The 70,216-nt window shown below is 53.6% G+C and overlaps 1 protein-coding gene across 1 annotated transcript; it reads left to right on the top strand.

Moving 5' to 3' along the window:
• Positions 1 to 25,303: 25,303 nt before the first annotated feature.
• Positions 25,304 to 46,023, top strand: PDGFB (platelet derived growth factor subunit B). The gene is made up of 7 exons (XM_082665936.1): positions 25,304 to 25,421; positions 34,176 to 34,272; positions 36,599 to 36,688; positions 38,270 to 38,475; positions 39,889 to 40,030; positions 43,768 to 43,918; positions 44,300 to 46,023. Exons 1-6 carry the CDS (start codon positions 25,359 to 25,361, stop codon positions 43,890 to 43,892), a joined length of 723 nt encoding a protein of 240 aa, XP_082522062.1. The 5' UTR covers positions 25,304 to 25,358; the 3' UTR covers positions 43,893 to 43,918; positions 44,300 to 46,023.
• The last annotated feature ends 24,193 nt before the right edge of the window (positions 46,024 to 70,216 follow it).

Raw genomic sequence — 70,216 nt, 5'->3', positions numbered from 1 at the left:
ATGGGTGAATTGTATGGTATGTGAATTACATCTCAATAACGCTGTTTTTGTTTTTATATTTTTAATTTATTTTTTCTGGCCGCGCCACTCGGCTTGCTGGACCTTTGTTCTCCACCAGGGATTGAACCTGGGGCCACAGCAGTGAAAGCGCCGAGTCCTAACCCCTGGACCACCAGGGAATTCCCAATAAAGCTGTTTTTAAAAAAAACAAATGGAACGGGTTTCCCTGGTGGCGCAGTGGTTGGGAGTCCATCTGCCGATGCAGGAGACATGGGTTCGTGCCCCGGTCCGGGAAGGTCCCACATGCCGCGGAGCGGCTGGGCCCGTGAGCCATGGCCGCTGAGCCTGCACGTCCGGAGCCTGTGCTCCGCAATGGGAGAGGCCAAAACAGTGAGAGGCCCGCGTACCGCAAAAAAAAAAAAAACACAAAACAAATGGAGGGACAAAATACCCAAGCAGCACTCCTCAAAAGTGTCAAGGTCAGGAAAGACCGAGGAACATCACAGATGGTAGGGATGAAGGTGAAAAATGCCACATGGGATCCTGGATGGATTCCGGAACAGGGAAAGGACACTGGTGGTAAAGCTGGTGACATCTGAATAAAGTGTGCAGTTTACAGGTATGATACATGCATTTAACATGTATCAAGATTAAGGTCTTCCTTTTGATAAATGTTAACAGGGGAATCTGGGTGAAGGTATGTGGGAAGTCACTGAATTATCTTTCCAACTTCCGTGAAGCTAAAACGAGTTCTAAGTAAAAAGTTAAAAAAAACAGAGGGAGGGAAGTGGGTCACAGAGAGGAGATGTGACAGCAGAAGCAGAGATCAGAAGATGCTGTTGTTGGCTTAAGGGCCATAAGCCAGGGGATGAGGGCGGCCTCTAGAAGCTGGAAAAGGCAAAGAAACAGATTCTCCTCTAGAGCCTCCCGAAGGGAACACAGCCCTGCCGACATCTGGATCTCCAAAACCGTAAGATGAAAAATCTGTGTTGTTTTAAGTCACCGTGTGAGTGGTCATTTGTTACAGCTGCCACAGGAAGCTCGGAAGAAGGTAAGGAGGTGACGATGACGGCCACAATGACAAGCGCTTAGAAAGGGCCCAGCACCGTTCTTGAAGTGCTTTACGTGCGTTAACTCAGTTAATTTCAGACAGTCCTCTGCAGAGGGACTGTTAGTAGTCCCATTTTACAGATGAGGCACCGAAGGCACAGAAAGGTTGAGTAACTTGCCCAAGGCCACACAGCCGGAAGGGCAGAGTGGGATTCTCCCCCAGGCAGGTGACAGCTGAGTGTGTGTGTGCAGCTGTTGCCCTCACTGCCTGGCTTCACCTTGGGTGTGAGTTCTGGCTCCACCTGGTCGGTGTCAAGCCCTTTATGTTAAGGATTTGGTTAATTTCACAACTACCCTATGGGGTAGATGCCTTTGTCATTCTCCGTTTTACAGGTGAGGAAACTGAGGCCCAGTGAGATGGAACCCCTTGCCCAAGTCACAAGGACAAGGCTGGAGAGTGTTTCCCAAAGATGCTGCTGGGTCCAACTGGGGCCTGAAGCCCCCTCCCCTGCCCCCATCTCCACATTCCCTGTGCTCCCTGAATGGGAATGGCATCCTCATTAAATATCCCCACGCCCCTGCATGCCAGAGGCTGAGGGACATCCCGGCCCCATTGTTCAGGCCAGGAAGCCACCCCTTCCCTTGATGGCCAGGGTAGGCGGTCTCTGGGGGGAAGAGTTCCTTCCCAGAGAGGTGACCGCTCAGGGAGCAGGCCCTGGCTGGGCCCAGGGCAGAAGACACACACACTGGCCCTTTAAGGGCAGGGCCCGGGGTCACTGAATCCGTTATCAGAAACATTTTCAAGTGGGGTGGACCCAGGAGCAAGGGCAGCTGGTGACAGCACCTGGGTGGGGTGGAGGGTAAGAGGCTCTTGTTTAAGGCATAGCCTCCTCCCTCTCTGAGCTCAGTTTCCTCAACTGTAAAATGGGAGAGAGGGGCTGAGGCGCTGTAAGCCCCCGGCGTTCTGTGAGCCTCTGACTCCGTGGGTGCATGCTCCCCGTTCATTCATAACAACAAGAGTGAGCACTTACTGGGGCGTCCGCATCAGGTCTTTTCCAGTTAAGTCTCGCAGTGACTGGGAGCTAAGCACTCCTTTACAGTCTGTTTTAGAAGTGAGGAGGGAATTCCCTGGTGGTCCAGTGGTTAGGACTCAGCACTTTCACTGCCGTGGGCTGTGGCTTCAATCCCTGGTGGGGAAACTAATATCCCCATATACCGCTCGACGTGGCCAAAAAAAAAGCATCGAGGAAACTGAGGCACAGAGAGATTAAGGAATGCCAAGGTCACCCAGCCAGGGAGAGTAAATCTGGGATATGCACACATGACTCGGACCCCGAGGCCACCAGCCACACACACTGTCCTGCAGTCACTGCTCACTCTTCCTTTCTCTCCTAACCTGCATTGAGGAGCTGGATCAGGGGTTGGCAGTTGAAGGGTGAGAACTGCAGGGGCTGCGGGAGGGGAGTTGTGGGAATTTGAGAACCTGGATGCTGTTGGTGCTCCAGTCTCTCCCACCCTGCCAGGTCTTGTGCCCCCTTTGGCCTGGACCAGGGTTCGGGAACCAGCTGCAAACTCCTCCCTGGGTCAGGGAGGGCTTCCTGGAGGAGGTGGCATCTCAGCTGAGCAAGAATAAGCATTAAGCAGGCAAAGGAAAGGGGGAAAGGTCATTTTGGGCAAAGGGAACCCCAGGTTCAAAGAAACAGGAAATCTCCAACCTGACCTTTCAGTTCCCGTCCTAGGCCCATTTTCTCAGCGCTGCTTCTTGGCCCTGGGGACCCCTCTGAGCTTCCTCTGGCCAAGGCAGGGCTGTTTGTCTGCCTGGGGGCCCTTCTGGTGCCTGACAGCTTCTGCACTAAACTGTCAGCTGGATGCAGTTGAGAGCCTGGACTCAGGAGCCCAACTGCCCCATTCAAATCTTGCCTCTCACTTGCAGCTCTGTCACCTGCCCTTGTGACTTTGCCTCCTTGTTACTTGTCTCAGTGTTACTATGGTTCTTATTACCGAGTCCCTCCAGCCCAGCTCACACCACAAAAGGCCCGTGCACTGAATGTGTGCAGGAAGCACAACCAGGGAGCCAAGCCCAGTGTGGGCCGAGGTGGCCGGGTTTGGCGTGGCTGGGGGCAGGGTCTGGGTTGCAGCGTATTCAGGAGGTGCCAGAAATCTCTCTATTTTTAAGGAAAGCCCACATTTTAAAAAACAGTTTGGAGTCAAGGAAAACTGGGCTGGATTCTGCCCTCGGGGCGGCCAGATGTCACCCTCTGCCTTCTCTGTTCCAAATGAGCACCTTGATTTGCATGGAGCCAAATGCCAAGGCAGTCTTCCCGTTCCCTCCTTCCCTCTATGCCTTTGGGATGGAAACGTCTTGAAGGCAGGGGTTTTGTCTGTTTTGCTTACTCCAGTATCTCCAGGACCTAGACCTGTGCCTGGCACAAAGTAGGTGTACTTTTTCTGTTGAATGAATGAGTGAATGAGTGAATGATTAGAGGAACGTGTGATGGAGGAGGAGGTAGGTGAGGGACTGAGGAAGAACTGCAGGCATCACTGACTGGCTGAGTGACTGTGGACAGTTCACATCACCTCTTGGGGCCTCGCTTTGCTCACCTGTAGAATGGGCGTGGCTCAGGGCCTTTGAAAAGCAATTTGACCAAGTGTGCAAGGAACCCATATGACTCACTGACCCAGTAATTCCATTCCAGCCAAGGAGATATCCCTAAATATGGAAAAAGGAAAGCTTTATGCACAATGATCTACCAAAATATATTATTATTATTATTTTTTTTTCTTTTTGCGGTACGCGGGCCTCTCACTGTTGTGGCCTCTCCCGCTGCGGAGCACAGGCTCCGGACACGCAGGCTCAGCGGCCATGGCTCACGGGCTTAGCCGCTCCGTGGCATGTGGGATCCTCCCGGACCAGGGCACGAACCAGTGTCCCCTGCATCGGCAGGTGGACTCCCAACCACTGCGCCACCAGGGACGCCCAACCAAAATATATTATTTATAACATTGAAAAACTGGAAATAACTGAGATGTCCGACAATAAGGGAATGGCTAAATAAACTATGGAACTTCCACTTGACAAAATATTAGGCAGCCAATAAAAATGAGATTCAGAGAAGAGGAAAAAGAAACGAGGTTATAGGGAGTAAAATAACCAGAAAAGTGCCCGTGATATAATGGCAAGTCAAAAAGGCAGGATACCACCGTTTTGTTTTTTTTCTTTTAATATACAGTATGATCTCAGCCAGGTTTAAAAAAAGGTCCCAAACAAAAAACTATGGAAGGAAATACATCAAACCTTAACAATGATTGTCCTGGGTGGTGGGGCTGTGAGTGGTGATTTTTTCTTCCTTATTTTGACTTTTGTGCATTTTTCGTAAGTGAACATGTATTGTTGCTTTTATAGTAAAGACATTAAAAATGAAAAAGAATTTGAATTTGGGAGTGGGAATCTATGCAGCCTAAGATCTGCCGAGATCTCTGAGAGGGAAGGTCAAACTCACCTCCAGGGAGTCAGAGAAGGTTCTGGGCTTGGGGTTGGAATCCGAGTTCAGAACCAGGGCTGTGTGACCCTGGGCAAATCACTCCACCCCTTCGGGCTTCAGTGGTGTCCCCTGGCAAATGGGGCCTGGTTCCCTACTTTACAGTAGCAAGAACAGCACAAGAACGTGGCTTTCTAAGACTTCCGGAACTCTGACCGAATGAACGCAATGGCATCGTTATCAGCTCCTGGGAAGGCCATTTCTGCTTTCAGACACCTCGGGAAGATGTCAGCGTCTTTGTTAGGGAGTCCTTGGGAGTATTTTTGGCCCCTGAGGTACAGATGTTCCTGACTCATTTTGGAAAGTAAAACTGGGGTAATTTCCAAAAATGCGTCAGTGTGTGGAGGCGGAGCAGGGCTAGGGGCTTGGAATTCTGGGTTCTGATCCCAGCTCTGCCCCCACTGCTGTGTGACCTTGGGCAAGTCACTCAGCCTTCGTGGCCTCAGCTTCCCCTATGCCACAGGCTCTGGACACAGTGGTCACTAAGATTCCTAAACTCTCTCTGTTCACATGAGGCCATCTCACCCTGGCCCTCAGGGGCAGGGACACAGGAGTCTGAGAGGCAGCCCCTTACTGGCTGGGGTCCCTGGAACCTCCCATGTGTGGCCTGCGACCTCATTTCCGGTCCGTCATTCCCTGGGAGAGTGTGGGGTAGGATGCGTGGTTTGGGGGGACATGTCCCAGCAGGTCTCTGGAAGCTCAGTCTGCACGATGGGATTACCCTCAGTTTCCCTCAGCACCCACTTTCACATTTGACCCCTCAGAGGGTCCAGCGGTGTGGGGAAGGGCAGAGACTGCTTTCGGGCAGGCAGTGTGTACACAAAAAAGAGCGCCTGTGTGTGCGCAGCCCGCACGTATGAGTGATGCGTCCCATGCCTCCAGCCAGGAGTGACAGTCGCCCCATCCTCGGTGCCCCAAGAGACCTCAGAACCTCAGTCCTGGACACTCCCAGCCTCCTACTCTGACACACAGTAGATGTGTCCAACAAACCTGTCACGTCCCGTTAGACGCAGATCAAGGACCTCAGACCTAATTATGGTCTAATTAACCTGATGGTTAACACGTGTCCAGTGCTTTCCACAGGAGCCACAGCTGTGAATCTTCAGACAAATTCTGCGAGATACGCCCTGAAGCTCTTCAGCACCTACAGATGGGGAGCTGGAGGACAAGAGGGGTTAAGGAACTCGCCCACGGTCACACAGCTGGCATGGGGGCAGGGCCAGGATTTGAGCCCAGGCCGCCTGGCTCGAGTCCACACTTGTGACCCTGATGCTTTGAGATCATTTAGCCTCTTCCAGCTGCTGCTTTGGCAAATGAGGAGAGCTCAGCACAGGCCAGTGGCTTCCCAAGGTCACACAGTAAATGAGTGCAGAGCCCAGACCTGCTCCAGAACCCTGGCTTTGGGGAATGGAGTCTGCGCACTTGAATGCGAGAGGGTCTGTCATCGTCATCCCTAACTTCTGTGCCCAGCACAGGCCAGTGGATGACACACCAAGTGGACCCAGGTAACTTCCTCGTTTGTCCATTCACTTATCCATCCATCTACTAAGCTCCTTCTTGGTGCCAGGCCCTACACCCGGCCCTGGGGTACAGAGATGGGCAGGACCCACCTTCTGCTCATAACCCAGGGACTTCCAGGAGGAGGTGACAGCTGAGATTTGGTCAGAGGGAGGAGGGAAGAAATGGCGTTCTGGGCCCAGGGAACGGCTGATGCATTTGGGGAACCCCCATGGTTTCTAGGAGGGTTGCTGAAAGGGAAGGAGAGGAGGCTACCAGGGTCTGACGCCACCGGGGGCCAGTGGGTGGGAAGGGGTGGGAAGGCAGATGGGAGTCAAAAGGGAGTCAGCCACTGACTGGGGGCCAGCTGCTCTGTCCACTGCCATCCACTCTGGAAGTCCAGGAGGGAGTGAGGGAGAGGAGATGCAGTTTATGAAGGATGTGGTTCCTGCCTTCCCAGGTCACAAGTGGAAGGGGAAGTGGGGGCTGGGGACTGGGGCTGGGTGGGGCTGAGGTCACAAGGCAGGAGGGGCGGTGGCAGAGCAGCACCCTAGCTCGGACCTGGGGGTGGGTGGGACGGGCAGTTCTGCAAGTGCTAGTCTGTCAGAGGCAGGAAGGGGAGAGGGAAGTAGACCCAGCGGCCGGGCTCCTCTGACGGCATCTCCTGCTGCTGCTTCCTCACTCACTTCCCACTGGCCATGTTGCTGTTTCTCCAATGCATACAGCTCCTTCCTATCTCAGGGCCTTTGCACCTGCTGTTCCCTCTGCCTCAAATGGCTCTCTTCTTTTAATCATTCACCTCTTAAATGTCACCTGCTCAGAGAAAACACCCGACCCCTCTGCGCTGCACTGCCCCCTCCCCACCCCCCTTCCCCAACCCAGGACCACTTGATTGTACATTATTGCCCGCATCACTGCCTGCCTGTTTTTTTTTTTTAATAAATTTATTTATTTATTTTGGGCTGCGTTGGGTCTTCATTGCTGCGTGCGGGCTTTCTCTAGTTGCGGTGAGCGGGGGCTACTGTTCGTTGCGGTGTGCGGGCATCTCATTGCGGCGCTTGGCTTGTTGCGGAGCACGGGCTCTAGGCGCGCGGGCTTCCGTAGTTGTGGCTCGCGGGCTTCCGTAGTTGTGGCTCGCGGACTTAGTTGCTCCAGGCATGTGGGATCTTCCCAGACCAGGGCTCGAATCCGTGTCCCCAGCATTGGCAGGCGGGTTCTTGACCACTGCGCCACCAGGGAAGCCCCACTGCCTGCCAATTTCCTCACTTGTTTTGAGAGTTGAAGGGGTGAGGGAGCGAGCCAGGAAGACCTCTGGGAGGAAAAGCAATCCTAGGCAGAAGGGATAGCATGAGCAAGGGCTCTGAGAAGGAATGTGCTTGATGAGTTTGGGGAAACTGCTGGAGTGGAGTGAAGGAGGGGAGAGTCGGGGGAGCTGAGGTCAGATAGGTCGTGGGGGCAGCGCGTGTAGGGCCTGTGGGTCGCCGTCAGGTCTTGAGGGAGATGGGAGACACTGGCGGGCATTGAGAAGAGGTGTCTCTGCTCCACGGGTGCGCTCTGGCTGCGGTGCAGAGAACAGACCGCGGGGTCGAGGGCAGAAGCAGGGAGACCAGTCAGCAGGCTACTGAGTTGTCCAGGCAAGAGGTAATGGTGGCCCAGATTAGGGTGGTGGGTGGAGATGTGAGAAGCAGTTGGATTCTGGATTTTTTCTTTTTAATTTATTTTTGGCTGTGTTGGGTCTTCGTTACTGCGCGTGGGCTTTCTCTAGTTGCGGAGAGTGGGGGCTACTCTTTGTTGCGGTGCGCAGGCTTCTCATTGCGGTGGCTTCTCCTGTTGCGGAGCACGGGTTCTAGAGTGCAGGCTCAATAGTTGTGGCACATGGGCTCAGTAGTTGTGGCGCACGGGCTTACTTGCTCCACGGAAGTGGGATCTTTCCGGACCAGGGCTTGTACCCATGTCCCCTGCATTGGCAGGCAGATTCTTAACCACTGCACCACCAGGGAAGCCCGGATTCTGGATTATTTTGAACATCAGTCCAACAGGATTTGCAATGGGTCATGTTCTAATTAGTTACAGTTACATAATGAACCAACCCCACACTTAGCAGCTTAAAACAACAAGAACCATTTTATTATTATTATTTTGTTGTTCTGGTTTTTTTTTTTTTTTTTTTTTTTTTTGCAGTACGCGGGCCTCTCACTGTTGTGGCCTCTCTCGTTGCGGAACACAGGCTCCTGGCGCACAGCCTCAGTGGCCATGGCTCACGGGCCCAGCCGCTCCACGGCGTGTGGGATCTTCCCGGACCGGGGCACGAACCCGTGTCCCCTGCATCGGCAGGCGGACTCTCAACCACTGCGCCACCAGGGAAGCCCAAGAACAATTTTATTATTTCTCATAGTTTCTGTGAGTCATGAATTTGTGAAGGGCTTGGCTGGGTGGCCTGGCTTAGGGTCCCTCATGCAGTTGCAGCCAGTGGCTGCAGTGTGTGCTGGCCGGGTGTCTTTCTCCTCCTCCTGTCCTCTCTGGGCCCTTCTGTTTGGTCTCTCTATGTGGGCTGGTTGGGCTTCCTCCCAGCATGGTGACCCTCAGAGCCCCAGAGATGAGTGTCCCAAGAGAACCCTGCAGAAGGTGCACTGCATTTTCTGACCTTGCTCAGAAACCACAGAGCATTGCTTTTGCAAATTCCAAGTCCATCCAGATTGGCGGAGAGGGAACACGGGAGGAGCGTGTCTCCACGGGAGAAAGGTCAAGGTTGTGCTGTAAGAAGAGCATGAATACCGAATGCAAGGATACCGAATCACTCAGTGTGTTCACACCTCCGCTTCCTCATCTGTAAGAGGGAGCAGCTACACCCTAAGGATGGGATTCCTTCCACGTGAGCCATGCCTCTCACAGGGCCGGGCCTCAGTGAACGAGAGCTTCCCCTCCCCACTTCTTGCCAACCATGTTCGCTCCGTTCTGTGCAGCCTGGAGAGGTTCTCCTCTGCAGGGAAGATGGGAACAGCCAGGCTTTGAGCAGCTGTGCCTCTCGGCGGCCATCTGCCTGAGCCTGGGCTGCCCTCTTCCTTGTGTGTGTGCACAGGTGTGCTTGTGCTTGTGAGTGCATGCACACCCATGCGCTCAGGTGCCTCTGGGCGCATCTCTCTCCCAGGCAGGCCAGCGATGTCTCCTGAGCTCGTGCTCCGTGACGGCCCGCTCAGTCTCCGCTCCTCTCAGCCTCTGGTCAGCTGCTCCAGTGGAAACCTCGCCTCGGCCGCCACAGCCAGTTGCTCACCTGGTCCGAGGGTTCCTCTCAAACCCTCCACCTTTCCTGGACCAGGTCTGTCACCGTCACCTCCATCCTGCCGGGTCCCTCCATCCTCCTCGGCCCTCCTCACCAGGACCCACACAGCAGCTGGCACTGCCTCGTCAAATGCAGGTGTGATCACGTCACTCCCCTGCTTACACAGAATTCTAGAAAGTGCAACATGACCGTACTAGAAGGCAGGCCAGTGGTTGCCAGGGGCGAGGGGTGAGATTCACTAGGAAGGGCCCCGAAGGGACCTTTAGGGTGAGAAAATGTTCTCCATCCTGGTGGAGGTGGTGGTTACCCCACTGTACACGTTTGAGGCTTGACAGCTGGTGACTTTCATGTATGTGCATGACGCCTTGATAGAGCCGACAACAAAACTATCCATCCATGTACTTGTTGAACACCTACTGTGTGCCTGGCACTGGTCTAGGCACTGAGGCATAGCAGTGGACAAAACAGACAAGATCTCGTTCCTCATGGGTACGGAGAGACGGCAGATGAAATAACTACAGGAACTATAACAGGCAGTGCTGCTATGGGGAACTTCAAAGCTGCCTGGGAGACAGGAGAGACAGCCCATTTTGAGGCCTTCAGTGACCTGTCCCCTCACCATTTCTCCCTCCCAGAGGTCTCCCTTTTAAAAAAATGTTTATTGGAGTCTAGTTGATTTATGATGTTGTGTTAGTTTCTGCTGTACAGCAAAGTGAATCAGTTATTCATATACGTATATCCACTCCTTTTTTAGATTCTTTTCCCATATAGGTCATTACAGAGTATTGAATAGAGTTCCCTGTGCTATACAGTAGGTCCCTATTAGTGATCTATTTTATATATAGTAGTGTGTATATGTCAATCCTAATCTCCCAATTTATCCCCACTCCCCACTTTCCCCCCTGGTAGCCATAAGTTTGTTTTCTACATCTGTGACTCTATTTCTGTTTTGTAAATAAGTTCGTTTGTACCATTTTTTTTCAGATTCCACATATAAGTGATATCATATGATAATTGTCTTTCTCTGACTTACTTCACTCAGTATGACAATCTCTAGGTCCATCCATGTTGCTGCAAATGGCATTATTTCGTTCTTTTTTACGGCTGAGTAATATTCTATTGCATATATGTACCACATCTTCTTTATACATTCGAGAGGTCTCCCTTTGAGGCTGTTCCCCAGTGGCCCGGGGTGGAGCCAGGCTCTGGGTGTAGGGTCCCAGCAGGAGGAGATGCCAGCAGGAGGAGGCGTGTGCACACCCGGGCACACTCACACACATGTACCTCTTGGCTCTCCCACACACGTGATAAGAGCTGATGCGAATCAGTCTTCCCAGCAGCCCTTGGAGACAGGTCACGATCCCATTTTACAGATGGGGAGCTGGGTAGTTGCCCCACCTACAGAGGGCCGGGATCTGAAGCCAGGCTCTGGGGTCTGGTGTCTGTGGCTCTTCATAGAGACCAGCAGGTACTGGGGACACCGGTTTCCAGTGTCTCCTGCCCATCCAGAGGCCCTGTGTCCCACACACGTCCCCACCTCAGAGCTTACAAAGCTGTCTCCCACCCTGAGATGGGAGTAGGGTGGGTCGATTACCCCTGTTCTGCAGAAGAGGAAACTGAGGGAGAGGGATGGTTATGGGTCTTGCTCAAGGTCACGTGGAGGTTAATGGCACAACCAGGACTAGACCCCACTTCCCTGACTCCTGGTCTGCTGCTCTGGCCCCGCCCTCCAGGAGTGTTGAGCAGCCGGTCACTGCCAAGTGCACCGCCCTCCTGCTGAACAGACTCAGCGGGAGTTTTCTGGAGAGCTGTGGGCAGAGGGAGGTGTGCGTGGGCAGCGGTGGATCAAGGGCACTGGGCGGGGAGCCTTTCCAAAGGTGCGGAGTGTCCAGCCTGGCCTTGAGGGGGCTCTGGGCTGGAACGGGAATCGGAGCCAGCCCCTGTGAGGGGCCGGATGTCCTGGGTCCTACAGTCATTCTTGGGACTGGCCCTTGTGGGGACCGAAACACAGCAGGTGTGCCTCATCCAGGCCCATCTGATGGTGGCGGCTTGTCCCAGCCAGGGGAACAGGGACTACGGAAGACTCTGGAATCTGGACCCCTGAGGGTCCAGGGTCAAGGCCTGGGGTGGGAGGAACCCGAGCAGACCCTGTGCCCCTGTCAGTGGGAGGGCCATGTCCCCTTGGCACCTGTCTGGAGGTGAGGAGTGCCGGCCTCGGAAGTGCGGCTTCCAGCCCATCCTCGCTCTCTGTCCTCTGCAGGAGGCCGTGCCTGGACAAGCATTGTTTGCAGGTTTAAAAATAAAGGCATCTTGGCCTGGGCCCTGCTGGCAGAGGGGGGGAGGGGGCCTGAAGGGCATCTGGCTGGCAAAGGAGACCTCACCAGCTCCACCACCAGCAAAGCTGGGAGTGCGGGGGGTCCCCAGAGAATTGCTGGCCCCTCAGCTTTCCTGCCATGAGAGGCACAGGAGGGTGGGTGTCTGGGTGCTGACTACTCTCTCCTCAGCCACTCAAGTGTGCCTCTCACCCTCATCAGATGCTTCCAACAACCTAGGGCTGCTAGGGTACACTAGCACCCCAATACCCTCTTTCCCCTACCCGCTAACAATGATAGCTATGTCCCGATGGCTCTGGTGGAGAAGGCACTATTATTATTACCACTGGACAAGTGAGGAAATCAAGGCTCAGAGAGGTTTAGTAACTTGGTCAAGGCCACACAGCTCATCAGTGGAGGAGCCAGGACTCAACAGAGGTCTGTCTGGCTCCTGAGCCAGGACCCTAACCAGGTGCTGCACTGCCCCTGGCCACTCCGGTGTCCCATCTCTCCCGGTCTCTGGTCCCAGCACAGCAAAGAAGCTTACTATTCCCCCTAGGCGGCCAGGGGACACAGGGATAGGGAAACCGAGCAGGAGAGGGTAGAGGAGGGAGGGAACCAACAGACAAGGAGCGCTGGAGAGTGCCAGGCCCTGGGGGTGGGGTGGGGGGTACCTTATTGCATTCTCACCCCATGTCCTTGTGCAGGGGCATCATCTTCATTTTGTAGATGAGGAAACTGAGGCCCAGAAAGTCCATCACTGTCAAGATGGGATTTGAACCTAGATCAGCTTCGGCCCAAAGCTCTTTTCCTCACTCCTGGTGTAATAGGAATCTCAGAGAGCGCTCTCTCCCCTCACCCCCAGCAGGGCTGCAGGGTAAACCTAGAGGCACTGAGGATGTGGGCCTGGAGGGAAGAGTGGGATGGGGGCACTGTTGCTAGGGAACCAGCTTCCCTGCTCCTGGAGGGATGGTGAGTAGAGAGACAGCAGGTCAGCAGTTCTGGGAGCCCTGGGGGCTGCTTCAGTGCGGGATGTCCCCCACCTGGGAAGCGGCAGGCAGGGCCCAGCCCTCCCCTGGCTCCCGGCTGACAGCCACCCCATTCCAGACAAGATCCGGTGATTCCCCCATCCGCCCCCGAGGCCTCTACCAAGGTTGGCACGCTGCTGCTGGCACCGGAAAGCCACATTCCAGAGGCCCTCACAGCTCCCTGCCAACGCCGGAGTCTTGCAGAGCAGGAGAGCGGGGGCTTCTGAGAGGGAAGAGGGCTGCGGTGGGGGAGGACTGTGGGAGGGGCTTGGCCATCCCTAGTTTACTCACCCCCTCCCCAACCAGAGCAGGCAGGGCCCACGGCACAGCCTACAGACTGGCAGAACTGGGCTGAGGGCGGCCTCTCAGACAGGATGCTCTTGAGAAAAAACACATCCTTTTCAGGTGGCAAGGCACCTCTTACTACCTCCTATAAAACGTTTTCCAGGCAGAGCTCCAACTTGCTGTGTGACCTTGGGCAAGACACATACCTTTTCTGGGCCTCAGAGACCCATGAGAGGACTACAGCAGGTAAATTTTGCAGGTGCCTCTAGAAAACAGCTTTCATTGTGCCAAGACATTAGGCTTCAGCGTCCTCCCTGGTCTCCCTGCTGTCCCGTCTCTACCCAGCAGCCAACAGATTCTCTTAAATCTGTGAGTCAGGCACGTGGCTCATCGTCCTGGGGGAGGGGCACGCCTCTCACACAGGGAATGTTACCCTGGCTTCTTCTCCATCTGGCCCCTGTTGCCTCCTTTTCCTGCAACTGCCCACCCTTATCCCTACTGGGAGTGGTCTCCTGGCCCCCTGGCTGCCCCAACTCTACAAGTTTCTTCTCTCCAAGGCGTCCGCCCTTGTCCTTCCTCTAGCCTGGAGGTCTTGGCGCCACCCAGATCTTCGAATAGCTCTTTCTGGTCATCCAAGACCCAGCTCAAAGGTCACCTCTAGAGAGGCCTTCCCTGCCCCCTTTCTCTAAAGCCGGGCCCTCTGCCCACGTTTTGCGATCACATCTCTCTGATTTCTTTCCTTCATGACATGTGTCACAATGGAGACGATCTTGGTCATTTATTGTTTACTTGCCGATTATCCTTCTTCCTCTGATCTGTTTACTCCAGGAGGGCAGGCTTATCTTCTTTCCCAGCACTGGGCCCAGCAGAGAGCAGGCACTCAATACATCTTTCTTGAACGGGGTGATGAGACTTTGTGTTTCTTCCAACACATCCAAGCCCCTGGTTTGTCAGTGTGAGCCCCTTCCCTGGGTGCGTGCTGTTCCCTCCCTCCGAGGCCTCCCCCAGCCCAGGCTTGTGGCAAAGTTCCTGGAGACTCAGCTCTGGACCAAGCAGCCTGAAGGGCTGGGCAGGACAGGAGGGAGAGAGGGAACTAGGACTCGTGACCCCTGATCCCCTGGCTTTTCGTTCCCCAAGAGCAAAAGCGCAGCCCTGGACCTGGAAAACCCCCGGGTCTGGCTGCTGGGCAGGCGGTTCCGGGGTGACCTCATCGCCTTGAAAGGAGGGCAGCAGGGGCAGGAAGCAGAGGACGCATCAGATGGGCTAAATTTAGAGCATTTGATTCAGCCCAGGCAGGACAATATTCCTGGAGTCCCCATTGTTTGTGAGGGGCCAGAGGGCAGGCTGTCCACTGAATGGCTGGGTCTGAGCCATGCCAAGCTGTCTGGGCATGCAGGGGTGGGGGGGCGGCGGCCCCCTCCCTACTGGAGGAGAAGCCAGGCCAAGGGTCAGCAGGGCAGAGCCAGGTGGGGTGCAGACACTGGGGGCGCTGCCCTTGGGATTAAGGCCAAAGGTGGGAAGGAGGGTGCCTCACAGACGAGAAGGGAGCTCTGGGTAGCCCTGCTCACAGCTGCTCCGCTGTGCGACCCTCTCAGCAGCCAGGGCCGCAGTTAGTCTTCCCGCTGCTCTGCCACTTTACAGCCCGGGTGGGGCTGAGATCTAAGGAATGAGCTGCCGAAGGCCACATAGACGCCCTGTATCCTGACTCCCATCCAGGGTCCACAGCAATCAGCTGTACCCCCTGCCTGCGGCCCTCCCACCGGGACAAGTGCCCTGTCCCCAGCTTAGCCCCCTCCCCAGCAGGCCAGGCAGCCACAGGGGGACAGGAGAGGGTGGCTCAGCCTGCGCAGGCTCCAGAACCTGTTGCCATGGCAACGTGGGGTCCAGGCCTGCCCTGCTCTGGAGATGAGCCTGCAGCTGGGGACTTCCTTGGGCTAGCAGGCAGTGTGGGCTGGGGCTGCCCTCTGACCCCCCGCCTGCCAGAGCCCGGGACTGGGCCAGCAGCCTGGTCTAGCTGCCTGGACTGATCCCACTGGCTAAGCCGGTGATCCCTGAGGGTGTCCTGTTTCTGAACCCACGCCTCATGTCCACACCGTGGCCGGGCAGCCAAAAGAGGGTGGGGACTGTCCCTCGTTCACGGCCACCCTGGTGGGGGAAGGCTCAGCAGCCCAAGTGTCCAGGAACCTTGTGCTCCCGTCTAAACTCCCACCACCCATCCTGCAAGTCCCACTGAGGCCCAGGGAACTCCCTGGGCCACCTGCCTTGGAAATGGGGGAAGGAGACCAGAAGTTCCAAGAGACCTGCTCTTCCCACTGACTGTGACAGGTGAAGGGAAAGGACCCAATGCTTCGATGCTCAGAACTTGGCCCCTGCTCTCCGTCCTCTTCCCAGCTCAGGGAGGGCTTCGGGAAAGAAGCCCACCCAGTCCACCCTGCCCCATGTTCCAGGTGAGTGAACTGAGGGTCTGAGCTAGGAAGAGGCTTGTCTGAGACCATGCGTGGGATGGCAGCTTTGCCCGTTCTCCTGGGCTCTGCCCACTGCGGGTCTGCGGGCACCAGATCTCCTCCGCCTGCAGCCCCACTGCCCTGCCCGGGGCGGCGGCCCAAGGCTGTTCACTGCTCCTCTTGATTTCACATCATGACTCATGTTATCATGTTCTCAGGAGCTGAGTAACCACCTGAGTTATTTATACCCTGGCTAAGCAGGCTTCCTTCCCTCCTCCCAGAACGCAGGCAGGCAGGACGGGTGGGGGAGGGGAGGAACCTGGGAGGGGGAATGCGGACTGGCAAGAGACAAGTGAGCCCCCTCCCACCATATCCCCTCCCCTGGGGTACCACCCCCATAAAGCGCCCAAAAATAGCGGTGACTATCCCAGCACGACAGGATGGGCCTGTATCTATGGCATCGATTCATAGGTATTATGATGGTTTGGGGAGGGGGGAATTCCTTTCCAGAGCGAGTCACCCGTCTGGAAAAATAAAGAAGGAAAAAGCTGAAATTTTTTCCTTCCATCAAAACAGGAAGGAGCTGGGAGAGGTGGGGGATGGACGGAGAAATGATAGGTGGAGGCCGAGATGCACCCTCCACCCTGTGGTGGTCTTCTGGGAGGGGAAGCCCCCCGGATGTCCGCACACAGGGCCCCAGTGACCTCGGGGGCTGGCGCTGAGTGTCCCCCATGTGGGCCACCGCCGGCTCCCCGGGGCATTTTCATCCTCCCTGACTCCCAGGCCTGTGTGATTTCATGGACACACACGGATGCCCACATGCACACAGACCCATGCCCTCCCCCGACCTCACACAGACACACACGCCCATCTCCGCACGCCCCCCCACCAAAGCCCACAGGAGAAAAGATCTCACTCTGGGTGGGTGGAACTTGCGGAGGGGTCTGCCTTTCTGACCTTTGTTTTTCCCTCCCCTTGAGCACTGCCCTGGGAGTCCTGCGACTAAAGTTCAAATCCTGCTTTGCTCCAACTCTAACGGGCAGGGTGATCTTAGAGAAGTCAGTTTCCCTCTCTGAGCCTCAGTTTTCTCATCTGTAATAAGGATATGGTCATCCCCATGGTGCTTCCCTCTGGGGCAACCTGTGGGGACCGCCTTGTCCAAGTGAGGGGAATCACAACCACAGCTCCCGTTTACCCAGCGCTCTCTCTGTGCTAAGCACCTACATTTGGTCGCTGGATTAACCTCGTGACCAAATGTGGAAGGTTCCAGAATCATCCTCATCTATGGCCCGGAGGGCAGGAACTAGCGAAGGGTCACACAGCTGGGATGTGGTGGAGGCTGGCACAGTTCACACCCAAGGAAGAATGAAAGGGATCCCGTCAGAGCCCCGAAGAAGGGGTGGGAGAGGAGGAGAGGAAGGAGGAAGGTGGCCCAGCTTCCTTGGGCCTCAAGTTGCCACTGGGTCCATTGATGACAACTCCGTGGCTTCAGCAGGGATGTGCCTGGTGGCCAGGGAGCGTTATGCCCGCTGCCGTGGTGGTTACTATTAAGACGATTAGTCACTCCCGCCGGGCTGCCCTCTGTTTGCTTGTTGACTTACATAAGCACTACCTGAGGATGTTTGTACAGTTGTCTCGGTCTTTCTGTCTTCCACCTGCCTGCCTCAGCCTGTAAGCCCCTCAAGGGCAGGGGGCTCCGGAGAAGTGAGCTGGCAATGCAACACCCAATCCCCTGTGAGGACAACTCCGGGGCACCACACGGGGCACGTCTGAACATACTCCCCACAGCCAGGTGTGTTGGGACCCCATTAGGCAGATAAGCACGTTGAGGTCCTAGACTGTTCTTCTCCGAGCCCAGCACTGGACTGGCCCAGGACGGCTACCCCAGCAGGTGTAGCTCTGAAACCCATGGCACTGGTTTACATCTGGCTTGGCCACCTCCTGACCATGTGATTCAGGGAAGTTGTGTGATCTCTCTAGGACTCAGTTTTCTTGTCTGTAGAATGGGGATAATATACTTCGCTCTCCCTGGATTGTCAGGTGGTTCAGGGGTTGAGCAGTGAAATCACGCTGTTGGGCCATTCGGGACCCATGCTTTAAGTCAGTGCTCCTCAAAATGTGCCCATGGATCACCAGGGCTCCTCTTAAAATTCAGATTCTGACTCTGCAGGTATAGGGTAGGCCTGGCACTGTGCATTTCTAACAAGCCCCCTGGGGATGCGGCTGCTGGTTGGTGGGCCTCATGGGAGGAGCAACGGTGGGGGTCTAGACCACGGTGAAAAGGTACTAACCGCACAGCGTGTTGAGCGAGCGCGCGGTGCCGGTCACTGGGCTGGCGCCTTCACAACATTTCTCCCGTTCCATCCTCAGAGGAGCCCTGCCGGGCAGACTCCAGACAAAGAAACTGAGGCTCAGAGAGGTCGATGCCCTGCCCATTACATACAGCCAGTAACTGGCACCTGCAGGGTCTCAAAGACAGGCCTGCGGGGCTTACTCAGCAGGGTCCTTGTCCATCAATCCAAACCCTTCCCTCCTGCACCCCGGCTCACAGTCCCTGCCCTCAAGAAACTCGCCCTGGTGAGGACCTAAGACACACCTAAGGACGTGGCAATAGTCTCAAGTGACCTCCAGGCAGTGGTGGGAAGGGACAACGTGCTAGGGGAAGGGAAGAGAACTCACCCCCAGGAAAAGCTCCCAGCGGGCAGGCAGGCTGGGGGAGGAAGTGGGTGAGACCTGGGATGGAGAGGAGCATGAAGGGGACACCACGAGTAAAGGTGTGATTTGGGGTAAAAATAAGCCATCGGCTATTCCTTGTGAACCCCAACCGCACCCAGCCCTTTCCCTCCCACCCATGTGCTTCCAGCCCTCTCCCATGGAACACCCTTCCAGAATCACCGCCCTGGGGGCCCTCTCCACTGCAGAGGAGGGCCAGGGGTCCCTGGAGTTGGCAGACTGTCACCCATTTCTGTCCTTGACTCACTGCGTGACTTTGGGCAAGTCACACGATGTCTCTGAACCTCAGACGTCCCTTGGGAACGCCCGCAGCTTGTACTGCATGGTCAAGGTCTTGAACATCGAAGCCGTGTCAGACCTCCTCCCAAAGGGGAGCTTCCTGATGGCAGTGGTGGGAGATGGGGATGCGGGTGGTAAGCTGAGGCAAGGGAGAGAGGAGGGCCAGGACAGGACCATGCCTACCTCCCACGTGCATTCCCTTTCTAGCAGCCTCTAGAGTCCCCCGCCCAGTACGGTGGGGCATCATTCATGAGGCTCCTTCAGCAAGGGGTCCAGACCAATGCCCACCAGAGGGCCCGCCCCAGAGAGGGGTGGAGCTAGGCCAGACTCTGTGGGTGAGTGAGGGCAGGGCTCAGGTGAACTGGGCACTTGGGCGTTTTCCTCTTCGCCTGGCTGGCAGATGGGCGCAGATATCCAGAGAGTGGTGTTGGCACCAGCGGCCGAGGCTCAAATCCCAGCTCTGCCCCCACTCATCCCTGATCTTGCAGAGCTGCCCCAGGCCTTGGTTTCCCCATCTGTAAAATGGGAGTGATCACGGCTCCTCTCTTGAGGCTTAACTGAGTGAATACACCTGAAGGGCTTGGAGCGAGTTGCCAAGAAAGTGAGTGCCATGTAAGCATTTGCTCTTATAAACACTGATGAAAAATGTGTGACTTTTACACTGTGGCTGGGTTCCCACTCTTTGCACAGGCCCTTTATGTTTCCTGCAGTTCCAAATATATTCCTCTGGAAAGCTGGTAAGGGTGTGTGTGCTGTCCTAGCTGGACCCCCACCAAGGCGGGCTGCCTGTTACCTGCCTGTCGCCATCCCTTCCAGAATTCCTAGTCAAATCTTCAGCAGCCGGCAGCCAGGACACCCTGCTTCGGAGAGGGCTGGCTAAGCCAGATCCTGCAGGCAGCTTCCCAGCCCCGGGGTGGTGGGTGGGTTCCGGGGGCCACGGCGTCCAGTCCTGCACAGCCTCCTTCATCCAGCTTGCGAAATTTGTTTACTTTTCTGCGTGCAAAGTGACATGAAAAGCTCGGCGGCTCTGATCCAGGCCACACAGGGAGGCGTCATGGAACAGGGAGATGGCAAAAGTGCGGGTTTGGGCGTGACGGTCCTGGATTCAAATTCTGACACTGTGACTTCCTTGCTGGGTGACGCTGGGCAAGCTAGTATCCCTCTCTGAGCCTTAGTGCCCCCTCCCCCAGGTATGAACACGATGACAAGAGCACCAGTCCTCCAGGAAGCAGGTAAGGACACAACCAGCCTTGTTCCTTTGCTGCTAAAATGGTAATAATTGCTGTACTTCTCTCCATGCTGTCAGTTCTGGTAAAACTCTTGGCCCAGGGCCTGGCCCAGGGCGAATGCTCTGGAAGTGAGCTTGTCACAATTAGCAGGGTGCTCCAGGCCCAGCAGGTGAGCACCAGAAGGTGCAGTGAGAATGACCCTTCTCTAAGGGAGAGCCAACCAGGTCCCGGGTAGGGTCATCTCCCAGCCTGTCTGGCCCAGCTCCCCTCACCTGGGGCGCTTTGCTCCATTTCCAGCCAGCTTCCAGGACAGGTAGATCAGAGCTGCCCGTCCAAACATCCTCTTCCTTGTCTGGAGACTGCAGGAGCTAAAAATGCATTGCCTTGGCCCCGGGAAAACAAACACGACGCTTCCCTTGCCTTTGTATACAGGACACGAGGCCCAAGGCCGCAGAGGCAGTGCAGTGGGCTCCTCCAGGCTTCCCTAGGCCTGGGGGCGGGGGGTCTGTCTATCTGCCTTCCTGGGGTCTCTTCTGCCTCCTTGTTACTCACAGCCACAGTGGCCAGGGCCTCGCCAGGGTGGGGGGTCTCTAACAGAAGTGGTGGGGCACTAGGTGAGGACACCACCCCCGCCCCCCGCCCCAAGGTGACAGGCGTGTGGCCTTCCCAGCTGTGCACTCCACTCCTAGCCCTGCCCCTGGAACTCACAGGTGGGTGTGTGCGTGCACGTACGCGTGCAGCTTGGAGTGATAATAATGATCACAGGAATAACCGACAACGTACTTGGAGCGCCCGCTCCTGCTTTCCACACAGGATGTGTTGTAACTCATTTCACTCCGTAAGGTAATTACTATAGTCATCCACGTTTTACAGATGAGGAAACTGAGGCTCAGAAAGGTCGAGTGACTTGTTCAAGGTCACAGGCTAGTAAATGGCAGAGCGGGGGCTTTGAACCCAGGCAGTCTTTGCTGGGAAGCCTTGTCCCTTGCCCTCTCTGAGCCTCAGTTTCCTCATCTGTAAAATGAGCACATGCGATGTAATACCTCTCTCCCTGGGTGACCGTGAGGGTGAAGCAAGGGCAAAGGCCTTGCTGATGGGGAGTCAGGGGACCGGCCAGTGAGGGGGCTGGGGGAGCTGATGGCAGCTACAGGGCGTGGGCGCAGAGGATGCCCTTTGCCATCATACAGCCTGGGCTGGGGTCTCAGGTCATTTGTGGCCTGGCCTTGGACTGTTCCCAGTTTGGAGGTCCAGTTCCTCTTCCATCAAGCTGGGAAAAGCAAACTTGCCTGGCGTGGGTGTTCCCAGGGCTCCAGCAGAGCGGCGATGCCCAGGACACATCACTCCCACCCTTCTGGACTTGAGGGCACAAGTCTGCCCGCGGGATTGAGGCCAGCTCTTTCCTCAGCCCCTAGCCCCCAATCCCATGGTGTGAGATGCTTTAAACGGACGAGAGCTTAGATTGCTCTAAACGCAGTCCAAAAGCCCCCAGCCTTGGGCAGGCCCCCTCCAGCACCTAGCTGAGGGCTGTGGCCCCTCGTTTTTCCACGTGGCTCAGACCTACTGGGAGTGGAAGGGGTGAGAGTTATGGGAGTGTGGCCCCCCGCCCTGCAAAACCTGCTCCCAGCCCTCCTGGAAAGGCTGATTCCTCAGCAACCCCAGTGCCACAGATGGGTTGGGGTCTTCCCGGGGTCTGTGAGGGCAGTGCCCCTCAGATATCCTGTGCATCTCAGTTTAGAGGCTCATGTTACAAGCTCCCCCCCCACCCCGCAACTCGTTCCACCCTTCAGGCGGGTGGAACCAACAGGCCAGGAAGAAACAGGCAAGATGTTTACTCATTCATTCGTTCCTTCAGCAGACATTTATTGAGCAACTATTGTACGGTAGGAGCTGGAATGGGTGCAGACCCATAGCTGGAGTCTAGTGCTAGACCCATATACGGACAATGACAATACTGTGGGGGACGTGCTCTGGGGACCCAGAGCGAGCACCGAGTCTGGGGGCTCTTCCTGGAGGAGGTGTCGGCTAAGACGAGCCTGACAGGAGGAAAAGGAGGGGGTGTTCTTCCCCCACCCTCAACATGGGCGTGGTGTCTGCAAGGAGAGGTGCTACAGGAAAGGGGTTCTGCTCAGCACGGCATTCAGGCCCAGGTGCCACGTGGTCCCTGCTGCCTCTGCTGTCCCAGTCCTGCCGCTTCTAACCAGTGTGCAAAGCCATCTCAATTTACGTCTGCCTCACTCAAGAGCCGGGCGGTCCCAGAGTGCCAGGAGTGGCTCTCCTTCCCCTTTCCTTTTCCTAGTGCTTGACACAGCAAACCGCAGGTGCCCGATGCTGCCGCTCCCAGGAGCCCTGCCCCATCACATCCCCCCTGAGGCCGAGCTGTGTGCTCCCTCCTTGTGCTCCTACAGCACTTTGTATGTGAGTCAGAGCTCACATTGGTCCAGCACCCTCAGCTGGCAAAGTGCTTTGCAGGTATTCGTGTGTTTGATGCTCACCGAAGCCCTGTGTAAGAAGTGTCGTTGCGGTCATCGTCATCGCCGCCAGGACACAGCACAGCATGGTGGCTGAAGCAAGTGTGTGGGCTCTGCAGCTGGACTACTTGGGTTCCAGTCCTGACTCCACCACTATGTGACCCTGAACTCTGTGGCTATGTGACCTTGAACAAGTTGCTTCACCTCTCTGTGCTTCGATGTCTCCATTCATAAGAGTAAACATATCTCATTGGAGCATTGAGAAACCACGTGCAGAGTAGGAAGAACACCACCAACCATAAGGCACCTCAATAATAATAGTGGTGGCTATTGTCAATTATAAATAAGGATACAGAAGATCAAAGTCAAGAACACCTAGCTGTCCGGCGGAGCAGGCTTTTATCTCTAAGTCTCTAGACTTCAGATCTTGTGTTTGGGGATTATCTTCCTATCTCCCCCACCCCATCTCCCTTGTCACCCTGTCTCCTAATTTATCTGTTTATGCGTCTGCCTGTCCTTCAGCATGGGGGCTCCTCCAGGGCAGTATCGGCATCATGCCGTCTCCCCAGTGCCTGGAACAGTGTCTGTGCCGGTGTCTGAGGGAACACGCAAAAGCTTTGTTGAAGGAATGATGTACTCCGTGTCCCAGGCATCCTGCTCTGTGCTTCCACACGGATTACTTCATCTGAGCCTCCAGACCACGCTATGAAGTAGATAGAAATCTTTCGACAACTGTATTGAGCTACAATAAAGCACTTATCAGTCTAGATATGTGTGAATACTCGTGAACTCATCATCACCAGCAAAGATGACAAACATTTCCACCACCCCTAAAAATTTCCCATGCCTCTTGGAAATCCCTCCCTCCCTCCAATTACAGTTGTCTCTCCAGTGTACAGGGAAGGAAGTCGAGGGACTGAGAAGTTGGCCAGCAAGTGGCCGTTGCAGTATTTGAACCAAGGTGACCTGCCCCTGGCCCGCCTCTTGGCCACCGTGCCATGCTGCCTAGGCAGTAATGGGCAGAGGGCGGGTGCGTGTGGCTGTTTGTAGAGAGGCCCTCCTGGGACATCCGCCCTCCCTGCTGCCCCCGCTCAGGGCCAAGAAGACAATTCATGAAGAGACGGTGAGTGTGCCTGTCTCAGTGACTAAGGGTGTGTGCACACGTGAGGAGCAGGCTGCCACCCCGTAGGGATGTTTGGGTACAAAGGGCAGATGACACAGACAGCACAACGGGACCAGATAAAGGTGTCCTAAAGCCAGGAGCCGGGCGATGCGGCGCGTGGGTTTCGTGGTGGGTGCTGGGCTCAGCGTGCGAGCGTGTGACTCTGTGACTGTCAGCGTATGACTGCTGAAGGAAGGGACGTAGCAGCTCCCGGAGCTGGGGGGCGGAAGGCGTTAACTGTGTGAATGCTGGCATGGGTGGGGGGCCCTGGGTCTCCAAGCTCTGGGCTGAGAGAGGTAGTAAACATCAGGGCGACTGGAGGATCGTGATGGCGGCCCTGCAAGGATGCTGCAGGGTTGTGGAGGTTTGTGCGACTGCAGTTCAACAAATTCAAATTCAACCAATGCCAGCAACGCCTGTTGTGTGCCAGGCAACCAGCTAGGAGGAGGAGACGTGCACCCAGCTTTCAGCTGAATGGTACTGGCTGCAGGGTTTGTGTGATCACCTTGTGGCTTTTTGGGGGCTGGCTGCTTTTGGCCCTTTCTGCCATTAAGTCCTCACGATAACCCTATCCCACTTTGAGGCAAGATGGAGGAGCACAGAAAGGAAGTGACTTGCCCAAGGTGACCCAGCTACTCAGCACCAGGGCAGGATCTGCAGAGCCTGAGTCCTTCACCACCATGCCTGTGCTACGGTGCAAATGTCTGGTCCTGGAGGTGCGGGCTTGCACTTCTGCAAGCCAGCGGCCTTGGAGACACCCCTGCCCCCAACCACGTGGGCTAGAAACCAGGCCACAGACACTGTGCTGAGAGGCCCAGCGTTTGGTTGCTCCTAGCTCTACCTTCCCAGGAACCAGATTTCTGGGCGGAGGGGCTGCTGGGCTTTTGGAAACCCCTAGGCACCCCATCCTCGCCTCAGGCCCTCCAGGAGCTCCCGCCCCCCTTTCCCCCTCCCGGTACTGACTCTCGGCCAGAAGAGGAAAGGCTGTCTCCACCCACCTCTCTCACTCTCCCTTCTCCTTTATAAAGGCCGGAACAGCTGAAAGGGTGGCAACTTCTCCTCCTGCCGCTGGGAGCAGCCCGCCTGCCTCCCCGTGCGCCCGCAGCCTCCCCCGCTGCCTCCCTGAGGGCTCCCCTCTGGCCGCCAGCGCCCATCTTTCATTCCCGAGATAGGGATATTTTGCGCGCACACACAGACACACACGCGCAAAAAGGGGGAAAAAAGCCCACCCTCCAGCCTCGTTGCAAAGAGAAAGCCGGAGCAGCCGCAACTCGCAGCCCGTAGAGGACGCCCAGAGCGGCGAGCGGGCGGGCAGACGAACCGACCGACTCGCGCCGCGTCCACCTGTCTGCCGGGCCCGGTCCAGCGCGCAGCGGGCACGACGCGCGCGCGGAGCAGCCGTGCCCGCCGCCCGGGCCCCGCGCCAGGGCGCACACGCTCCGGCCCCCCCACCCGGCCCGGGCGGGAGTTTGCACCTCTCCCTGCCCGGGTACTCGAGCCGCCGCTGCAAAGCCAACTTTGGAAAAAGTTTTTTTGGGGAGACTTTGGCTTTGAGGTGCCCAGCTCTGCGCTTTCCGACTTCGGGGGCCTTTCCAGAAAATGTTGCAAAAAACCTAAGCCGGCGGGCAGAGGAAAACGCCTTTAGCCGGCGAGCGAAGACGAACCATCGACTGCCGTGTTCTTTTTCCTCTTCGAGGTTGGAGTCCCCTGGGCGCCCCCACACGGCTAGACGCCTCGGCTGGTTCGCGACGCAGCCCCCCGTCCGTGGATGCTCGCTCGGGCTCGGGATCCGCCCAGGTAGCGGCCTCGGACCCTGGTCCGACGCCCAGATCCTCCCCAACCCCCCAACGACGGAGCCCGGCCTGGGGGCGGCGGCGCCCGGGGGCCATGCGGGTGAGCCGCGGCGGCGGCTGCAGCGGCCTGAGCGCCTGATCGCCGCAGACCCGAGCAGAGCCCACCTCCCTCCCCAGCCCCCGCCCCCCACCCTGGCCGCGGGGGCGGCGCGCTCGGTCCACGCGTCCGGGGCCCCGCGGGGCCGGGCCCGGAGTCGGCATGAATCGCTGCTGGGCGCTCTTCCTGTCTCTCTGCTGCTACCTGCGTCTGGTCAGCGCCGAGGTGAGTTGCGACGGCGGCTGGGGCTGCTTCGCTTCATTCATTACCCCCGACCCCTACCCCCTGATCGCCCCCTCCTTTCACTGCAGTGAACTTTGGACCCATGCAGCCCCTGGGTCTGGCGCCGGGCGCTAGGTGACCTCCGAGGGCTGGGACGCGAGGTCCGGGAGGTGCCAGGCTCTAAGAGGAGGGGGCAGCAGTGCCTTTCTTTCCCAGGGGCGATCTCAGATCTCCGAGCTTTTAGACGTCAGGGGAAGGTGTGTGTGGTCCTGTCTCCCACCCCTCAGGAACCCGAGAATAAGCCCCCTTCTAGCCCAAGGGAGAGGGCTGGGGTGGTGCCGAGGCAGCAGGCAGCGCGTCCTCCCGAGCCCACTCCGGCTACAGCTTAGGTCCTGTCCCGGACCCGGCTTGCACGGGAGGTGCGAGCTCGCGCACCGGTGGTGGCAGCCACTCCAGTCTTCGGCGGGGATGTCCGTCCCACCCTGGCTCCAGCTCCCGGTCGGGCTGGGTGCCCTCGGGGCCCGTGCAGGTCTTGCCCGGCCTCAGAGTGCGGTGCAGGAGCAGCCTGTGTCTTGGGCGCAGTGGGTGCCGAGACAGGTTTTGGGCACTTGGGATTAGGGGAGGAGTGGGGGTCTTAGGGAATTCAGCCCCCGGGGCGGTGTGTGCCTGAGGTCGCGCCATACCTGCGCCCGCACCCTGCGAGAGAACGCACCTCTCTCCCCCGCTCGCAGGGTGCGGAGCGCGCCGCCTGTAAAAGCCTAGCAGAGCTGGGGTGTAAAAACGTCTGCGGGAGCTATCAGATTGTATTGAGTCCCCCGCACCCCTCCCAGCCTCACGTAGCAGTGAGTTGGCAAGTCTACCCGGAATCCAGGTGGGAAAGGGGGCGGGGCAGCGAGGAGGCGCGAGGTGCCGGGGAGAAGAGGGCAGCGGGGAGCGCGGCGTGTCTGGGTCCCGTCCCGCCTCTGCTCGGCCGCGGCCGGCAGCCCGCACTTCGCCTGCTCCCGGGGAGGGCCGGCCCCTCTCGGCCTCCAACGAGGCTTAGGAAGGAGGAGGCGGCGGCGAAGGGGTTAAGGTGAAGAGCTCCGAGGCCGCGGCCGGGCCTTGGGCCGCCGCCAGCGCAGGTTGTTTTGACCACGGAGGAGCCGTCGCCGTCTCCTTTTGTTCTCGGGGCTCCTCGAGGGCCGCCGGCAGGCCGCCCTGGGGCCCCGCCCTTCCGCGGCCACCCCCTGCGGCCAGCACCCGGGAGGGAGGACGCGGGGCTCAGCCCGGCAGCCTACAGGCTCCTCCCGACGCCCCCTCCTCTCCGCTCCCGCAGCCCCCCGGGCCGCGTCCAGCTGTTGCGAAGGGGGGCGCCGGCCGGCCCCAGCTGCCGCTTTGCCTCGCCGCGGGGTCTGGGGGCTGGGCCCGGTGCCAGGGCGTCCTGGGAACGGCGGCGCCCCCGTCGCTGCTCTCCGCAGCCCACCCCGCCCGGCCCCCCGACTCGCTCACTCACCCCACGCATGCACACTCTTGGCCGGAGGCGATGCTGCGCTCCGGCGGGCGGGCGGGTGCGCAGAGCGACGGGCACGCACTACCGCGGCCGGGTCGCGCGCCCGCCGCCGCCACGCCCGTGCACACGCGGGGCACACGCGCGCGCACCGCATACACACGTACGCACGGCCCCTGAACACGCAGCCTGAGCACACGTGCGCGCACACCTACGCACGCACATAGGCATGCACGGCCCCTATACCCCCATGCACCAAGTGCCCACCCCCGCGCAACAGGTGAGCCCACCGTGGGCCTTGGAACCTAGTTATCTCTGCAGCGACCCCGTTTCCTTCCTGGGTACTATGAGGGAATGGAAGCAGGGACCCTCCCGTCAGGTCCCGGCTCCACAGCACCCACTGGTTTTTGCCTGGTCAGGTCAGCTCGAAGCCCCTCAAGCATTATCCTTCTGTGGTCGCTTTTTAAAACCATGCTCGTGTGGCCGACAATGGGGGGCGCTGTGATGTTCAGAGTTTTTCTCCCTTCAAATAAGCCCTTCTTTGAACCTCCAAGACTGGATGACCCTGAATGGCTGAGGGGGTTTCCCACCCCTGACTGTTCTATCCTCTTTGGGGATCCCAGCCCGTTCTGGAGAGGCTGGGTGACAGCTGGAGAAGGCCTTCCCAGGCCTGCCCTTTCCATTTCCAGCTTCATCCAGCAACTCCTCCTCCTTTTCCAGAGCCCCAGGGGTATGAGTGTTTGGTGGGGAGGCTAGGGCATGGAAGCTGGTGCCTTTCTCCTCACGTGAGTCACAGCATCCTTGAACATGGCCTTCAGGAAGCCACAGTTGTGTAGTGCTTTGCAGTTTACGAAGCAATTTCCTGCAGAGCCTGAGTAAGCCTCAGGAGTCTCTAAGGGAGGAGACCTAAAGGGAAAACCTACTGACATGGGAGCCAGTCCAGGAGGGCTTGCTGGTGGAGGTCGCCTTGGGATTGGCCATGTCCTTGGCATGCTTGTACTGAGCCTCAGGTGGAGGCCTCAGCAGCTGGGAAGGAGGGACGGGGAGCTCTGAGGTGGGGCCTGGCTGAGGGTCGGCAGAGGCCCATAAGGTCCCATCTCCATCAGCTGAGCTGGCTTCCGGGAGGGTGACTCTCCCTGTCATGTGATGTCTCTGCCCTCTGCACCCTTCTGCCGAGAAGGAGTGAAGGGGCCCGCAGACCTTCAGTCACCCGGCTTCTTTCTGGTTTGCTAACGGCCTTAGGTAGTGGGAGACTGACTTGCTGCAGGTTTGGATCAAACAATTTGGAGGCTCTGGCGCAAGACCTAGGAACAGTGTGTGTGTATGTGAGAGAGAGATTGATTCAGCAGGAGTGTAAAGCGATGCTTGCCATCGGCCTCAAAAGTCCCTTTCAGAGTCTTCCCTCACCCCGCCCCCACTGAAATGCCCTTCTAGCACAACTATTTTCATTTTCTGATTTATTTAGTTGTTTATTATATGTTTTTTCTCACCAGAGAATAAACTCCCCTAGAGAGCTTTTGTCCTGGTCACCACTGTCTCCCCTGCTTAGAATGGTGCCTGGCCCATGGTGCATAATCTGTAAATATTTGTGGAAAGGACAGTGAATCCTTGCGGGGGCGGGGAGGGAAGGACCAGACGCGTATCTAGGGCTTGCTAAGTGCTTTGTAAACGCGGCCTCATTCAGTCCTCCCGCAGGGCAGCCAACGGTAGCCATGCTGCCCTCCAGTAGAAGCATCTTCATTTGAGTGCCCCTGCATCGCTCCCTCCCCCCACCCCCTTCTTGAGAGACAAGCACTTCTTTCTTTTCCATGTCTTGGTACTTGGACTGCCAAGATTAGACTGGACAGAGAGAAAGAAACAGAAGGAAAATTAGACTGCAAAGGTTCTGGGTATCTTGAGCTGGGCCTCAGTCTATACCATCTACAAAAAAAAAAAAAAACCGAGAAGGTTGGATCAGCTCAGAGTCCCCCAAGAGCAGCAGAATTACCTGGCCTTTTGAAAATGCAGATTCCTGGGCCCCACTCGGTGCTGGGAGTTGGGACCAGGGGTGGCTGGGGTCAGCGATTGCGATGTGCTGCCAGGGTTGTAATTGCTGCCCTGGCCTCTCTCTTCCTGGTCTAACAGTTTTTCTGCTGGAGGGAGACGCGGGAGCCCAATGAGGGGCTGGGCTAACAGTAATAGCGGAGGGTCCCAGGAGCAATACGGCAGGGAAATACTAGGTGGGAAAGGCTGGTTCTAAATGGCTTCTGCGGTCTGCCCAGAGAAGGCTTCTTCAAAGGGCTTGGCTTTGGCATTGACTCTAAATCAGGCCTGAGACTCCCAGGCAGGCGGGCGCTCTGAGGCCTTCTCCCTCTGCCAGCCACGGACAACGCCCCTGCTTGCTTGGGCCAAGCCCGTGTTGTCTCCCTCAGCTGAACAGCAGGCAGGCTGGGGAGTGTATATCTGTGTGTACAGCTGGGGCCCAGGCGGAGGGTGGGGTCCAAGCCCCTTTAATCCTCCAGCCCGGCTGGGAGCAGGTAATTCACCTGGCCTCAGCTAGCTTGTGCCCTTCCTACCTCGCGCAGCTGACGTTAGGGGTGAGGTGGGGAGGAGGCTGTTTGCCTTGGCTCCCACGGCTGGCTGTGCCCCAGCTGCCTTCTTGCCACGCCCTCGCCCTGCCAGGAACCCCAGGCCTGAGATCTGGGGCAGCTTCATCAGGGTGCCTTTCCTATCTCCGAGGGGGAGCTGCCCACCTTAAGGAGGCTTCTAGAACCTGTGCCCCTGAAACCCGGCCTCCGGGCTGCTCACCCTCCCACACCTCGAGTAACCTCTGACCCCCAGCAGGTGCCCATGTGAGCCTCTCCCAGGGCATTGCATCCTGGAGCTGACCACAGGCTGAATTTGCCCATCTCTCAGCCACCCCCAGCCCCGGAAGGGACCCACCCACCAGCCCACAAGGCCCGAGGCAAGTGCCAGTGTGGGGCTCAGGTGTCATTTCCTGTGGTCCGGCACGGGGGACAATGCAAAGCCACATGCTCTCCACCTACCCACCATCATCCTCAAAAATGTCCTGCCCTGCAGGCCCCGCGCATGCGTGCTGCTCGCTGCTGCCCTCAAGGAACCACACTGAAGGAATGCATGGGGATCACAGCAGGACTCATTAACTACCCATCATTTGCGGGCTGCTCTGCTAGGTGCGGTTCCGCCTCCCAGTAATGCCGCTGAGGTATTATTAGCCCCATTTAAAAGATAAAGAAGCGGAGGTTGTGTTAGTTTCTGCTGTATAACAAAGTGAATCATCTATACATATACATATATCCCCATATCCCCTCCCTCTTGCGTCTCCCTCCCACCCTCCCTATCCCACTCCTCTAGGTGGTCACAAAACACCGAGCCGATCTCCCTGTGCTATTATACTCCAATCAAGATGTTAAAAAAAAAAAGAAAGCAATTCCATTTATAATAACATCAATAAGAATAATATACTTAGGAATAAAATTAACAAAAGGAGTATAAGATTTGTACGTTGAAAAGTACAAAGCATTGTTGAAAGAAATTTTAAAATATCTAAATAAAAAGAATGACGTCCATGTTCATGGGTTAGGAGAGTAAATACTGTCAGGATGGCATTAATCTTCAAGTCGATCTACACATCCCACTCAATTTCTATCAAAATCCCAACTGGCTTCTTTGCAGAAATTGGCAATCCAGAATTCATAGAGTTATGCAGCCGTCGCCCATTATTTAATTTTAATAATACTAATATGCACCCAAAGAGAAATATAAGAATTTTAATAACAGCCCTATTCATAATAGCCTCAAAATGGAGACAACCCAAAAATATATCGAGTAAAACGTATAAATAAATTGGGGAATACGTATTTAATAGAATGTAAATGAATGAACCACTACTAAATACAGCAACCTGGATAAGTCTCACAAATATAATGTTGAACAAAGAAGCCCATGACCAAAGAGAACATAGTTCAGAATCAGACCAACCTAACAGTAATAGAAACTGGGAACAGGAATAGAAACTGGCCACCCTTAAAAGGAGTTGTGACTAAGAGGAGATGCAAGGAGAGCATCTCAGGTGCTGGGATGGGCTGTTTATTTCTCAAGGTATGTGTTTACTTTGTGAAAATTCATTAAGCTGTATACTTATGACCTCTGTACTTTAATGTGTGTATGTTACACTTCAATAAAAAGTTGGACTTAAAAAAACAAGAAGCTGAGGTTTTAGGTTGTTAAAAGCCTGACTCCAAGAACCCAGGTTTCCCTGGCAGCTGAAGCCCTTGCTTTGTCTTCTACGGAGCTTTTCCATCTCTTCACTGTGGATGTTTGGGACCAGAGAATTCTTTATTGTGAGGCTGTCCTGTGCACAGAAGGATGGTTAGCAGCCTCACTCGCCTCCACCTACTAGATGCCAGTAGCATTCCTCTATTTATAACCACCAAAAATGCCTCCAGACATGACCAGTGTCCCCGGGGGGCCCACCGGCCCCTGATTGAGAACTGCTGTTCGTGACCCCTGCAGGGTGGGGAGCTGACAGAAACTGAGGTTAATGTCCAGGCAGCTCCATGGCACTGGGAGGGAGGGGCCCACTCTGCCACTTACGAGTCGTGTAGACCTGTAGCTGTTTACTGAATTTTTCTAAGCCTCAGCTTCCTCATCTGGAAGATGGGAACACAAAAAGTGCCAGGCTCTTGGGGTTGGTAGTTGGTACAGCATTTAACTCAGTGTCTGGCCTGTAGTTAGCACTTCACAGAAGTTAGCTGTGGTTTTAGTGTCAAATCCAGGGGCTCTCAGGGTGTTCTGGGCATCCAGTGGCCAAATTACTGAAAAGTACGTGCAGGAATGGCATCTGCTTAGAAGAAAGTGGACCCTTTAGGAGGCAGTGTGCTCGGGGGTGGTCCTCCTGGTGGAGGAGGGGGGGAATCATACAGGAGACAACTCCAGAGACAAGAGGAGGGTCCTTCATGCATTTTACCAGTATTTATCGAGCATCTACTGTGTGCTTCTCCCACCTCTCCCGTCTGTATCCTGGGCTCTTCCCCGCTCAGCCTGGGAGGTTGTGGGTTTGTTTCCATGAGACGGCATCTCCTTTGCATCACAGGCTGGGTCCGGGGCATCTGCTAGGTAGGCCTGTCTGGGAGTCTGCCTACTCCGCCTGGCTGGCAGCTGCAGCGGCAGCCAGCTCTCCAGGGGCGAGGAGGTCTTGGCACGAGTGCTCTGTGCCATTTGGTCCTGGGCCTTTGGGCCCCTCTCCTGGGGGGTTAATTGAATCATTACTCCGCAAGCAGCCTGGGAGACCTGGCTGGGGACCCCACCCTGGGCTTTCCTCTGCTGCTCCTCCCGAGACCCCCAGGCAGAATTAGAATTGAATCAAATATTTTCAACCCCTTCTATTTGCAACGGAGAGCCAGGATCAGAGAGGGGCGGTGGCCAACCTGAGTTCACGGGGAGGTTAGTAGTGGTAGAGGTGAAACCCTGCTCTTTGGACTACCAGATCTGGGGCAGACAAAACCCTCAGGGGCAGTGGCCTGCCTTGGGCTCCACTGGAGACCAGCCAGCCGCTTTCCGTTCCGTGGGTTGGGTCCTGTGTCCACATTTGGAGACCACCAAAGGCGTGGTCTCTCTGGGTTGGAGGAGGCAGGCCACGTGGAGGTGGGAGAGGAAAGTGAGGGGCAGCTGAGTTGACATCCCTCCCCATCTCACACACGCATCCCCTGGTTTCCCGGCTGCGCCGTCGTGGACCCCCAGCTCCCAGCCAAGCTTACTGCTAGACCCCCACCCTTCTCTCCCTCATACCTCCCGACCACCCTAGGCACCAGGCAGGCTTATAAGCTCCACGTGCGAATGAAGAAACTCAGCTCAGAGCTCTCAGGGAATTTGCTTTAAGAGCGGACATGGCCACACTCCACCCTGGCCTTCTGACTCCAGGGCTGACTCCAGCGGCCAGGCCCGCGTGTGGTGGGACCCCTGGAGGAGGTGTTGACAAGTGCTAGAACCTGGTCAGTCACCAGGCTCCTAACAGACCTTTCGGGGAGCACCCGGGGACTGGCCACGAGGCAGGGCGAGGGCGGCGTGGGGAGCCTCTCAGCACTCCAGTCTTTGGAGTGTTCAGTGCACCAGCTCGAGCAGGGGCGCCTCCCTTCTTAATCCAGGGAAACTGAGGCACAGACTTGTGTAACCCAAGGTCAGGCAGTAGTAAGTCAGGTCTGCTGAAACCCTCCCCAGGGGCTCCTCCCACAAGGCGGAGCCCTCCTGTGTGTTTACGTGTGCACGTGCCTGTGTCTGCATGGGTGTGAGTTCGGACACGCAGCAGATCTTGTGCATTTTCTTTGCCCCGAGGCACAAGAAAGAGGCCCTCGCCTCTTTTTCAAGACCTTTGGCATCAGCCCCTCAGGTCTCCCTGGACCGTGGCGGACGGGGCCGTTACATTCCTATGAGGGCTGCTCTCATGTTATTGTAGGACCTGTGATTTCCCTGGAGGAAGCCCGGTCTCCAAATGGGGCCTGTTAAAGTGCTTATTAAGTTTCAAGTGTTTTTGGCAACAGGCCAGAGGGGCTCTAAAAATAGGGTTTGGTTGGGCATGGGGCACTGGGGAGCTTTCAGGGTTCCCCACCGTATCTGAGGATTCCCTTCCCTCCTCTTTTGAGTGAGAGACTGAATAGATAACGCTAGTACGTGTGGCCTCCTGAGACCATCCAGTTCTTCAAGCATCTGTTAAACACCTTGTGTACCCAGGAGGCTGGGGGTACAGGCTCTGCCCTCAGAAAGACCTGGATCTGAAAGCACGTTCTGCTGATAATCGGCTGTAGGATTCCGACAAAGGATGTCGCCTATTTGAGCCTCTGTTTTTACCTCTGTCAAATGGGGATTATTCGATCTCCCATGACAAATGCTGGCTGCCTTTAGCTGTCAGGCGTGGAGGGGAAGCAGAGAGAAATCAGAATGTTGGAGCCTCCAGAACCTGTAGTGTGATGGGGAGACAGATGCATACGATCAAATCTAACTCAAAGCAAGCTGAGGTTCTGTGTGTGGGGGAGGGAAGCAGAACTGAGCTGCATCTTAGAGGCTGCCGCAGGTTCCGGTCCCGGGCCTTTGTGGTCCTGGCTGTCAGGCCCCCCGACCCCTGCCTGCCCCCGGCCTGGCTGTCCATTTGTCCGTGGCCAAGGGGCCCTATGGGAACTTGCCATAGGAGGGAGTGTGTGTGTTGGGGGGAAGAGGTCCACGGCTGGGAAGCCCTTGCTCCCAGCTCACTTGTCCCCCGTGTGTCTGCCTTGCAGGGGGACCCCATTCCCGAGGAGCTCTACGAGATGCTGAGTGACCACTCCATTCGTTCCTTCGATGACCTCCAGCGTCTGCTGCACGGAGACTCCGGAGGTGAGTGGAGCCCTCGTCCCATGCTCTGGCCCTCCGCTGAGTCCTGGGGAGCCGGGCGGGCATCCCCGCTGCCAAGGGGGGCAGGGCATCTGGCAAGGGCATCCCCGCTCCCTTGGCATCCAGAGACCCAGAGGCCTGTGGCAGCCCAGCAGGGCTTGGCCACACCTGTCCCAGGCAGGCCTGGGTAGGCGGACGGGTTGCTACCTGGGATGTGGGGTGTGGCGGGAGAAGCTCCCACATGTGGCTCTGGCGGGGTGCAGAGGGTGGGGTGCCGAGAGGAGGGGCCCGGGAGAAGGTACCCAGGGCATCTGCCGCGTGTGCATCCGGGTGTGGATCCAGCCGGGGAGGGTGGTACCAGAGCGGCCCTCTCCCTGCCCCTCCGGCCGAGGGCCCAGTCTCCAAGGTCTCCGGGGGACACCTGGCCCACACTAGTGGGCAGCCCTGCCCTTGCCCAGGAGCGCGCTCAGCGCATGGGCACGTGCTTGGCGGCACACACGTGGCGGGGCTGGGTCGGGAATGTATTTATAAACGCTGCCTTCAGAGCAAATTCCATTCTATTCTAACCTCTGGCCTGTTCCCTGGAGCCCTGGTCGGCAGCCCCCCTGCACCCCCAGCTCCCCTTCCCTCTGGGGTTTTGTCTCTTTGTCACTTTGTAATCCTTGCCCAGACTGCTATCTACGGGGGACAGCATTTCCTGCCTTTGTTTCCTCTCCCCGTTGGGCCCCTGGCTCCCTCTCAAAAGCATTCCCGGGCCCTTTCAAACCCGCCTGTGCTGGGGGCTGGCGAGGCAGGCGGGAGGGGGCCCCAGCTGGGCCCACCTATTGTTCACCAGGCCCCCCGCCCCACGTCTCCCACACCTCCCACCCCATGCCCGACTGGCCAGCCCTGGTCAACACAATGGGGCAACTTCCAAATTTAGCCTCTCTGCTGTTTCTTCCCAAGGCCCTTGGCCCTCACCCTCGGGCAGCCCCTGTGTACCCCGGGTGGGAGTCGGGAGCTCCGAGATGAGGTTTTCAATAGCAGGCCTGTTTCAAGGCAACCGTGTGGCTATTTTTTCCTAATCAACTTAACCTTTCCACAAAGCACATCTTTTCCCCATCTCCTCCCCACCAGGGACATTCCAGAGATGGCAGAGAGAAAGGAAGGGAGTGAGAAGGACAGACAGACGTGCTGACGCAGGAGCAGTAGGCTAGACGGAAAGGCACCAGTTATAGCACAGTCTCCTCCAAACAGGACCCACTGGGAGCCTGCACGGATGAGCTGGAGCTTTGTCCTGGGCAGGGCCAGTGGGCCGGTGGGCTGGGGAGACAGCAGGGGCGTGAGGTGCTGCATGGAGGGAGCAGGGCTTGTTCTCAACCCCCGTAGTTTATTTGCTGGCGCTGCAGCCGTCAGGAGATAGAAGGGGCTGCCCACAATTCGGTGAGGAGCTCCACGTCTCTGCAACCCTCACTTCCCGCAGCTGCTCCGGCCGCCATCTCTAGAGAGAGGGATGCGTCCAAGGAGTGCCAATGATGCTGAGATGAGGGCCACCCAGGATAGAGAAGGGAGCTGTGGTTTGTGACTTTAGGAATAAATGGACAACTTAGGGCAGAAGTGGGGCAAAAGGTTAGGGGGAGAGGGACAAACACGGTGAAAGACTGGGGGCTGGAGAGAGACTAGGGCCAAAAAGGGGGCAGGGCAAGCGCTCCCCCAACACCCACCCCCTGCCCCACCAGGCCTGGCTATTCACCCCCTGTCTCTGCCTTTAGCCTCCACCCCCATCCCTCTCCTTCCCTCCCTCTTCCCCGCCCAACTGGGCCATTGTCCGGGGCTCCAGAGGGGCTGTGTCCAGGGCATGCCGGTCCCCCCTGGGGATTCTGGGAATTTCTCCATTCAGCACTTCCTATGGGAACGCTGGGTGGAGGGGCACTGGAAACTGGCCTTCAGAGCTCCGGGTCCTCACCCTGCCCTGGAGGCCAAGGAGGGTTCTCTTACAGTAGCAAAGGGGGTGGGTTATTTTTAACTCCATTGACATGGGCTCTGTCCAAATATGTGGTTGAAGGGCCCGGAGTGGGGCTGACGATCCCTTGGCGATGCAGTCAGGGCCCCACCACCCTCTGGGCCCCATGGCCACCCTGGCGTTTGTCTGGAGGGGCCCCTCCTCAGAGCTAGGACCCTCAGGTTTACAGGGAGCCAGAAGGGGAGACCGTTTTCTGGAGTGGTGTGCCAGCGCAGGGACGGGGAGGGAAGCAGTCCTCCCGCCTGCCCTGGAACCCACAGCCGAGCCCCCAGAGCCGCGGTCGAGCCAGCCAACAGTTTGCAGCGTGTGTCTGACCTCCTCTTACAGATGAAGACGGGGCTGAACTGGACCTGAATTTGACCCGGTCCCATCCTGGAGGCGAGCTGGATAGCTTATCCCGCGGGAGAAGGAGCCTGGGTAAGACCGAGGGTGAGAACGGTGGCCTCTCAAAGGTGGGAGCCAGGGAAGAATTGGGGATGCAGCCAGCCCGAGGCCAGAGGGCCTGCTCCTTCGTGCTGACACTTAGGACCGAGTGGAACTGAAGGAGCACAACCATCCTTAAATACCCTCTACCGAGCAGCTAAGTCATCATCCTCCCCCCACCGACTCACACTGTTTTCTAAATATAGTTCGTTAAAACCTCATTGGTTCATTAGTTCAACCTTGGAGGTAGAGATTATTAACCCCATTTTATAGAGTTGAAAACTGGGGCCCAGAGAGGGTAGAAAAGCAGCTGGGGTCACACAGCTAGCAAGTGGTGGGGCTGGGATCCTAAGCAGCTCTTCTTGCTTGAACCCAGTGCCGCTGGCAGGCTGCACGTCTCCTCTGCAGTGAAGTGCTGTGCCTGTGATGGCAGGCGTGAAGCAGAGGAGGGTGCGGGTCACTGGGTCCCACCGAAGCTTTCTTAGGGAGGCGGGTACCTGCTCCAAGCCCCCCTTCCTCTCTGCCCACCTGCAGTCCCCAAACTTCTGTAGACCGTGGCTGGGGGGCCCGCCACATAGGAGTCAGGTGGCCTGAGTTTCACTCTTTGGGAATATGGGCAGCTAATTCAGCTCTCCGGGCCTCAGTTCCTCTACATGTGAATAATGACAGAGGACAGTCGCCCCATCATTGACTGTAAGCCTGCTGTAGGCCAAGTTTCACTTACTCCTTTGATCGGCAAGTACAGTATAGGAACTGTTATTTTCCCATTTCATAGATGAGGAGACTGAGGCTTGAAAGAAGCAAAAACGTAAGAATAGATTACAGTGTAAACAGCAATGTGAGAGTGGCTACAAGATAATACACAAGTAAGGGCCACATGCCAGGCAAACTCATAAACGTGTGAAATCGTCGAATAAAATGGTTGAGGGCTGGCGGGAGGAAACTGACATGTACCCCACGCCAGCGCTCTCGGAACGATCTCACTTGATCCTTACAGTGGTTTTGGGGTGTAGATCTCATCATCCCCATTTTTATTTATTTCTTTGGCTGCATTGGGTCTTCGTTGCGGTGCGCAGGCTTCTCATTGCTGTGGCTTCTCCTGAGGCAGAGCACGGCCTCTAGGCGCTCGGGCTTCAGTAGTTGTGGCTCACGGGCTCAGTAGTTGTGGCTCCCGGGCTGTAGAGTGCAAACTCAGTAGTTGTGGCTCATGGGCTCTAGAGCGCAGGCTCAGTAGTTGTGGCGCACGGGCTTAGTTGCTCCGCGGCATGTGGGATCTTCCCGGACCAGGGCTCGAACCCGTGTCCCCTGCATTGGCAGGCGGATTCTTAACCACTGCGCCACCAGGGAAGTCCCTGATCTTTCCCATTTTGCACATGGGGAAACTGAGGCCTCAAGCCTGTCAGCAGCCTGCCCAAGTCCTGTGGCTGGTAACCCTCCACACTGGGGTTGAAGGAGATGGGACAGGCCAGCGTTTCTGAGGACGAGCAGTCCCAGAGGGGCTCCGCACTGAGCTTTCCTGTTGATGGGGCTTCTGGACAGGCCCACCACCCTGATGGAGGTCCCCGTTCCCTCCAGGTTCCCCGACAGTCGCTGAGCCAGCCGTGATCGCCGAGTGCAAGACACGCACCGAGGTGTTCGAGATCTCGCGGCGCCTCATAGACCGCACCAACGCCAACTTCCTGGTGTGGCCGCCCTGCGTGGAGGTGCAGCGCTGCTCCGGCTGCTGCAACAACCGCAATGTGCAGTGCCGCCCCACGCAGGTGCAGCTGCGGCCCGTTCAGGTACCCAGGCCTCGGCCAGCCCGAGGGTAGGGGGCGCGGGACTCGCTGACCAGGCTTCGGGGGGCGTCCAAAGGCCTTCCTGGCGGGCTCCGGGGCTCCGTCCAGAGAGGGCCGATATCGAGAAGCTCCCTCCCGACAGGTGTGCAAAGGCTGCCCATGGGTCCGCTGAGGCCATCCAGGCTGCGGTGACCATGAGCCACAGACAGGCCCCCGGGGTGGGGCCATATGGAAAGGATGCTGCCTCCTCCTTTACAGGGATCAAATCCCCAGACATCCCTGGAACAGACAGGTCCACAAACATATCGGACGCTCAGAACGTTCTGAGCAGCTGTTCAACTTCCCTCAGAGATCTCCCCTATTCAGGGCTCTCAGTTTTCTTCAATCCAAACAGAGAGAGGCTCGGCTAGGTGCCCCAGCACCTTTAACACCTGCGCATCTCCCTTTGACAGGTCGTGTCTTTAGCAAGGAGGGCAGAGAGACCCCCCACCCCGGCCAGGCAACAGACCCTGCAAGAGCTGGGCCAGCCCCTAGCAGAGAGTCAGAATGCTGAATCCTGTCCCCTTTCTGGAAAGATTGGGTGTACACTCTGACTCAAGGGAAATTTTAGAGTAGAGGATGTCCTGGGGAGCTCCTGGTCTCACACGGGGCAGGGCAGGGCCAGAGAAGTCTCAGCTGTCTTCTGATTTACGTGGAAAGGTTTCTGCACCCCTGGGGGCAGCCTGGCCCCCACACCAGCTCAGGCTGGGCCGAGCTGCTGCTGGGCGGTGGGCACGCCTCTCCAGGGCTCAGGACCGGCTTGGTGCTTCCCACCTACTCTTGCCAAGTGCCCTGCCTACCTCATCACACTGCCCTCCCCTATGGTCAGCCGTGGCCTTGCCTCGTGCCCGCCTTCCATCCCAGGCCTGGGCCTTGGGCCCAAGATTACCAATGTCACTTTCTACCCCGGTGCCCACTGTCATGGTATCTCCTGTCCCCAACACTGCCAGCTCTGTGGACGGACACCTGACAGCTGACCTCCCCTTCCCGCCTCCCTCCTGGATAAAGCCTCCCCCCACTTCCTTCCAGACAACCATCTCCCCGCCTCTGCTGCAGCCCCTGACCTTGGCTGGCGCTCAGGGAATGAGGACACCACAGGCCCCATGCTTAACCGGGAAATGCCTTTCTCCCTCTCTGGGGGATCTGAGGGGGGCTGCCGGAGACCAGGTCAGGGGGGCTTGTTTTGATGGAAAAGCTACGAGAAGAGCAGAGGGCAAGGTCCTGCCATTGTTTGGGCCAAAGCGTTTACCCTGCTGCAATCCAGGCTTTCGAGGAAAGATCACTGCAGGGGATGCTGGGTGGCAGAGCGGGCAGGCAGCTCTCTCGGCCCCCGCCTGTGTGGTCTTATGGAGGCACTTTGGTGGTTCTGTCTTCCAGGTAAGAAAGATTGAGATTGTACGGAAGAAGCCAACCTTTAAGAAGGCCACGGTGACCTTGGAGGACCACCTGGCGTGCAAGTGTGAGACGGTGGTGGCACGAACCGTGACCCGAAGTCCCGGGAGTTCCCAGGAGCAGCGAGGTAACCGCCCATCCAGGGTCTGCCTCTAGTTGCTCAGCCCCCTTCTTCTATGGCAGGTGCCGGGGGCACGCTGGGGGAACTGGATCTGGCCTGCCCCTGGTTAAGTTCACCTGAAGCCTTCCACGTCACTGACAACAATCCCGGTTCCTCCCCTGCCTGGGAGGCCTTATGTGAGGATGCAGCCCCCTGTTGGCCCTCTGGCCTTGTCGCCAACCAGTCCCCCACTTATGCCACCCCAGCCAGGTTGGCCTGTTTGAGCGGCCAAATAAGTTTCTGCCTCAGGGCCTTTCTTTGTACACGTCACTCTGGCTGAAATTCACTCCTCCTGGCTCTTCACAAGCCTAGGTCCTGCTCTTCACTTGGGTCTCAGGTCAGAAGTCACCTCCTCCGAGAGGTCTGCCGGCTGCCCCATCCAGAGCAGCCCCCATCCCAGTCTTGCTACTGTAGCCCCCTACTTTGTTTTGTGAGTGCATGAAATGGTGGGAGGAACCATGGCCTGAATGAGAGAACGCCCTAAGGCATATATCGTAACCAGATATTTGACGACTTGTCCTGGGGAGGAGAAATCAGACTAATTCCTTGTAGCCTTGATGAGGGAATTAGGACCAGTGGGGGGGAAAAAATCACCAGAGAGAGATTTTAACTACATATATGCAAAAGCTGGTGATCAGTCAGGAGTCCAAGATGGAATTGTCTGCCTTGTGAGGTGGTGAGTTCTGTGTTCCGGGAGGTATGCAAGTAAAGGCTGGGCAACAATGTAGCAGGGATGTGACAGATAGGGTTCAAACGCACGGATAAGTTAGAACTGGAATTCTGTTCCTGTCCTTAAATTTCACGAATTCACAATTTCAGGGGCAAGTTTGACTTCAAGAGTTGAAAGGGACTAAAAAAATGGCCCAATTGCCTCCTCTACATTTTATGGAGGAGGTGCCTGAGGCCCAGATAAGCTGGGGTCTTGCCCAAGGTCACACAGCCAGTTCCAGGTAGGGGCATAGCTAGAATTCAGGTATCCTGAAGTTCTGTTCTTGGCTCTTCCCTCACCCTGACAGCTGTCACTGGCTCTTAACTTGCCTCATCTTTTTTTTTTTTTTTTTTTAAGGATTTAAAAATTTTAGAGCTAGAGATGATCTTACAAGTCAGTCCTCCAGTGTTACTAATGGGGCTGCTGGAGCACAGAGAGGTTAAGGGACTTCATGAAGGTAGCACAGTGGCAAAGTTGAGCCTGGAACCCGGGTCTTGGAACATCTAGTTTTGGGTTCTTTTTTTTTTTCGGGACGCGGGCCTCTCACTGTTGTGGCCTCTCCCGTTGTGGAGCACGGGCTCCGGATGCGCAGGCTCAACGCCATGGCTCACAGGCCCAGCCGCTCCGCGGCATGTGGGATCTTCCCCGGCCGGGACACGAACTCGTGTCCCCTGCATCAGCAGGCGGACTCTCAACCACTGCGCCACCAGGGAAGCCCTAGTTTTGGGTTCTTTTGACTGTATCTTGCTGCCTTTTCTCCCTCGAGGAGAAAAGTAAGGATCAAGTGAGACTCATTAAGTTAATAGGATTAGATGAGCATAAAAAAAATCATGCAAGTGACTGTTTGGATTTTCAATAACTTTCTTTGGTTAGGGGACAGGACAATCTCACTGTCATTTCTTACTAACAAGCCTCCTGAAGACAGGGCCATCTCAGCCTCTTCCTCCTGTTCTAAGTGCTGAGCTGAGTCATGGATGACCTAGGAAGGCTGAGAATTTGACAGCTTCAAACTGACATGTTGTAAATTATTTGTAGAGTTAATATGGAGAATGACTGCCGTTCAGGAAAAATTATATTCTTCTTTATGTTTAGAATGGGGTTCTTTTCACTGCCTTTGTTTCATGTGATTTTCTGAACCAGTTTCTTAGGAGGCATGTTCAACCACTTGACATGTAGGTCTTGTCATTTTAGTTTCAGCATTTTGGCCCTGGGTGACAGTTCCTGTGGCAGCTGGGGGTGTGGCACGTGTGATAGTCAGTGTCAGACCTCCTGGGCTCAAATCTCGCCCTGTCACTTATGAGCTGAGTGATGACCTTGAGCTTTTGCTCAGGCTTTTCCCAGCCCAGCATCCTGCTGGTGGCCCTGTCTCTGGCCCTTCAATGGCCCTCTTGGGCAGCCTCCCTCAAGTGAGGACCTGAGACCCCACTGAGTTCCTAAATTTCCTACTTGCAGCAGTGGGGTAACTGCCTCATGGGGGCCTGTGTCTGTGAAGTGGGAAGTCAGGTGTTGGCCCCAAAGTAGCTGGGTGGGCTGGGGAGAACTCTGGAGGCTCCCAGGAAGAGCCAGGCCTTGAGCCTGGCAGAGAAAACTTTCATTGCTAGGGTGTCTACCTAGGAGCCCAGGAGGAAGAGACACATAAGTGCTCATCTTAACCGAGACTGGCAGGCACTGTGATTTACAGCCCCGTGGTTGAAAGCATGGATTCCAGAGGCAGATCCCTGCATTCAAATCCCAGACTTTCTGCCTCAGTTTCCTCATCTGTTAACTGTACAAACCTAGGCCTGCTGTGAGGATAGATAAGCTTAGAACTTTGACAGGTGCATGCTAGCTAAGGGTTTCTGGCGATTTCCATGTATTATCTCCTAAACCTAGGGGACCAGGGCTGCTGTTCTCAGTTTTAAAGATGTGGGAATTGAGGCACAGAGAGTGTATGTGACTTTCCCCAAAGCATACAGCTAACACTTGGGAGAGCCCAGTTTGGACCCAGGTGGTCTGGCCCACCCAACTGTACTGCCTCTCGGAGTGGCTAGGGCCAGGCAGGTGACAGTTACCACGGAGGGAAAGGCCCAGGTCAGTGGGGGAGGGGTGTGGTTATGCCCGAAGCCTAGTGGCTCCCGCATCCCATGACCTCCCATGACCGGAAGAGGCTGAGGTTGGTGGGAGGAAACCTCAGTAGGGGGTCAAAGGAAGGAAAAAAGAAACAAGTGAATAAGAGCAGCTGCTGTTTACTGATCACTTCTCTAAACTTAGTGGCTTAAGACAATAGTCATTTTCTACGCTCTCTCCGTCTGTGGGTTGGCTGTGCTCAGCTGGGTGGTCCTGGTGGCATCTCTTGCAGTTGCAGTCAGTTATCTGGAGGCTGCACTAGGAGAGCTGGGCCTCTATCCCTCTCCCTGTAGTCCAGGGCCTCTCCTCCCCATGTGGCTCCCACATGTGGCAACCCCAGCAGGCGAACCAGACTTCTTATGTGACAGCACAGGGTTCCCCAAAGTGCAAAGGTGGGAGCTGCCAGGCCTTCTTAAGGCTCATGCCTGGAACTGACCAGCACCCGTCTGCCTCATTAAATTGGTTAACAGATCCAAGTCCAGTCCAGGCACGAGGGGCGTGGAAATCAGGGGCACATCAGTGGGGTAACGACAAAGAGCTTGAGGCCAGAGTTCATCTGCTCCCCTCTGTGTTTGCCAGCATATTGTCAGTTATTCCTTCCACTAGTCCTATGAGGTGGGCAGTTTGTTATCCGCATTTCACAGATGGGGAAGCAGAGGCACAGAATGGTTCAGTAATTGTCCCTAAGGTACAGCTGGTGAGCGGTGGAGTTGGGACTTGAACCCAGGAGGTCTGGCTGGCTTCCAATCTAGACTCCCCTCCCACCCCTTCTCTCAGCCCAGAGGATATGGGGAGGTCTGTGGCAGGCCTTAGTCAAGGGGATAGACACCCCCAAATCCCCGCCATTGTTCATCCACCTGCTAACCAGACCTTTGTTTCTCTCAAGCAGCCAGGACGCCCCAAACTCGGGTGACCATTCGGACGGTGCGAGTCCGCCGGCCCCCCAAGGGGAAGCACCGGAAGTTCAAGCACATGCATGGCAAGAAGGCGCTGAAGGAGACCCTCGGAGCCTAGGGGCATCTGCAGGAGAGTGCGGGCAGGTGAGGGCCCGGCGGGGAAACTGAGGCCCAGCACCCTGTGTTCCTTCTCCCTGGCCTGTGGCTTTGGCTGAGGAAGGGGTGGGGGGCAGAGGCGTTTTCCCGTACAAAATCCAGGCTCTAAGCCTTGATCTCCTCTTCCAGTTATCAGTGGAGTTTTTCCACGGCACAGGTTGGGTGAGGGGCTTTAGGGACCCCTGCCCAGCTGTGTCTCAGGAGGCCCTAAGAGGATGGGAGGTCTAAACCTCAAATCTTCCAGCCCTGAGCCCTGCTGGAAATCAGGGGCAGCTGGTCGACCCCAGCTCCCTGCCCCCGGTTGCCTGTAAGAGTGGGATGGAGCCCTAGGCTGTTTCTGATCCCCGTGTTCCTCTGCTTGGCCTACAGGGTTATTTAATATGGTATTTGCTGTATTGCCCCCATGGGGTCCTTGGAGTGATAATATTGTTCCCCTCGTCCGTCTGTCTCGATGCCTGATTCGGACGGCCAATGGTGCTTCCCCCACCCCTCCACGTGTCCGTCCACACTTCCACCAGTGGGTCTCCCCTCAGTGGCCTCCAGCATCTTGCCCAGAAGCTCAAGAAGGAGATGAAGGACCTGGACTCCATCGCTGTCTTCCTCTCCTGACCTGGAGAAAATGGGATGAAAGTGCAAGAGAGACTGATGGGGTCGCTGTTGGGGGAAAGGAGCTTCCTTCTCCAGCGCTGTGGACTGGCCTGAAACCCTGCACGTGGGCCTGAGGACCTCTCAGCATGGCCTGCCTGGTCCCTGGACCCGCAGCCAGCTCTGACGGGAGCACCCCCAGGCAGGCCAGGGTACTCGTACTCCTGTGGCTGAGACCATGTTGGGGAGCATAGACTGGAGAAAACCCCCTCCTGCAATGCCCAGGCCCGGTCATCTCCCCTTGGTTACCTCTGCTCACAGTGGCTTCTTTTCATTTTATACGTTTGAATTCTTTGAAGATGCGGACTCTTCCAGGCAGGGGTGGCCAGAGCACCAGGCAGCCGAGTGCCCTCTCAGACGGGTTAGAGATGAAGTTTGCTCCGGAGGTGGATGGAGATGGTGACCTGGGCATGCAGTGCCTCCTTCCACTCCCCCTGTTCACTTTTTCCTCTGTTTCATCTCTCTACCTCCACCCTGTGTCTCCTCCTGTCCTGACCCTTCAGTCTGCTCCACCAAGGGGCTCTTGGACCCCTTATTGAGGCCGCAGATAACCCCAGTCACTGCTCTGTAGGACAGAAGACCAGGGCCCAGGGCAGCAGGGGGCCTGCCTGTCATATCCCAGCCCAGCCAAGACTGCCATGTAAGGTTGTACAGGGTGTGCACTGCACAAGGGCACTGCATGCAGGGAGCACAGGTCACACACAACCGTAGACATGGCCAATTTGTATATTTATTATGACAATTTTTTGGCAGATGGAGGTAAAGTGTCTTGAGGAAAGGGATCCTTTTCCTAATTGACACAAAGGCTCTGTGTGGACTGGCTGTGCCTCTGACCCAGCCCACAACTTGGAGCGGTCAGACAGGACTGAGCCCTTGGTGGGGGACAGGGGAGCAACACTTGTCCCTGTGGCCTCCATTTCCCCAAGTCCTCAGCTCAAGCAGTCTCCCCTTTAGGCGGGTGTGAAAAACCCAAGAGAAAGTCTCCAAGGGTAGGGGGTAGCCCTTGCTCCGCCCCTGCACACGCCCCTCTTCTTAGATCTTTTTGAGTTCCATCTCTGGTGGCTCCTCCCAGGAAACCAGCTATTGGGCTGGGAGTGGGGGAGAAAAGGGAAAAGATCCCCAGGGCCCCCTAGGGGTGGGGTCTGAGCTCCCACCTCCCTTTCCATCTTCTACTGCACTTTCCCCCCTCCCCCCATCTCCCAAATCTGCTTCCTTCAGTTTGTAAAGTCGGTGATTATATTTTTGGGGGCTTTCCTTTTATTTTTTAAATGTAAAATTTATTTATATTCCGTATTTAAAGTTGTAAAAAAAAAATAACCACAAAACAAAACCAAATGAATCCGCTGGAGCTCTGTCTGTTGGCACTGCATGTGACAATTACCCTTTGCGCATTGGCAGGATTTGCCGACAGCTTACAACGGGTTCCTCTCGCGCTGGGAGACTCAGGCGCAAACTCATGCGCGCCTGCGCGCGCGCACACACGTTCACACATGCATGCGCACACGGCGGCCCGCTGCTCTGAGAGAGGCTCTGTCTGGGAGCCGGTGAGAGCCAGACAGGGCACTCTGTATGGCTTGGTCCCGCTTGCAGCTCCTGATACCTGGACCCCACGTCCCTGTGCTTGTCACTGGCAGTGACAAGAGATGAGTTTCTCCAGCCTGAGGGTCTCCACAAGGGAAATGGATCCTCAGCATCATGGGGTGGGACTGGCTGTGGGGAGGGGTTACCTAGCGTGGGGAAGGCTGGAGGAGGTCCTGGAGGGGCCGTGGGGTTTAGAAGGAACACAGCTGAAAGTTGGGGCTGGGGTCTGATCTTGGCTCAGCCCTTAGCCAGCTGTGTGGCCTTGGGCAAGTCATAGCCCCTCTCTGGTCAGAATACCATCTGAAACAGAAGAAGATGGCCAGGAGACCTGTGGCCTCCAAGGTTCAGCTGTGTGGTTCTGTGCTTCCCCTCATCCACGAAGACTTGGGTCTGATTCCATGAAAAAGATGCCAGATGTATTCTGGGTCTTACCTGCTGGCAAACTAGCGCTGACAGGGAAACCTAGGAGGTGGAGAATCTGACTCATCATACGGACAATCTAAAACTAAAACCATTTTGCCCCTGGAAGTAGTGAGCTCCCTGTCACTGGAAGTATGTAAGTGGCAGCTGGGCTGAGGTTACAAGTGACAAGTTGGCTGAGGTTAAACTGAATAACATTTGGGCTCCCCGTGATTGATTGATTGGTTGATTGATAGATTGACTGACTCATTCATTCATTCACTCGCCTTGATCCCCTACCATGTGTCTGTCTCTACCAGGGGCTTTTATAGCAATTTGGTGTAAATTCATCCTGGGATTCATAGCCCTATGCTTGAGGTGGTGGTGGTGGGCAGTGCCAATCAGAGGGATTTACCTGAAAACTCCTACCCCCTCCTGCCCGACCTGTCTCTAGGACCCTCCCCATTCCCCAAACCCCAGGGTTCTGGGTTCCAGGGCACTAGAGAAGGCTCAGGCTGGGGGGAGGAGGGGATGCGATTCAGAGGGCCGCTGGGGAGCCAGTGCATGTGGCATCTTGACATCTGCAAACAGCTGTGCTGTTCCATGGATGGCTGCAGGAACTTCCTGGGTGAAACAGGCAGAGCTGCCTGCATCTTTCCCTTTCCCAGACACCATCCCAGGCAGGTGCCAAACCAGGCAGCAGCAGTGTCCAGCCTGTAGGCCTCCGGGGTCCTGGTGGGCCCTCTCTGGGTTTTAGAACCGCCAAGCTAAAATGGCATTCTTCCAGAATCCCTTCTGCTGGGAACAAGGCATTCCCTTCTTCATCCCTTTTTCTGCCCTGTTGGCTGTAATACAGGCATGATGTCTGGCACTTAAGCAGCCATTTTGAGCATTGAGGTGGAGGCCAAATGCTGAGATTGGTGGAGCACAGTGGAAAGGGCCGGGGGTCCCTGACACCTGACTGCCTAGCTCGGGAGTTTTTACATAAGAAACGAGGAAATGTCTGTATTTGAGCTACTCTTATTTGGGGTTTTCTGTCCTTTGTAACCAAACCCAATCCTAATAGAGAGACCCATTCACTCCGGGAAAGAGACGATGCGGCCCCCACGCTGGTCCATTTGTCTTCCACAGTCCTGGGGTGCTCAGCATCATATTATGAACTCTCCTTTATTCAAGGCCCACTCAGATGTCAGGTCTCATTCCCCCCTGCCCTCCGCCCGGCCCAGGAGCCTTCTCTGTCCCAGCCAGCAATCCTCCTCTCTCAACTAGAGCAGAACCGTAGCCCCCTTTGGAGGCTTAGTGTCGGCTCCCTCCATAAAATAACAAAATGATGGCCTCTTTCACTTCTAAAGTAAAATATCTATAACCTCTTAATACTCTCAGGACTGTTTTCAGGAACGGAGGAGAAAAGGAAGGGCAAAGGGATGGCCAACAGGCTTAGAGAGAGGAAGTGATCTGCCGAGGACCACATAGCTCCTGAGTGGCTGGATCCCAACCCCATCCTCCTCTGCTGACACCACGTCTGGTGTGTTACCACTGTTTTGTAGCTTCAGACCAGGAACCCCAGAATCCTAACACCTGTACGTAACCTGGGGTATAGTCCTGATTCAGGCATGTAGTTACCATGTGATCCTAGGAAAGTCACTGCTCCTTCCAGATCTCAGCCTTTCCTTCAGGCCTTCGTGCAAGTGTCAACCCACCAGGGAGGCTTGCCCTCTCTGACCTTTCCAAAAGAGCAGACCGCTGTCCCGTAGCCCCCCTTTCTTAGCCGCTTTATTTATCTCCATAGGACTTATCCTCTTTGGGCTCACTCTGCAGGTGTAGTTGACCCCTGAACAACACGGCGGTTAATCCATATATAATTTATAGTCAGCCCTCCCTATCTGCCTTTCATCCACGGTTCCTCCTTATCCATGGATTCAACCAACTACGTACTACTGTAGTATTTACTGTTGAAAACTATCTGTGTATAAGTGGACCCACACTGTTCAAACCTGCATTGTTCAAGGGTCAACTGTACATCTTTCCTGTCTCCTCCCTCCCCCCAGGGAGTTATTTTGTTCACCTCTCTGTCCTCAGAGCCTAGAAGAGTGCCTGGTTCATAGTAGGTGCTCAGTAAATGCCTGTTGAATGAATGAACATGAAGGTCTGTTACTGGAGCAATCAAGCGTGTCTGCCCCACGTCTCAGCTTGCCTGGCTAATCTTCATCGCACATGCTGTGGTGTGGCTGGGAAATTGCACTGACTACAGATGAGATATTTCAACTTCTCAGCCAGCTCCATGCTTAGTGCTGCATCTTCCTTGATTGGAAGATCCTTGAGAGCTGGGGTCGTGTCGAATGCATCTTCTAAACTATCCAGCCATCATCTCTCTCCATATCTACATCTCTCCGTCCATCTATCCATCTATCTATCCGCCCACCTACCCTTCCATCCATCTACCTATCCTTCACCCATCCATCCATTCACTCATCCATCCATTCACCCATCTATCTGTCCATCCATTCTCCCATCCACACACCCATCCATCTACCCATCCATCCATCTGTCCATCCATTCATCCATCCACCCACCCATCCATCCATCTACTCTGCCATCCACGCATCTCCCTCCTTCCTCTCCTATTTCTCACTTTTACCACGTCCCAAGCTCTGTACTTGCCACCTCATTCTATTACCTTCCGAGGAGTGTGGTGCCAGTGAAGAGAACAGAGGTTTAGAACAGAACACAGCTATAGCCCCATCCCAGCAGCGCCAACCCCGCTGCATGGCCTCAGAGAGCAGCTGCATAGGTTAGAGACACTAGAGCCGAGCACTGCTCCTGGCATGTGCCTCACCTCTGCCAATGGCAGGGGTGTTATTAACTCTCAGCAAATGGCCGATCATACTCCACTACAGTGGAGTAGAGATGGAAACAAAGAAAGAATGAGCACGAAATCACACAGGGATAAAAGGTTCAGCTGCAGCCAGCGCGTGCATTTATATTCCAGGCACTGCCCCATTATTCTACTCAATTAACCCCACAATCCTTTCAGGCAGATATCATTGTCCTCCGTTACAGATGAGGAAACAAAGACTCAGCGAGGTTCAGACCTCCCCCCCCCACCCCCCGCACTGCTCCCCAGGGCATAGTTCTTCCACAAATGGCCATGGTCCCCTTGGGGGGGAATGTTGCAGGGAGATTGATGGGGACAGACTTGGAATGTAGCGTCGGGTCCTTTCCTCACTCAGGGAGCTCTGGGTCTGCGAAGGGACTCAGGTTTGGGATGGGGGAGGGACCACACATTGTCTCCTGTCAAGTCAGACCTGGTTATAAAAGCCTTAGGTCCTTGTGGGTTGCTGATCCATTTTTACCCCGGGGACTTTGGAATCCATTAGCCCCACCCTTCCTCGCTGATCAGACCACTGGGATGACCACCCGCTCCTGCTGTGATGGTAATGCACCCGCCCCACCCCTGCCAGTCACTGCTGCCGTGGCCTCTGCCCTCCGAAGGGCTCTATCCCCCCCCCCACCACCCCCGGAAATAAGGAGTCGGATCACTGGTAGGACCCCCACCTGGACGCGGAGACCATTGAAGGCTGTTGGGCTGCCTCAGCGTCACGGGTCTTACCCTCTCGGTGAAGGAAGGCACGATGGTATTTTGGAACGCGCTTAGGAGCAGCAGGTCACCCGTGGTTAATTCATACAAGTCTGTCTCTACGTTACACCTCGGCATTTCTCTTATCCCTGCCTCAGCGAGCGTGGGCCACCGCTGAGTCAGGCTTCAGCGTACTTGCCAACCAATAAGTTAACCCTGGAGACAATGACAGCCACCCCAGCTGATCAGCCTGACACCCTGAATCCAGAACTGCTGCTTGGTATGTACGTATTAAGTTCAGCTCAGTCGGTCCATTCACAGATTGTCTCCAGATTTTTTTTTTTTTTTTTCCTTTTTTTTGCGGTACGCGGGCCTCTCACCGTTGCGGCCCCTCCCGCTGCAGAGCACAGGCTCCGGACGCGCAGGCTCAGCGGCCATGGCTCACGGGCCCAGCCGCTCCGCGGCATGTGGGATCTTCCCAGACTGGGGCACGAACCCGTGTCCCCTGCATCGGCAGGCGGACTCTCAACCACTGCGCCACCAGGGAAGCCCTGTCTCCAGATTTTTGATGATATGTAATAGCAAAGCTTTGCCCAGATTTTGATATTCAATCCTGCCCCACCCCACTGGCCATCTGGGGACCCCACTGTGATCTGAAGACCCTGAGGGATGGTGGGACACAGGGAGCTCATTAAAGGGGCCCTGGGCAGGGCCAGCATCATCAGATAGCAAGGAGAGGCTGCTTCAGCCCACAAGGGGGCTCGGTGAGTATGGGGGTTCGGGGGGGTCAGCATCACCCCACACCCTCCCGCATGGCTCCATGCAAAGGCTGAGCTCACTCTTTCCCAGTCAACGGTCTGATGTCCATGGAGCAGAGCTGGTGAAGCCACGGCATCAGGGAATGATGTAACTTGCCATGCTGCTGGCTCAAATTTTGAGTGTCGATTTTGGCTGTCTCACCCTTATGGCTGCAAGAATTGAGATACTTTCAGGATAGAAGTCCTCGGGGTTTGATCTGGGTCTTGAGCCAAGACTTTAGGATTTAGGAGATCATCTTCTGTTTCTTCAACTGTCCAGCACTGTAGGAAACAGCAGCCCATTCCCACAGTCTATTTCCTCATTCCTCACATTCTCTTCTAAGGCAATGGAGTCTCAGCCTCAAAACCCCTGCTCTCAAAGGGCTCTTCGTTCCAGGTGATTCCTGGTGGCAGATTGGAATGCCCATTTCCTTCTGCATGCTGTAGGATTCCAGGTCTGCTCTGAATTTTTAGTGTCTCCAGTCCCAAGCAGTCCAGATTACCAACTCAGCTTCTCTAAACATCCTCCAACATCCATATAGCCTGTAAAATCTCCTGGCACCAGTTTCTATATAAGGCAACATTCTTCATTGCGGACAATAGAAACCAAATCACGTTAACTTAAGCAGAAAAGGATGTTCAAGGAACAGATACTCAAAAGGATATTCAAAGAATGTTGGGTGACTCATGAATCATGAGTGAACTGGAGAGTGGACCTTGTGGTATGCACAAAGGATCAATACTCCCAGATGGCTCGTGAGGTCAGCACTCCAAACACCTGCTGAATGCCACAGCCCCTGTGACCTGCACGTCCCACACGCAACACCCAGCCCTGGGTACTACTGTCCTAGGGGCTCAGCAGGGAGGGGCTCTGCTTCTTGGGAGCACGAGTTTTGTTTTTAAATCTTGGGTTGGTGCATCTGATGGGTGAGCCTTGAAGGCCTCAGCTGTAAGGAGTATGAGAATGTGGGTGGCTGATATTTTTAGTTTCTAGAGAGGGGGGTGGTCCATGGGCCTAAGACCCATGGGTTCAGAGAGTGGGTGGGCAAAACACCGAAGGAGATCGAAAGTCAAATGTCTGTCTCCTTCTGCACCACACTTCCTTCATCTCTTCCAGGCTAGCCCAGGAGGAGCCTACCTGCCCAAGTCTCCCTCCCCTCTAGTTTATTATCTCTATCTGGACTTAAACTTGAGGACAGAGAACTACAATTATTTCACTGACTTCTGGATCCCCAGATCCTATCACAGTTGCAGGCACACCACAGGCTCACAGCAAGTACTGCTGGATAATTGGATGAATCTGTCTCACGGACCAGGGTGGGGTGAGAGAGGCGCTCCCCTCAGGTACAAAGTTTCAGGGGGCACCCAAAACTTAATGATCAAGGTAAGTAATATTTCAACACAAGTTTAAAAAATTTTATTGAAGTATAGTTGATTTACAAGGTCATGTTAATTTCTGCTGTACAGCAAAGTAATTCAGTTATATGTATATATATGTATACTATTTTTCATATGCTTTTCCATGATGGTTATCACAGGACATTGAATATAGTTCCCTGTGCGCTACAGTAGGACCTTGTTGTTTATCCATCCTAGATACACTAGTTTGCATCTGCTAATCCCAAACTCCCAACCCTTCCCTCCCCCGCGGCAACCACAAGTCTGTTCTCTATACCTGTGAGTCTGTTTCTGTTTGGTAGATATGCTCGTTAACAGAAAAAAAATTTTAATCAAAATGAATGCAAAAAAATATCCATGGTGAACCAAATATCAAGTTTCAATTAAAGACGGGATCCAGCCCTCCCCTTGCACGATGCTTCAACTGCTTCACCTTAATCCTGGCTGAGTCAGATCCTTTATTTAAATTAAATATAAATATTTTTATTTAAAATTTTGTGCCCAAGGTGAGCACTTCGCCGGCCTCACCCTAGCCCTAACCCTGCTGTGCTGGCTCCACGTTCACTGCTTTTGCTTCTTCTTTTGGGGACTTGGTCTCCTATCGTCACTTTCTATTGCACCAACCATCAGAAAGCTCCTGGGTTCCCCACCCCCAGAATATTCTGCCACAGTCCACCTCACCTCAGCTGGCCTGTGGAGCTGCTGGGGGCAGAGTGATCAGGTCCCTGCTTTGCTCAAAGCCTTCTGTGGCTCCTGATCCCAAATGAGAGTCACACTAACACATAAACGTGCAAAGGCCTCCGCCCTGATCAGTGTTCCGGCCTCCTTCTCCCCAGCTGCTCTGTGCGCAGCCCGCCCTCCTGCCCACGATTTGGGCTGCACCTTCTCCCTTCATCCCTCTTGTGCCGTGTCATTCCCCACATCTAAACCTCACTGACCATCTTCAAGGTCAACCTCAAATTCGCTGTAAAACTGCCCCCGCAGGAATGTAAACTAGTGCCACTGCTGAGGAAGAGCGTATGGCTGTTGCTCAAAAAATTAAAACAGAATTACTGTCTGACCCACCAGCTCCATCTCTGGATGTACACACAAAAGAACTGGAAGCACATTCTTGAAGAGATGTTTGTACCCCATGTTCACAGCAGCACTATTTTACAAGAGTCAAAATGTGGAAGCAGCCCAAGGGTCCGCTAATGGATGAATGGTGCACACACTCAGTGGGTTATTATGCAGCCACTTTTTTTCTGGCCACGCAGCTTGTGGGATCTTAGCTCCCTAGTCAGGGATCAGACCCATGTCCCCTGCACTGGAAGCGTGGAGTCCTAACCACTGAACCGCCAGGGAATTCCCATAGTCAGCCTTGAAAAGGAAGGAAATTGTGACACATCCTACAACATGGGCGAACCTTGAGGACATTCTGCTATGTGAAATAAACCAGTCACAAAAAGACAAAAACTGTATGATTCCACTTCAGTGAGGTCCCTAGAGGAATCAGATTCATGGAGACAGAAAGTAGAACGGTGGTTGCCAGGGGAGGGGGATGGGGAGTTAGTGTTTAATGCGTATAGAGCTTCAGTTTCACAGATGAAAATGGTCCAGAGATGGAGGGTGGCAATGGCTGCACAACAATCTGAATGTACTTAAAAGCACTGAATTGTACACTGAAAAATAGTAAGATGCTAACTAGTATGTTACGTGTATTTTACCACAATTAAAAACATTTTTAAAAAACGGAGGCAAAAAAGACTGTCCCTGTGGCCAGAAGTGAGCTTTTTCTCCGCTCAATCTCTTAATCATTCTACCCATGATTTCTTTAAGGTAGGAGAGACAGGGTAGCCAGGTCTCTCCGTGAGGGCAGGATCTGTGCCGGAGCCACCCATCTGTTCCCCCCGAGGTCTGGCTGGGTGCCTGGCATCAGCAGATGCTGGATGGATGAAGGAACAAGATGGGGGCGATGTGGGGGAGGGTCAGCCTATGCCTCTGGCCAAAGCACAGTGGCTGCAGTGAACTGTGGGAACCACCCCCCAGACATGGGTGCAGTCACCTGTCAGTAGCTGGGCACCCAGGTACCCTAACCCTGCACACTCGGAGCCAAGGGAGGGCAGGTGTGTGATGAGGTTGGTGGTGAGTGGGGCCTGATGTGGTCCCATTGGACAGTCTCCTGCCTTCCTGGCATTCGAGTCCCTCCATGCCCGGCAGTCCGGTAGAATAGCTAAGAACACAGGCCAGCTCTGCAGCTTGCTAGCTTCGTCTCTTCATTTGATAAATCTGCATAAAACAGTCCCAGCTTCGTAAGGTTGTAAGAGGACCAAGTGAGACGTCATAGGTAAACTGCTTGGCCTCATGTCTGGAGGAGCACCCCTTGCCCATCGCCTCACCTGCCCAGCGGCCATCCTCCCTTCTCCCGATAGACAGAACTCTGATCTTCTTATGGAGCCGGCAGAAATGCTGTGATCTCAGCACCAGAAGATGAATTGTGATTGGTCAAACCCAATCAGGGACATCTGATCCCACTGGATCAGTGATTGGTCTAAGTGTGGTCAACTGACCCTATTTTGACTACTGAGATGTAAGAGGGAGCGTGTTAAGTATGGAAGGAGGGTGACCGTGGAGGCTCTTCCTCAATAAAAAGACAGAGACTTCGAGGGAGAGCACCCTTCCCTATTCTCCCTTCTTCCTGCTTTGAACGCAGATGTGATGCTTAGAGGATCAGCAGCCATTTTGCAGTAATGAGGTGATGAGGATGATGACAAGGTCAAGGGAAGACTAGACACTCCAGCCCTGACCTTGTCAAGCTGTGGAGCAATGCCAGGGTTACTGTTGCTACCTCTTGATTTCTTATGATGGAAGGAAATTAAACCCCTGTTTTTCTTCCCTCAGCTGACATGAATTAGATTTTTCTCTCTTTTACTTACAACTAAATTTATTCTTACAGAATACATTGTCACATAGCCCAATATATGTTAGCTTTTATCTAACCTCATATTCTTTTCTATCCTTGGGCAAGATGTACAATTCTCTGAGCGTCTCATCATGTATAAGTTGGAGGTAAGACACCTGTCTCCTCAGGCTCTTGTGAGGATTAAATGAGACACAGGCTGTGAAATTACTCTGTGAACTGTGAAAGCTTCAGCTGGGAAGGAGGGCTGCTGTGGGCCTCTCTCCTGGAGACCACGGCTCCCCTGGGTGAGGAACAAGTTAACTGTAACAAGAGAAAAAGCAGAGCCCAGCCCCAGCCAGTGGGTGGCCTCACCCCTGTTTCTGGGGCAGAAGGTCTGGTGACAGAGCATGATGGGGTGGTTAAGCGCTCAAGTTCTGGAACTTAGCTGCCTCTGCCCCTCCCTTAGCCTTGGGGTGCCCTCTCTGTGCCTCAGTTTCCTCATTGAAAAAGGGGACTAATGATAATAGTGGATCAAATAAGCTTAGTGAATCAAGTGAAAAAGTACATGTGAGTTCAGCCAACATCAGCCGTTTCAGTCAGCAGTTGACACGCTAACACCGTGTAACAAACTCCAAACTCAGTGTTACAGCGCACTGAGCATGTGCATCTCCCTTACCGGTCTGAAGGACGACTAGACTCGGTTCCAAGCTGCAGGTCGGGTCTAGATTCCCTCCCCCTGTCTCTCGTCCTGTTTGGACCAGTGGCCATCTGGTCTTCCTTGGCGAAAGGCAGGAGCGCAAGAGGATAACCGTCAAGCACGTTTCAGACTTTTGCTCATGTCCTGTCCACTGACATCCCTTTGGTCAGAGCAAGTCCCGTGGCCAAGCCCACAATCCAGGTGCAGGGAAGCCATGGCACAGGGCAGACACGCAGCCCCGCTCCAGGGCAGTAAGAGCTGAGGCCAGCACTCCAGTCTGCCACGTTCGCTGTGTCATACAGAGCATGACATGTAGTGGGCACTGGGATAGCAGGAAGCTTCCGGTGACCAGGTGAGGAACTGTAGCAGAGACAAGATTAAGTGAAGACGCCAGTACCCTGCCCACCCCTGAGGACCTGACGCCAACATTAATTTAACTCCACTATGGGCCGAGCCCTCGGTGGACCTCGCTGGCACTGGGGACATGGAGACCAGCAAGACAGAGTCCCGTCCTCAAGAAGCTCATGGGCCACAGGGGTAGACGGGCAGGCAAACCAGCTCCAGAGGAAGAGACAGGGCTGTGATGGTGGGAGGCGGGGAGGCTGTGGGCACATCAGGATGGTCTTTAACTTTGCCAAAGGATGGAGGGGGTGGGAGAAACTGGGAGAGAAAAGACGCCTAAATTTAGGCTTTGGGGGATGGGGTGGACATTAAGCAAGTGGACAAAGGAAGAGGACATGGACAGCACGTGCAAAGGCACCTAAGAGGGAGAGAAGGAGAAGATGCACGTTTAGGAACTTGGGGAACAGAGTGCTGCGTGGCTGGAGGGCCGGGGGTGGGAGGAGGCGGGGGTAGGGGCGGGGGAGATGCCATGACACTCACAGACACGCAAAGTAGGGGCTCAGCAAAGCACTCCATAGGAAGAGGCAAAATAACTCTTTTTTTTTGTGTGTGTGTGGTACGCGGGCCTCTCACCGCTGTGGCCTCTCCCGTTGCGGAGCACAGGCTCCAGACGCACAGGCTCAGCAGCCATGGCTCACGGGCCCAGCCACTCCGCGGCATGTGGGATCTTCCCGGACCGGGGCACGAACCCACGTCCCCTGCATTGGCAGGCGGACTCTCAATCACTGCACCACCAGGGAAGCCCCGAGGCAAAGTAACACTTGAAGTGAGCTCTCTCTGCTGGGTGTCACCTCTGCAGGACCCCACAGCGGCCTGCATGTCCCCCATCATGGCACTCATCTGCATCCTGTACTGTCATAGCCTGTTTGCCCTGGGAACCTAAGGCAGTGACTGAGGATGTCCTGTTCCCCGAACAGGGGAGTTTGGAGCCTGGAGGGAGAAACTGACATGGCCTGGCTTGATGGGGGAGGACCTGATCTGTGGATCAGGACTGCTGAGAATTGAGTGTGGCCAGGGGCAGGAGGTGGGGAGGGCTGGGGGCAGGCAGGGGAGATGAGGACAGAGGGGTCGGGGGCGGTCAGATGGCGGCACCTCCGAGCCAGGTGATGGAGGAGGGGCTGGGGCATCCTGGGTTCTGGGAAGATGTTGAGGTTACACCTGCTCTCCTGGAGAATCAGGCAGCTACTTGGGAGCCTGGCTTGGAGAGGAAGGCAATGACTGCGGGACTTTGGGCGGGGTTGGGCCTGGGGTGGGGCTGCTCAGACATTCAACAAACAAATGTTTAATGAGTACCCATTGTGTGCCAAGCCCTGTGCTGGATGCTGGGACACAGCTGTGAAAGGGAGAAGGATCCTGCCCATGCGGAGCTCATATCCTAGTTGGGGGAGAGGGCAATGGAAGCAGGTGGAAGAAACAGGTACACTACACCAGAGGTCCAAAGGTGAGGAGCGCCGAAGGGCCACCTAATGTGGACCTATTGTGCGCTACCGTATGCCAGATACGGGCGAGCTGAGATCTCTGCTGCAGGCGCAAAACTGTGTGTGTGCATTTGCACCCCCTTCTCCGTGGGTCTGTGGTCAGTGGTCTGTGTGTCTGTGTGCGTGTGCACAGCTGTCTGTGGGTGTGGCTGTGAGTGGATCCGTGTTTTGCTGGCAGCTCTGTGTATTCGTGAGTGTGAGTGTGTGTGTGTGTGTGTGTGTGTGTGTATGTAAGGAGGTAGGTGTGACTCAGACCTTCCCTGGCTGTGGCAGAAGCTGAGATCTGGTGGGGAGCTTCTCCCACACGCCTGCTCCCTGGCGGTGGGGGCCCCCATGGTGCCCATGACTTTGTAGGAAGATGGTCTGGGCACAGTCAGAATGTGTTTGCGTTTCCTGGGTGATTGACGATGGAGAGCAGGCTGTCTTCCCATGACGGATGTAGGAATGTTTCTGCTAATCAAGGCGGAAAGCAGGGGCGTGGGGGTCGCCTGAGCTCCACCCACCCCCCCAGCCTTGCTCCATGGCCACCTGTCTGGGGCTTGGGAAGCAGGGGGGCGACACGAGGGAGAAACTCCCAGACCTAGGGCGACCCGGTAGCCCACCCCTGCATCCCCACTCAGACACCACTGGCCGGCCCCCAGCTTCCCCCAGGGCAGTTGGGAGAATGGGGTTGAGGGTTCAGCCCAGAGGACGATCTGGACTTGGAGGGGGTTTTGAGTGGGGGAGGGGGACATTGGGCCCCAGCAGATGGGGGCGGGGCAGGGAAGGAAAGTGTTCGTCTTTCCAAGGTTCCTCTGTGTGAGCCCTCTCCCCCCAGCCCGCCCCCTCCCCCATTTTTTGCCTGAGTCGTGGGCTAATAGAACCCCAGAACAGTCAGTGATGCCAGGAAATTACCCAAATAGGGAAACTGAGGTGACCCCAGGTCTCAAGGGGGTGGCATTGTTGTCCCAACCCCATGGCTCTCCTGCTCCGGTACTCATGAAGCTTCCGTGCTGAGCAGGGGCAGCTGTAAACACGATCCCCCAGACCAGTGTGGTCTAGGCCCCCGCCACTCACCCACGAAACGGGCGACTCCCTGCCCTGTCTGCACACATCCCTGGGGACGGATGTGGGCCCCGGATATGTGAGGACTCTGTAAACTGAGGGCCGGGTGGCCAGTCTGAATGGCTCCCACCCCCAGGAGCCACTGGGAGACTGTAGGTGGGGCGTGATTCTGGTGTCTTGTGTGTGTGTGTGTGTGTGTGTGTGTGTGTGCGCGCGTGTGTGTATGTACATGCGTGCGTATGTCCTCTCTTACCCATCGCCCTCCCCCCACTCATCCAGTAAACTGGCTTGACACAGTCCTGTGGGCTCGTGAGGGAGGGAAGGACTTGCTGACCCAGTGACTTGCCTGGTTTCCCAGGCAGGACCCCTGGGGACGCAGCCCCAGCCCCAGCCCTGACCCTGGCAGTCCCTTGGCCCAGCTGGTCCAAAGTCACTTTCTCACGTTTGGCTCGGAGACACGTCTTCTCCCTCTCCCTTTCCCAGTCAGGGAGGGGAGATGTGCCTGTGAGTCACCCCATGACCCACGGAGACACAACCAGGGCCTGGGCGGGGTGTGTGTGTGTGTGCACTAGGGCAAGTGTGTTTGCATGTGTGTGCATTCAGGCAAGTGTGTGTGTTCACGTGTTAGGGGGAGGAGCCTGAGCTGGGGTGGGACGGGCACAAGCCTTGGCTTTCTCGCCTTTAAAATAGTTGAGGTCGGGCTTCCCTGGTGGCGCAGTGGTTGAGAGTCCGCCTGCCGATGCAGGGAACATGGGTTTGTGACCCGGTTTGGACCCGTGAGCCATGGCCGCTGAGCCTGCGCGTCCGGAGCCTGTGCTCCGCAGCGGGAGAGGCTACAGCGGTGAGAGGCCCGCGTACCGCAAAAAAAAAGAAAAAAAAATAGTTGAGGTCATTGCAGCTAGACTGCCACTTAGGGGGTCACTTGGTCACAGTTAGGACAGGATGGTCACCTCCAGCAGATGGGTGCGGCCTGGGTACCAGGTCTGTTTTGCCCAGACAGGGGCTGACCCTGTGTACGTTGGAGCCCAGTGGCTGCTTGGATGGTTGCCTGGGGAATATTGGATTCGTCCCCAATGGGAGGCACCGGCAATAAGAGGTGCTAGAATTCATTTAACAAGCATTTTACTGATTGATTAATCTATCGATTGAACAAATATGATTGGGCCGCGTAGGGGGATTTGGGGTTCTATGCTATAAGGCAGTGTTTTGCAAACATTAATGTGCAAAATAATCCCCCGGGGATCTTGTTAGAATACAGATTCTGCATCAGCAGGGCTGGGCAGGGCCCGAGACTCTGCATTCTAGCAAGCCCCCAGGTGAGACCAACACTGCTGGTCCAGGAACCGCATTTTGACAGACAAGAATGGAAGTGGGGGGGTGGTTCCCTGGTGGTGCAGTGGTTAAGAATCAGCCTGCCAATGCAGGGGACATGGGTTCGAGCCCTGGTCCGGGAAGATCCCACATGCCACGGAGCAACTAAGCCCATGTGCCACAACTACTGAGCCCACATGCTGCAACATTTTTTTTTCATGCTGCAACTCTTGAAGTCCGCACCTAGAGCCCATGCTCCACGACAAGAGAAGCCATTGCAATGAGGAGCCCGTGCACCGCGATGAAGAGTAGCCCCAGCTCGCCGCAACTAGAGAAAGTCTGTGTGCAGCAACAAAGAACCAACGCAGCCAAAAAAAAAAAAAAAAAAAAAGAAATGGCAGAGTGTTAGGAAGGGAAACTCTAGGTCAGCTCAGCAAAGCGCCTGGCCCTGTGAGTATTCCAGCAGGCCCTGCACCACAGCTGTGGGATGGGGTCACCCATCTCATGCCTGAGGTCCAGGGGTCCTAGCTCAAGAGCCATGAAGGTGGCCAGAGTTCCCAGAGAATAGCAGCTTGTTCTATGACTGAGCCCTGACAGCAAGTAGGTTAGGTGACTTGAAAACTCTGTGTCCTGCACCAGTTTCCTGAAGACCTACCAGGTGCACCTGAGGGGCATGAGCTGGGGGGAATCAGACCTTGGGAGTTGAAATCTGGTAGGGGAGCTCCTGGAGTCGGTGTTGGCAGGAACCACTGAGGCTACTACTCTGCTCCCATTTTACAGATGGGGAAACCGAGGTCATGGGGGCGGGAGTAGACTCAAAGTTTCATGAGTAATTGACAGAGCCAGGATTTGAACCCTAGCCCTCTTGCTCTTGGGGCAGGATTCTTTCCATCCCCAGAAGAGAGCTCAGTGGAGGGATGGGGGCCATGGCAGGGCCGGCTGGGGCCAGATTAGGAGGGAGCTGGCGACCTGGACCTCATGCAGGTCCAGAGAGGCCTAAAATCTTCCATTTTATTGAGGCTTTTGGTTATATTGAATGCACGAAGAAATATCCAGGGACTTCCCTGGTGATCCAGTGGGTAAGACTCCACGCTCCCAATGCAGGGGGCCCAGGTTCGATCCCGGTCCAGGAACTAGATCCCACGTGCATGCCACAACTAAGGAGTCCGCATGCCTCAACTAAGACCTGGCGCAGCCAAAATAAATAATAATAATAATAAATAAATAAATATTTAAAAAAGAAATATCCAAATAGGGCTAGCAAAGTCAGGCTGTGTTTTAAGTATTTTACATTGATCAAACTAACACTTATGAAACAACCTACCCCGTGATGATTGTATGTAGATCCTTATTAGAAATAATCTCAATAGTCAGTGTAGGTCTTCCCTGAATATGAGGCCTAAGCCCACAGGTCTCCTGACCCTCACCGGTGACAGGCGCCTCTGTGTACAACCAGGAGTCTGAGATGGATGCAGCTGGAGGGTGGGGAATGGAGGGTACCAGGTGCTTGGCGTGAATGTGAGCTCCAAGGAGCCAGTATATCTGTGTCTATTTTGTTCACTGTCCTTTCCTCAGAGTCTGGAATAGTGCTTGGCACACAGTAGGCTATCAACATGTATTGTTGGATGAGTGATGACTGAGCTGTGGTGTGGCTGTGGGCATGAAGACAGGGCGCAGGGGCAGAGAACTCTGGCCATCATTTGTCCAGGTGCAGTGGGGCCTCTTGTTTCCTCCAACTCTGACCAAGTGAAGCCGGGCACAGCCGAATGCCTGGGCTCTTATCCGGACCTGCCATGCGATAGGGCAGGTCACTTCCCTTCTCTAAGCATAAGTGTTCTTGTCTGTAAAACAGAGATATGTCACGTCACACTTTTGGGGTCTGAGACAGCATCTTCAATTCTTTTTATTTTTTTAAAATTTATTTTATTTATTTAGTTTTGGCTGGGTTGGGTCTTCATTGCTGCGCAGGCTTTCTCTAGCTGCAGTGAGCGGGGGCTACTCTTCGTTGCAGTGCACGGGCTTCTCATTGTGGTGGCTTCTCTTGTTGCGGAGCACGGGCTCTAGGTGCACGGGCTTCAGTATTCGTGGAGCACGGGCTTAGTTGCTCCACGGCATGTGGGATCTTTCTGGACCAGGGCTCGAACCCATGACTCCTGCATTGGCAGGCGGATTCTTAACCACTGTGCCACCAGGGAAGTCCCAGCATCTTCAATTCTTTGAGGTCCTTTTTAGCTTGAGGATCCAGAGGAAAGATTTGGGAAAGGAGGGCCCAGAGGCAAAGGGGACAGAGGGACAGTTTGTGCCACAAACCAAGTGTCTTGCAGATGCAGAAGTTTTATGGTAATGATTGATCAACGGAGAGCATGTGTGAGGTCCCGCATGGACCAGCACACACCAAACATGGCTACAGTTTTCATACCATCCCCACAATTCGATCTCACATTTTCAACAGTTATAACCCCCCAACCCACCCCAAGCTGGGCTGTTAGCCCCAATTCTTCATCTTAGCACAAGGATGTCTGAGAGTGACATACACGTGCTGTAGCAAAATTTCCACGCAGGGTCCCTCACTTCTCCTTAGATCCCCAGCTAGCCGGTCCCGCACAGACCCAAATATTTGGCCTGTCACCCACAACTCGAGCTGGCTCCTGTGATTAGGTGTCCCCGCTAGTCCTCACCCATCCTGGAAGTCTGCCAGGGCTTGTGTCAAGCCCTCCAGCTTATATTTTCTGGTATCATTTCCCCTGTTTTCATGTGAAACCACATTTGCCTGCCTTTAGCACCTGGCTTCAGTCCCTTTCTCTAAGCTTCCTCAAAGATGACAACAGTGGTTCTGGCGCTCTGGTTCCCCAGCCACAGCTGGTCCCCGGAAGCTGAGCATCACCGACACTCTCCTGGAATGGGGGCTGGGGGAGGGGAAGAGGGAGGCAATTCTGGCTAAAGTCTCTTTTTTAAAAATTAAACTTTGTGTGTGTGTGTGTGTGGTACGCGGGCCTCTCACTGTTGTGGCCTCTCCTGTTGCGGAGCACAGGCTCCGGACGCGCAGGCTCAGCGGCCATGGCTCACGGGCCCAGCCGCTCCGCGGCATGTGGGATCTTCCCGGACCGGGGCACGAACCCGTGTCCCCTGCGCCACCAGGGAAGCCCTAAATTAAACTTTTAATTTTGAGATAATTGTAGATTCATATGCATATGTAGATTGAGATAGTTGAGAAAATTGTAGATTAATTAATTAAGAAATAATGCAAAAAAAAGCCCTAAATTAAACTTTTTTAATTTTAATTATCTCAAACTTTTAATTTTGAGATAATTAAATTAATTTAATTATCTCAAACTTTTAATTTTGAGATAATTAATTTAATTATCTCAAACTTTTAATTTTGAGATAATTGTAGATTCATATGCAGTTTTAAGAAATAATGCAAAAAAAAGAAAAAAAAAGGAAATAATACAGATGGGACTTCCCTGGCAGTCCAATGGTTAAGACTTCACCTTCCAATGCAGGAGGTGTGGGTTTGATCCCTGGTGGTGCAGCTAGGATCCCACGCGCCTTGTGGCCAAAAAGCCAAAAACATAAAACAGAAGCAATATTGTAACAAGTTCAGTAAAGACTTAAAAAATGGTTCACATCAAAAAATCTTAAAAAAAATAAAAGAAATAATGCAGAGATACCATGTACCCTTTACCTAGTTTCCCCGAATGAGAACATCTTACAAAACCGTAGGACAAAAACAACCAGGATGTTAACATAGATACGGTGAGGGTAATGCACATTACCATCCTCACGAGGATCCCTCCTATTGCCCTTTTATGGCCACACCCACTTCCCTCTAATCCCTACCCTTTCTTAACCCCTGGCAAGCATGGAACTTTGTCATATCAAGAATGTTATATAGGGCTTCCCTGGTGGCGCAGTGGTTGAGAGTCCGCCTGCCGATGCAGGGGACACGGGTTCGTGCCCCGGTCCGGGAAGATCCCACATGCCGCGGAGCGGCTGGGCCTGTGAGCCATGGCCGCTGAGCCTGCGCGTCCGGAGCCTGTGCTCCGCAACGGGAGAGGCCACAGCAGTGAGAGGCCCGCGTACCGCAAAAAAAAAAAAAAAAAAAAGAATGTTATATAAACAGAATCATACAGTATGTGACCTTTTGGGGTCGGCTTTTCTCACTCGGAATGATTCTCTGGAGAGTCATCCAGGTTGTTGTGTACATGAAAGGTTCATTCCTTCTTGTCACTGAGTAGTTTTCCATAGTGTGGATGTCCCCTAGTTTGTTTAACCACTTATTCGATGAAGGACATCTGGGTTGTTTCCAGTTTTTGGCTATTATGAATAAGGTTGCTATAAACATCTCAGGACAGGTTTGTTTGTGAACATGTTTTCGTTTCTGTGGGATAAATGCCCAGGAGTGCAATTGCTGGACCATATAGTAGTTGCATATTTAATTTTTAAAGAAATCACCAAACTGTTTTCTTGAGTGGCTGTACCATTTTACATTCCCACCAGCAATGTATAAATGATCAAGTTTCTCTGCATCCTCTCCAATGCTTGGTGTTGTCACTATTTTTTACTTTAGCCATTCTGATGGGTGTGTAATGATACCTCATTGTGGTTTAATTTGCATTTCACTAACGGTTCATGATGTTAAACATATTTTCATGTACTTATCTTCCATCTGAATATCCTCTTTAGTGAAGTGTCTCTTCATGTCTTTTTCTGTTTTCGAGTTGGATTTTTTCTTTTTTTACTGTTGACTTTTGAGAGTTCTTTACATGTTCTAGACACTGGTCCTTTGTCAGATAAGTGGTTTGCAAATATTTCCTTCCAGTCTGTAGTTTGTCTTTTCATCTTCTTAACAGATTCTTTCACAGAGGAAAAGTTTTAAATTCTGATGGAGTCCAATTTATCAACCTTTCCTTTTATCAATTATGTTTTGGTGTCAAGTGTGAGAAAGTTTTTCTCCTGTATTTTTTCTGAAAGTTTTACTTTTCCTTTTTTTTTTTTAATGCCATGCCGTGTGGCATGTGGGATCCTAGTTCCCCGACCAGGGATCGAACCTGTGCTCCCTGCATTGGGAATGTATAGTCTTAACCATTGGACTGCCAGGGAAGTCCCTAGCTTTACATTTTACATTTAAGCCCATGGTCCATTTTGAATTAACTTTTGTATAAGGCGTGAGACTTAGGTTTAGGGGTTTTTTGTTTTGATTTATTTATTTATTTTTAATTTTTTCCTGTGGATATCCAATTGCTCCGACACCATTTGTTTAAAAGCTCATCTCTCCTCCACTGAATTACTTTCGTGTTCTTGTAAAAAATCCGTCAGGAATACTTGTGTGGTTCTTGGGTTCTCTAACCTGTTCTACTCGCTCAGCCAATACAACACAGTCTTGATTGCAATAGGTATATAATAAATTCTATATGCCTTATATAAAGTTATAATAAATCAAGTAGACTGATTTCTCTCATTTCATTCTTCTTTTCCAAAGTTGTTTAAACGATTCTGGCTCCTTCGCTTTTTCATATAAATTTTAGGATAATCTTGTCTATAGCTATAAAAAATCTTGCTGAAGTGTTTAAAGGAATTGCGTTAAATCTGTATGTCAATCTGGGGAGAACTGACATCTTTACTATGTTGAGTCTTTCAATTAATGAACATGATATGTCTCTCCATTTATTTGTCTTCTTTGATTTATGTGACCAGCATGTAGTTCTCAGCATGCAAGTCCTGTATACATGTTTTGTTAGATTTATACCTATGCATTTTATTTATTTATTTTGAACGATTGTAAATGTTATTTTAAATTTTGGTGACCACATACTTGTTTCTAGGATATAGGAATACTGTTGATTTTTGCACATAGATCTTGTATCCTGCTACCTTGTTGAATTCACTTACTAATTCTAGGAGGTTTTTTTGTAGATTCCTTGGGACTTTCTGTATAAACAATCATGTCATCTGTAAAGAGAGACAGTTTTATTCCTTCCTTTCTGATCTGTATATCATTTATTTATTTTTCTTACCTTGTTGCATAGGTTAGAACTTCCAGCGCTATGCTGAATAAAAGTGTGAGAGCAGATATCCTTGTTTTGTACCTGATCTTAGGGGAAAGGCATTTAGTCTTTCATTATTAAGTATAATGTTATCTGTAGGGGTTTTGTAGATACTTTTCCCCTCTATTCCTATTTTTTCTGAGAGTTTTTATCATGAATTATCATAATTTTGTCAAATGTTTTTTCTACATTGATTGATATGATCATGTGATTTTTCTTCTTTAGCCTGTTAGTATAGTGGATTACACTGATTGCTTTTCAAATATCAAACCACAGTTGCATCCTGGAATAAACCCCACTTGGTCATGATGTATAATTCTTTTCATATTTTGCCGAATTACATTTGCTGATATTTTGTTAAGGATCTTTGCACCTACTTTCATGAAGGGAGTTGGCTTATAGTTTTCTTTTTTTGTACTGTCTTTGTCTGGTTTTGACATTGGGATAATACTAGCTTCATAAAATGAATTGGGAAGTATTTCCTCCTCTTCCATTCTCTGGAACAGATCATGTAGAGTTGGTGTTAATTAAAACGTTTGGTAGAATTCTCTGGTGAAACCATCTGGGCCTGGAGACTTTGGAGGGGAGGGGAGTTTTAAAATTACAAATTCAATTTCCTTGATGGTTATAGGATTATTCAAATTATCAATTTTATATTGAGTGAATTGTGGTAGTTTGTATTTTTCTAGAAATGGGTATATTTCATCTAATTTGTCAAATTCATGTGTGTAGAGTTGTTCACAGCATTTCCTTATTATCCTTTTGATGTCTATGGTGTCTGTAGTGACATCCCCTGTTTTATTCCTGATACTGGTAATTTGCATCTCCTTTTTTCTTCTTCTTTTTTTTCTCTTTCTTTGTCAGTCTTGCCAGAGGCTTGTCAATTTTATCGATCTTTTCAAAGAACCTGCTCTCTGTTTCATTGATTTTCTCTACTGTTTTTCTGTTTTCAATTTCACTGATTTCTATTTTTATCTCTGTTATTTCCTTGCTTTGCTTGTTTTGGTTTTATTTTATTCTTCTTTTCCTAGGTTCTTGAGATAGGATACTTTTCCTCTTTTCTAATGTGTGCACTTAGTGCTATAAATTTCCCTTTCAGTACTGCTTTAGCTGTGCCCCACATTTTGCTATGTTGTATTTTCATTTTCATTCAGTTCAGTGTATTTTTGGAATTCCTTTGAGACTTCCACTTGGATCTGTGGATTATTTAGAAGTGCTTTATCTAATTTTCAACTGTTCGGAGATTTTTCTGTCACATTTCTATTATTGATTTCTAGTTGATTCCATTGTAGGCAGAGAACAACTTTGTATGATTTCAATTATTTTAAATTTACTGAGTTTTTAAAAAAATGATCTATCTTGGTATATGTTCCAAAGGTACTTGAATGTATATTCTGCTATTGTTGGGTGGTGTTTTCTACAAATGTTGATCAGATCCTGTTGGTTGATGGTGCTGTTGAGTTCTTCTATATCTTTGCTGATTTTCTATTTGTTCTATCACTTATTGAGAAAGGGTGTTGAAGTCTCCAACTATAATTGGGGATTTGTCTATTTTCTCCTTTTAGTTCTGTAAGTTTTTTCTTCACATATTTTGCAGTCTACTCTTTGGTGCATGCATGTTTAGGATTGCTGTGATTTCTTTCATCTAGGATTGCTGGATTGACACTTTTATCATTACAAAATGTTTCTCTCTGTCTCTGGCAATTTTCTCTACTTTGAAGTCTACTTAATCTGATGTTAATGTAGTCACATCTGCTTTCTTTTGATTAATGTTTGTGTGATATGTCTTTTTCAATCCTTTTACTTTCAAAGTGCCTATATCATTATATTTGAAGTGAATTTCTTGTAGATATCACACAGCTGGATTATGTTTTTTGATCCACTCTGCCAATCTCTGTCTTTAATTAGTGTTCTTAGACTATTAATATTTAATGTAATTATTAATGTGGTAGGGCTTAATTTTGTCATTTTGTTTTGTTTTGTTTTCTGTTTGTTCTGTTTTTAATTTCTCTGTTTTCTTTTCCTGCATTCCTGTGGGTCACTTGAACATTCTTCAGCATTCCATTTTGATTTATCTATGTTGTTTTTAAGTGTATATCTTTGTATAGCTTTTTAGTAGTTTCTCTAAATATTATATTATATATACATAATATATCACAGTTATATCACTGTCATTATTTTACCAGTTTCAGTGAAGTATAGAAATCATACCTCCCTTTAAGTCCCTTTACTTTCTCCCATTTATAATATAATTGTCTTAAGTATTTCCTCTAGATACATTTAGAGCCATGTCAGACAGTGTTAAAAGTTTCTGCTTCAATTCTCAAACCCAGAAAGAGAAGGAAATTCTAATGTGTTTACCCATATTTTTTGCTTGCTGTGTTCTTTTTTCCTTCCTTATGTTCCAAGATTACTTCTTTATCACTTCCTTTCTGTTTAGAGAAATTTTTTTTAGCTATCCCTTTAGAGTGGGCTTGCTGGTGACAAGTTCTCTTGGTTTTCCTTTACATAAGAATGTCTTGATTTCCCCTTCATTTCTTTCTTTTTTTAAAAAACATATTTATTTATTTTTGGCTGCGTTGGGTCTTCGTTGCTGTGTGAGGGCTTTCTGTAGTTGTGGCGAGTGGGAGCTACTCTTCGTTGTGGTGTGCGGGCTTCTCTTTTTGCGGAGCACAGGCTCAAGTCACACAGGCTTTGGTAGTTGTGGCTCGCAGGCTCTAGAGTGCAGGCTTAGTAGTTGCGGCACACGGGCTTAGTTGCTCTGCGGCACGTGGGATCTTCCTGGACCAGGGCTCGAACCCGTGTCCTCTGCATTGGCAGGCGGATTCTTAACCACTGCGCCACCAGGGAAGTTCCTCCCCATTCATTTCTAAGGGATATTTTCTCTAGATATAGGATTCTGAGTTGAAAGTTCTTTTTTTTTTTTTCTACAGTTGAAAAATGTTGTGCCACCACCTCCTGAACTCCATAGTTTCTGAAAGAAAATCCACTGTCCTTCAAGTTGTTTTTCTCCTATGGGTAACATGGCATTTCTCTCTTGCTGCCTTTAAGACTTTTTCTTTGTTTCTAGTTTTCAGAAAAAGTTTGACTGTGATGTCTTTGTGTAGATTTCTTTAGGTTTTTCCTGTTCGGTGTTCACTCAGCCTCTTGAATCTATAGGCCTACATCTGTGGCCAAATTGTCAGCCCTTCTGTTGTGGCCTCTCCCGTTGCGGAGCACAGGCTCCGGACGCGCAGGCTCAGTGGCCATGGCTCACGGGCCCAGCCGCTCCACGGCATGTGGGATCTTCCCGGACCGGGGCACAAACCCGTGTCCCCTGCATCAGCAGGCAGACTCTCAACCACTGCGCCAGCAGGGAAGCCCCAGCCCTTATTTCTTTGAGCACGTTTTTAGCCCTGCCCTCTTTCTCTTCTCCTTCCAGGACTCCAATGACACAAATGTTAGACCTTCTGTCATAGTCCCACAGCTCCCTGAGACTTTTTCCCTTTTGTTCTATTTATTCTCTGTTGTTCAAGTTAAGTAATTTCTATTGTTCTGTACAGATGGTCCCTAACTTATGATGGTCCAACTTATGACTTTGACTTTATGATGGCGCTAAAACAATACACATTTGGTAGAAGCCATACTTTGAACTTTGACTTTTTCCAGGGCTAGCAATATGCAGTACAATATTCTCTCATGAGGCTGGGCAGTGACAGCAAACCACAGCTCCCAGTCAGCCGTGTGATCATGAGAGTAGAAAACTGATATACATACAACAATCCTCCAGACCCAGACCATTCAGTTTTTCACTTTCAGTACGGTTTTCAGTAAATTACATGAGATAATCAACACTTTATTATGAAACAGGCTTTGTATTAGATCATCTCGCCCAGCTGTAGGCTAATGTAAGTGTTCTGAGCGTGCTTAAGGTAGGCTCGGCTAAACTATGACGGTGGGTTAAGTGTATTAAATACATTTTTGACTTGTGATATTTTCAACTTACAATGGGTTTATTGGGACATAACCCCATCATAAGTCAGGGAAGAT

Source organism: Grampus griseus, assembly GCF_964374135.1.
Source record: "Grampus griseus genome assembly, chromosome: 11".
Taxonomy (NCBI): Eukaryota; Metazoa; Chordata; class Mammalia; order Artiodactyla; family Delphinidae; genus Grampus; species Grampus griseus.
Note: the sequence above shows the minus strand (reverse complement) of the source record. Positions and strands in the feature narration are given on the sequence as shown.

Coding starts and splice junctions, on each gene's coding strand:
- PDGFB (XM_082665936.1), top strand. CDS start 25,359: ATGAATCGCTGCTGGGCGCTCTTCCTGTCTCTCTGCTGCTACCTGCGT. Junction 25,422..34,175: donor TGCGTCTGGTCAGCGCCGAG/GTGAGTTGCGAC, acceptor TCTGCCTTGCAG/GGGGACCCCATTCCCGAGGA. Junction 36,689..38,269: donor CCGCGGGAGAAGGAGCCTGG/GTAAGACCGAGG, acceptor CGTTCCCTCCAG/GTTCCCCGACAGTCGCTGAG.